This window comes from Phaethon aethereus (assembly GCF_964289735.1).
Source record: "Phaethon aethereus genome assembly, chromosome: 12".
NCBI classification, from domain to species: Eukaryota; Metazoa; Chordata; class Aves; order Phaethontiformes; family Phaethontidae; genus Phaethon; species Phaethon aethereus.
The window spans coordinates 24,136,428-24,198,338 of NC_138588.1; the positions used below are offsets into that span (position 1 = coordinate 24,136,428).

The following is a 61,911-nucleotide window of genomic DNA, read 5'->3' on the forward strand; positions in this document are numbered from 1 at the left end:
TAGGATGGGAAGGAACAGGAAGGAAAACATCTTTTTTTCCTGGAAAATTAGTGTGGCTAAGAGTACTTGGACAAGAAGACGAATCGGTTTGGGGGTGTGGAATACCACTCCTCCCTGGCTATTCCCCATGATGATGACCACCTTCCTCATCAGAGACAAGTCTGACTTCAGACTTTTCTCTCTTTGTTTCTCTCTTCCTCTTTGGTGGTAGTTACACGAGAGGGGAGAAAAGAAAAAGCAAATGGACAGGAAAGATACAAGCACACAACTTTCCCATTAAAGCTCTGTGGTTTCCAGTTGGGCAGTGGGGGAAAATAGGGCAGAAATACAAGGAAAACATCACAGGTTTGAAAATCATGCCCACCTGCCCTGCAGCTGGGCATCCCTGCTGCTCCCTGTCACCGTGTCCCCTGCCTGGTGGAGTACGGGGTGAGGTCACAGTGCTCGCCCAGGGCTGTGACACTATGTGTCACATTCCCCTATGTGATGACCACTCCAGCTACCTCTGCTCCACATCCACCCTGTCAGTGTCACTGCCATGACTTCACGCAGCACTGGCCCCCCGCAGACACACCAGGACCCATGTAGGACTGCTTGTGGCAACTCAGGTCCCTGACTTCCACTTCCATAAGCCCCATGGAAAGGTGAGGTCACAAGAAGAGCCAGTCTAAAAGGAGATGGAGGGAGGCGTCCCACTGAAAAAAGTGCCAGGATACATCTGAGAGAAAACGGGCTGTTGGCAGCAACTTCCCTTGGCTCTGCCAGCATGGGCCCTCCTCAGCTACTGCCGGCAGAAGCAGAGGCCTCCAAGTGCAAGGTGCCCATCAGGCAAGGGAGGCAGTGAATGAATAGGGAAGCGCTCCTCACTCAACCTGGGATGTCTTCCTTCCTTGTACGCTGTTCCCAAGGGGGCAGAGAACCTGCTGCAGAAACCCATCTGGAAGACGTGCCCTGTCTTGGGAAACGTCCGAGAGCTCAGCTGGCCGAGACCCTACTCTGCGTTCCCTGTGGCGGGCTGGCCAGGAGCTCCTCTGGGCTCAGCAGCTGCAGGATCTGCTGCATGCTGTGGCTCTGTGTCTCTAGCCTGCCAGTTTCGGGCACAGCTCTCCCAGCAAGCTGCAAGGCTTCTGCACTCCGCATCACCACCTTGCTCATACTGGAAATCTCTGACGCTTTGGCACTTGTGTCTCCAGGCTGAGCCACAGCACTGCAACGAAAGGCCTTGCTGCTGTTTTCTAGGTATGTGCTTTGGCAAGGTCCAAGCTGCTGTAAGCCACGTGGACTTGGCCTTGGGACAGGGCTCCAGCCAAGCTGGCCTCTCTTCTCTTGGCCACTGCCCAACCTCAGCCACACAGAGGAATCCAGAAAGGCCTCCACATCTTTGCCTGTGACCAGCTCCTACAGCAATGGGGCTCTGTGGGTGAGCTGCAGGGGGGTGCAGTCGTTGGGCACGGTGCAGAACCTGCAGGAAACTTCCCCGCCTCCACCTGCTGATGGGGGCCCCCAGGCAGCTGGCCACTCTTGAAGGCAGCTGATGGACATACACTAGGTAATGCATATAGATAGGGCTGGGAGCAGTGGGAGATTCAGCGCTACTGGACATGAGCTTCTGGGCAATACGTATTCCTGGCCTGAGGGTAATGACAATGCCTGAAGTCAGTATCCATGGAACGGGCAACAGGAGATAGAGATGTGCATTCTGCCACATTACACCAGTCACTTCCATGAAGGGAACATAGAATCATAGAAGCATTAAGGTTGGAAAAGACCTCTAAGATCGTCAAGGCCGCCTGTCAACCCAACACCATCATGCCCACTAAGCCATGTCCCGAAGTGCCATGTCTACATGTTTTTTGAACACCTGCAGTGCTGGTCACTCCACCACTTCACTGGGCAGCTTGTTCCAATGCTTGACCACTCTTTCAGTAACGAAATTTTTCCTAATATCCAATCTATACCCCCACGGGTGCAAGTTTAGGCCATTTCCTCTCATCCTATTGCTAGTTACTTGGGAACAGAGACCAACACCCACCTCACTACAACCTCCTTACATGCCTCACCCAGACAGTCGAGTCCACCTGTTTCGCGTGTCAAGGGGAAACCTCCACGTGCAGTCTTAAAGCACTGTCTTCCGTAGATGGTTAGGAAGAGGAAGGAAGCAAGGAAAGAAAGCGACTTTTACTTCGTTGCCTCTTCCACCAGACAAACGTTTCTAAGCAGTGCTGATTTCACCGACAGCACCTGTGCTGTGAAGTAGCAGCTCAAGCAGAAGAGCTTGGATAGTGGCTTAGCAACTGCAGATGCGTCTCACCAGGTCCCACGGACTTGTGCACATTCCGGTTCCTTAGATGGTCTCGAACAGGATCTTCTCCTGCGGTGCGTGGTACTTTATTCCCCCCGTCCCTGCCTCTGGATTCTGTGAATCTGCTGGCGTGGCTAGAGCACTTGCCAGTGTTTTTTGCCGCGGCAAAAAAGTTGTTGAGTACCTCTGCCTCCTGCATGTCAGTTGTAGCCAGGTCTCCCAAGCTCCCTGGTTTCACTCATCGGGGAGGGCGGGGGGTGTGCAGTTTCTTTCATCTTCCTTTGTAGTCCTATGTACCAGAGGAAACCCTTCTTGTTATTTCACACGTCCCTACCCGAGTTCAGCTCCAGCTGTGCCTTGGCTTTCCTGATCCCCTCCTCGCGCTCCCAGGCCATTTCCCTATATAATCTTCCCAGGATGTGTATCCCTGCCTCCACTGCCTATGCATTTTGCTTCTGTGGTTTAGTTTGGCTAAGAGGTCTTGACTTGGCCAAGCTGGCCCCCTGCCTCCCCTGCCTGACTTCTTGCACGTCGGGATTGAGAGCTGTCGCGCCCCAAGAAAAATGTCTTTCAATATCCCCCAGCTCTCGTTCGCTCCTTTATCTCGGAAGGATATTTATTTCCCAAGGGATCCCACGCACCAGCGCCCTAAAGTGCCCAAAGTTTTCCCTTCTGAGGTTTAGGGTCCTGACTCTGCTCTTTACTCTTCCTGTACCACTCAAGATTGAGAACTCCACCAGGGCATGATCGCTGCAGCCCAGGGGAAGGCAGAGGCTCACCCAGCACTCAAAGCCTGGCAAAAAGCAGAATCCCACCTGCCAGAGAAGAGTTACAAAGGGGAGATGCCGTTTGTCTTCAGTAGCTTGATTTGATTTGATTTGATTTGATTTAGTTTGGAATGGTGGTGGTTGAGTTTGTGTTTGGTTTGTTTGGGAGGGTAGGGTTGGGCTGCAGTGTGCTGGGTTGGATGCGGCTGGGCTGGGTTTGGTTGGGTTAGGTTTGGCTGGGTTTCCCAACAAGGACAAAGGGCATTGTGTGTGTCCCCGTGTGTGCAGCAGGTGTGCATGAGCATGCACCTGTTGACATATGCCTTGCGCGAGGCCTGTGATGGTCGCACAGTTCAGCAGTCCTTGTGGCTCACCCTCTGCCCAAGTCATACAGACGTCAGCACTACATCAAAGGGCGGGCCAAAGAGCTGAGCTGGTCACTCTCATCAGGAAGGTCCAGCAGCTTCACTCCTGGATGTGAATGGTGGTGTTCCTAGAGGACGTCACCTTTGCTTTTCTTCTTCCCACCGGGCACATGAGTTCAGCTCAGAGCGTTTACTGTTCACTGAAAACAAGTCTACCAAAGGAACGGGCAGATGTTCAAAGAGCCTTATGACTCCTTGCCTGAGGGTGATCCAAGCCAAAATGGGTTTGTTTTTCTCCTCATGCTCACCCCGGAGGCCAACAGCCTCTGTGGGATGTGGTAAAGGCCGGGAAGCAGAGCTCCCGGGTGCTTTTGTGGGGCCAGGGTCAGGGTGAAATTGTTGCCTTACCGGGTCCAGGAAAGCTGAAGACTGCAAGACCTGGGCCAAAAAGATGAGCCAGAAAGACGCTGGCCGGCCATTGCCCAAGTGTCTACACATACCTACTAAGCGTATGAGTCTCTGCTGCTCAGGCCAAGGCCCTGAGCTGCAAACAGTGGCAAGGTGACTTCGGGTGCTGAATTCCTCAATGCCTGAAGGGCAGAGCGCGGTGTGGAGGGGCGGTGGTGGCGGCCGTGCTCCAGGAACGTGCATGGCCAGCATGCCACTTGGCGTCTCTGCGAGCCGCCGAGGCGAGATGGGCCACAACGTCCCGTGGCCTTGGGGAGCAACGTAATGACTGCTGCACCTCAAAGGGCACATTTCAGTCTTGCCCACGTGCTAGATGGGAGCAAAACCTCCCAGATGAAAGGGGAAAAGATGTAATCATCCAGGAGAGCTTTGCAAGCAAATCCTGCTGGTTAGCAAAGCGCTTCATGCATAATAAAGAACGCCTCAGGTCCCCCGAGGCTTGGGGACAGGGTATTAAAGGCCATGCGTCTCCAGGCCTGCCATCCACTGCCCTCGCTGCCGCCTCCTCAGCCAGCTAGGTAAGTCTGAACCCACCCGGGCTCTTTCTGCAGGCACGCTTGTGGTTCTGACCCGTGCTCTTCCCTCGGCTTCCGCCTCGTGCTCATGCCCTGCTCTGTGTTTCAGCTCGGCCTCCCTCACCGAGAGATGTCTTGCTACAGACCCTGCCTCCCTTTCCCCTGCGGACCAGCCCCGCTTGCCAACAGCTGCAACGAGCCTTGTGTTCTGCGCTGCGCTGACTCCACCACCGTGATCGAACCCTCGCCGGTGGTGGTGACCCTGCCGGGCCCCATCCTCACCTCTTTCCCCCAGAGCACAGCCGTGGGATCCTCTCTGTCAGCTGCTGTTGGGAGCTCCCTCAGCGCCAGCGGGGTTCCCGTCTCTTCTGGGGGCTCCCTTGGATTTGGGAGGTTCACAGGCCTCGGGAGCGGTCTGTGTGGGCCCCTGCGTTCGTGCAATCTGTAGTGGCAGGGCCAGCGGATTGCTTATGTTGGAAAGAACAACCAGGAACGGATAAACGAGATCTGGATCCAGGACCGGGGGGGATGACTGTGGTTTCCCAGTGCGTGGGATGCCTGCCTCTCCCCTTGAATGGAAGGCAGCCGTGTGTCATCCCTTGGCATCGTGCCCGTCTTGCTCTTATTCTTCCTGTGCTTTCCTTGCTACCCCCAGGTAGCCCCCCCATCCTCCCTCCGGGGCTTCACAGCTTCTGCCGTTGACCCAGGCAACATACTTCACCCGCCCGTGCTGTAGATGCGAGAGGATTCTCACCGGCTGCAGCTGCAACGGGGAGAACGGAGCGCCTTGCAGGCGCTTGGCATCCCACTGCAAAGGGTGGTGTCCTCTTGCCCTGTGGAGCCCTCGACCTCGCAGGCTCAGCGCTCTTCCCCCTCCCCTCAAAATGCACACTTTCTGTTCTCATTAAAGAAATGCTGCATCCCAGTCCGAGTCTCCTCGTGTTCCTTTCTCCTGAAATCGCAACCGCCCCCGGGCAATGGGGCATGCTGTGGGGCTCGTGATTTTCCCTACAGGTCGATGCACAGACTCCTGCTCAGCCCTTGCACGCTGCCCTTGCCTCGTCCCTGGGCACGTGCGGGCCGGCCGCTGTGAAATGGCCTTCCGCTTGGTCTCCCACCAAGCGTCCGAGGTGAGCGGAAGAGGATGGAGGTGGCAAGGCCCACTGGGGAGAGGCAGAGAGGGGCATCTGGAGGCATGCTGATGGAGAGGCGGGTGCTCTTTCTCCTGCCACGTGCCCTGTGCCCAGCTCTGTGTTCCCCGGCCGCGGAACCAGTGCACTTAGTTTTGGTCGGGCCAGCGAAGGGACAGCCGGGCCCGGGAAATAGCCCGTCCAAGTGGTGCCGCTGTGACCGCTTGAGGAAGCTGATGCTCACTCACAGGTATCGCTGCCAGGGAGCCGTCCAAAGAGGCTCAGGCAGGCTACAGGCACGAGATGGGCTGAATGGCAGCTCATTGAGCCCCTGGTAAGTTGCTTTCACTCCTCCTGCCAGCTCTGCTTCTGCTGAATTTCCTTCCTTTTACTCTTTCTGGCAGGTCAGCGGCTCAGAAGGATGGCAATACAGAACAAAGCTGTCTCTTACTGCGACGAGCGAGGGAAGGCATGCAGTCGACTCAATATGAGTGATAAAGCAAGCTTCAACTTTATTGCAAAACCTTACACATATTTATACACTATGTTCTACCTTATGCATACTTGTCTTACAATCATTGGCTTAGCTCTAAAGATTGCATTATCATACTCCTCCTACTTGCCGTTACTGCTACGTGGTCCGGGTTCCATCCTGTTTTTCTTATATAGTGCTGCTTCTTAGGTGTTTACCACAGCTCCTTCTCCTCAAGGCCGAGCCCTGCAGATGTCCAGCTGTTTACCAGCTTCCCAGTGCCACAGCTCCCTCTTCTCAAGGCCGAGCCGTGCAGATATCTAGCTGTTTACCAGCTTCTCAATGCTGCAGCTCCTTCTCCTTAAGGTCGAGCCGTGCAGAGTGATCCCAACATCTCCCCCTTTTTGTTTTTGTATAAACAAAACTTGATGGATCATTTGCAACCCAAGGACTGTGAGGAAGATGGACCCTCTGTACATTCTTGTATCGTCCTGTGCCACGAACTCAGCCCAGCAGTCGGTAGGTGCCAGCTTTACGTGGGCGTCCCCACGGAGGCAACGGTGGCCTTGCCGTACACTGGCCCACTGCCCTTCAGGAAATCCTGGTATTACACATTTGTAGAGGAACGAGTTTCGACACACGTGGCCAGCGAGTGTCGGAACTCACCTCAGTTGTCACCTTTTAACACAGGGAGCCTATGGCGTATGCGCCCGCTGGCCAGACGTGCTGCACACGCCACAGCCATCCCGTCTATTGGTTCGTAGGCTTTGTTCACACGGCATTTTTTCATAACTCAGCAGTCACATATCAACTTATGCTTAAGTCAATAGCAGAACATTACAAAGCAAAACAATTCTAGCTGTACTACTTCTAGTGATATAAACTACTCCTAGTGATAGAAAAAAGGTACTTGTATAAGGCTATGAAGACCAATATTATATCTTACCAAAGCATTTGTAGTTATAGAACACTTTGCCTCAAAAGCTTTCCACGTTCATCTCATGATACCGCAAATTTCAGTGTGATTTACCCCTACATTTTCTTTTGACTGAGGTGGCATCCAGATTGCGATGACACCTGATAGTGTCATGATGTGTCCAACGATGACGATGGCGACTGCCCCACCCATGGCCTCACCCACTTCGAGGCACCTGCAAAGTGGGTTACCCATGGTTTTACCCATGGTTTTAAACAGCCACCACCGTCAACCTCGTCCCCTGGTTAGCAGTTGAAAAGGTCCTTTCTCCTTCCGCAAATAATTTAACACATATAAGGCTTTATTCAAACGTTCTTAGGGTAATGTGGTAGCCTCTCCCCCTTTTTGTTTTGAGCGTGATTATCTAACAAAGCTCATTCATTGGGTGTGTAAGATACTTGTTTGAGTTATTAGCTAGCCAAGCATTCTTTACTACCTTTTGAACCATTCCTTGTAGACAATGCAATAAACATGGTACAATAAGCATTAGTATTAAGATAACAAGTACTATAACAACTGCCCCTTTTATTAAGTCTTGTAACCATCCACTTAGGCCCAAACTTGACAGCTATGATTCGAGGTTTAGTGAACTTGTCTGTAACCTGTCTGTTAAGTCCTTCAGTTTTTGTAATTGTTGAGTTACCGACTGTGATGTATCTGTTAAATTCATACAACACATGCCATCAAACTCCTCACACCCGTGCCCTTGGGCCAAAAGTAGGAAGTCGATAGCTGCCCTATTTTGCAATGTCGCATGCCTTATTGAGTCAGTTTCCATTAACAAAGCACTGAGTGTTGCAGAAGTAGCATTGGTTTGTTTCGCTAGCCAACATCCCAATTTATTTAAAGTGGTTAAGCCTTGGGCAGCAGCGACCCCAGGGGCAAGGAAAGAGGTTAGTATGGTTTTGTCCGCAGTCCAAAAATCCAGTTGGTCATTGCACTCTTCCTGATATTTTCAAATCTGTCATCTTATTCTATGCCGTCGGGTAAGGTTCAATATCATAGAAGTGTTGGGAGTTAACAATGTTAGGTGCCCCAATGTGTAAGGACCACCTCTCAAACGGGAGGGAACACCTTGCCATGCACGATCACCACAAATCAAGAATATTCCTTTAGGGAGTCTCATTGGGACAATAGTAGAGCGTGAGATGTTGCTCGTTGTATAATTACACCAATTGGTAGCATTCTGAAAAATGGCTAACGTGGGGTTTACATCCTGTGACCTGGCTATCTTCTCAGTAATTTTCTGCAAAGCTTGGTGTTGATCCTCATTCAGTTGACGTCGCTCTGGAGCCTCCACCGAAGACTCCAGGAGCGGCATCAATGGCCTTAGATCATCATTAGTAATTCCGCAAATATTGCGAACCCACTGTATATCCCCCATTAATTTTTGGACATCAGAAAGATTTTCTATTTTCGCCTTAATCTTTATTTTTTGTGGGTGGACCGCTTGCCCTGGTAATAATCCAGCTCAAATATTGCTATGGTCCCTTCTTTTTTTTTTTTTTTTTTTTTTTTTTTGGTGCTATTTTTAAACCCCGTTTTCCTAAATAGTGCTCTAAGTGCTGTAAAATGTGGTCTGCATTCAATTGTGTCCCTGCTATTAATATATCAACTATATAATGATACATTATTAAATCTGGATACTTTTTCCACACCGGTTCTAGAGCCCATGCCACAAATGTCTGACACATCGTAGGTGAATTTTGCATTCCTTGTGGTAACACTACCCAATGATACTTTTTGCTAGCTCTCCTTTATTTACCGATGGTACCGTAAAGGCAAACTTCTCCGCATCCTCAGCTGCTAAGGGAATGGTAAAAAAGCAATTGAAATATACTCTTCGATTCCCTGCAAAAGAAACGATACATTTGTGACAATAATTACAACGACATAGAACAAACCCACAACACCGTTTTACAAATATGGCATATTGAAGTTCCTGCTCTTGACCGTCCGGGGAGAGCCGCTGAGACAGTCAACGAGCCATCATTCTGCATACAAAAGAGTGAAAGCATCAGCTGGTGGTACAACGGAGTTGACTGCGTCCGTGGGACGTGTGACAAGATCTTCAGGTCTTACTGCCGGCCGTACCGACCTGGCCGGTACCTGCTTCACTCCGTCCCCTCCCTCTCTGCCAAAGTCTCTTGTCTCATGCCTCGCCAATGTTGGGCAGGGTCGTATCTTGACTTGGGGGAAGGATCATCCCAGGCAGCCCCCTCCTGTTGCGGCACGGGTCAGGAGGCGGGGGCCAAGGAGGACTCGCCACCTCCGTTGGTTGCGTTAGCGGGGGGGGGGGCGGGGGGGTGGGGGGGGGCGGCCGGGGGTTGCTCGTTCTCACCATCCCCAGCTCGGCCTCCCTTCTCTCCCAAGGCTGTGGCAGCGGCAGCTGCTGCCGCCGTCCGCTCTGATTTTATCGCCTTTATAGAGTCTCTGACTAATCGCCAGGTTGTTAACACTTTCGCAGCAGTATGATCCTCTTTAGAGGCTGCCTCAAACACCAATTTCCCTGCTTTCTCCCAGGTAGGTAACTCAAAAGCTGTTGCAGAGTCTGCTGCTAGCCCCTGGCTCTTCAAAACAGTCTCGAATAGCAATCGCCACGTTGTTGCTAGCTCCGCTGCTTGCCCATCTCCTTTCGAGACTCGCCCCATTGATCTTTCACATGGGCACACAGGGGAACATTGAGTACATTGTTCTGGGCAACGTTGTCCCGTCTTGCCCTCACATACATCATCGTAGATCTGTTTCTCTGGCTTATCTATGCAGCCGGTTTACTCGGTGCATCTGGCACCTCAGGAGGTGCAGTCGGAGTCGCTGAAGGTCCTGGACCCTCTGACTCAGTTAAAAAGGGATTGGTTGAAGACGGTTTAACAGCCTCCTCCATATCAGCTGCAGCTTTTCTCTCTGCCTTTAAGGCTTTTAATGTGTTTAACATCAACTTCCATGTCGTCACTAACTCTGCGGTGGTTTTATCTCCATTCCCAATATATTCCTATAACATTTTTCCTATCTCCTCCCACGTCTCTGCCTTAAACGCCACAGACGCATCGGGGGGGTACCCTTTTTGGCACCAAATTAGAAGCCTTCTAAGAGTATATTCATCATATTTCAGTCCTCTCTTAGAGAGCATATGCAGCAGGAGTCTGACCATCGCCCCTTCTTCATGCGATGCGTTCTGCCTTTAGTTCTTTTAATGTCTCTAGGATCAACCTCTAGAGCGTCGTAGATTTTATACTGTCTTTGTTGCCTGTGCTATTCGCTTTTCAGTTTTATATCTTTTCATGCAATGAATAACATCTCTCCAAGATTTCATTAATTTTTTGCTGACTTTTCATCATCGATTACTAGATCCCACAAACAATCTCCATAAGAACGCCACTTGTCTACTTCAAACATACTTTCAGGGTCTTTAAAAAACCCTTTCGCTTTCCCTAACGCAATTAACCCAGCCAGATCTTTTAATTGGCTTACTCCCCGCTTTTCTAAAAAGCATTTTAAGATTTCGAATGCTACCTCTATTTCCATTGCGCGCTACGTTGACCTTCTTAATTATCCGGTCAATTATTTTTGCAGCCTTTTCCCTTGGGTAGCCTTCTTTCGGACGGCGAACCCCTTCTTAATTATCCTGGGTTCAAGCACGGATCAGGCGCGCCGCGGCAGCGTCCACCGATCTTCTGCTCCCTGGTCGCTGCTACCAGTGCTTCTCCGATCTCGCTGTCCGGTGAAAAACAAGGATGGGGGTCCCTCTTCGGGCGCCACTTGCGACGAGCGAGGGAAGGCATGCAGTCGACTCAATATGAGTGATAAAGCAAGCTTCAACTTTATTGCAAAACCTTACACATATTTATACACTATGTTCTACCTTATGCATACTTGTCTTACAATCATTGGCTTAGCTCTAAAGATTGCATTATCATACTCCTCCTACTTGCCGTTACTGCTACGTGGTCCGGGTTCCATCCTGTTTTTCTTATATAGTGCTGCTTCTTAGCTGTTTACCACAGCTCCTTCTCCTCAAGGCCGAGCCCTGCAGATGTCCAGCTGTTTACCAGCTTCCCAGTGCCACAGCTCCCTCTTCTCAAGGCCGAGCCGTGCAGATATCTAGCTGTTTACCAGCTTCTCAATGCTGCAGCTCCTTCTCCTTAAGGTCGAGCCGTGCAGAGTGATCCCAACATCTTACCATCTTCAGACCCTCTTCTGCCAACAGCTCACTCCAGTGAAGGAGCTGAGGCTGCAGTATGAGGGAGCGAACCTCTCCTGAAGTGTTTCCCAGAGCCAGGTATACTTCTGACTGTGCCACAGCGAGTCTCTGTCAGACCTTTCAACCCACCAGATAGATGACTAAAACACTCTCGTGTCTCCTCACCAATTCTATTATACTGATCCACTTCTCCTCTTTCACTGCTCTCATGAGACTATGCTGTCCTCTCTGCTGGACACAGTGCAGTTCACACAGACAGAAGCACTTATGACACACACAGAGTCATCATTCTTCTCATTTTCTTATCGCTTGCAGCACAAGTGCCATCACAGCTGAAGTACTATACAGAGCAACCGACTCCTGCGTATTGCTCTGCAGCTTTTTTTGCCATCGAGTAAGATTTTTCCAGCCACCAGCACATTTGCCATCTCACAAGCAGCTACTAGTGGTCATGTGGTACAGGAAGTTTGCATTTGCCCTTGTGGTCCAGGCCATGAGAACTGAGATGTTCCAAGCTAAGGAGAAGATCTGAGCCACATCTCAGGAACTGAAGTGTTGCAGGGTATTAACATGTCAGCACCTATTACTGGGAGAGAATCATGGCACAGGAAAGGAGTAGCTCCATCTCCCCTTGTCTGTCTGTCTTCACAGCCAAGAACAGACAACCTGCTTCCTGCAGCTGCTCTCTGCCTTGTGGATCACATTTCCAACCACACCCAGAGGAAAGCAGGGTTCACAGTTGGGAGGCTAAGAACAGCAAACAACATTGGCACAACATCACCTACGGAAGTAGAGCCTAGAGAAGTAGTGCCAAACTTCTGTCCCTGGCAAATCCACACAGCACTGTTCTGGGCAACCAGGTCTGCAGGTTGTAGTCCCTCCTCTGCTCCCAGCAAAGCTCCTTCTTGGGGGAGGAGGGTTCCTATGCAGCAGGACAGGCATTCCTGGGGAGACCTCCTGCCCAGAGGCATGAAACCACCAGCACATCTACCTCCATGATCTGATTCTCCTTCTGTGGGAGCACTGTCACTGCTTTCTGGTATCCTTCTCTAAACCCACAGCGCCAGGAGAAGGGAAAGGAAGATGACAGCAAGTCCAGGGCTTGGGACACAAGAAAGAGGCTTGCAAAAAAGCTCAACACTTCTTCCCTGACAGCTAATCAAACCTTTCTGCCCTACCTGTCACTTGAAGAGACTCATCACCTATGGTCAAATGACCTTGGACAAAAGTTTTCTTCTGGGCTGTGGAGAATGGTCTTTTGTGCTCTGACACTGTCTGATGCTGGCATGGGCTGGCACCAAGCCCAGAGGTCTCACTATTCGTGTGCTATAAGGAGAGAGCCCAGGGTGCTCAAGGGCCTGCAAAACTTACCTGGCCAGGTTGCAGGAGTTGTCAGTGGTCTTCTCTCTCCCATAAGGGATCGTTGAAAAGCACAGGTGCTATTTCTTAACCTTGACATAAACAGGGGTGGGACAAACTTCTTGACCTGAGTGAAGTCATGTATTCAGCTTTGCCCTGCTGTATACACAACACTTTTCCCTGATCGCTACAGCTTCAGAGCTACTGGGGAAGGGAAATTGCCTCTGTGAGGGACACTTTTGGAATTCCATAAATGAAAGGGAAAACAAGACATAATGAAGTAGAGAAACCCACCTCACCTGATGTACACTCCTGTTCCCCCTGTGTTACACTGCCTGCTGTTGATCCAGAGCAAGAGGCATCAGGGTGCAGAGAAGATGACCTTTCCCTGGAGTCTGGGATGTAGGCTGGGATCAGGGATGCTGCCATTTGATCTACCCTTGGGACTGTCCCAATATGGAAGAGTGCATCCCCAGTAGCTGCTCACGGGTGTCTCTGCAATGCAGTAGATGAGCATGTTTGGCTGCTGTGCAGAAGGCTGCTGGGTCAAACACCCCAGGGATTGTGTCCTCTTGGCAGTGAAACTGGGAGGAGGTGAAGAGCTCTGTATCTATGTCTCATACTGTCCAATAGACAAGTCATTCATGAAAGACCAGTCCTCATCTCCTTCCTGAGTCTGGTCCTGCTTCTTCCTCCCTGCTTTTAGTGTCAGAAACACTTTCAGCCCTGACAAAATGGGTCCACATTTCTGTCACTGAAAAGGTGCTCATACAAGCTGTCCCACTGCTGAGGATACACAAGAATGTGAGAAAATGCATGGCTACCTATGCTATCCCATTTCTGTTTCTTGTGCTATCCTCAATAAGTGGTACTTTAACGAAGACCTTGCAGAGCCTGAGAGCCTCTCTTAATAAGATCCATAATGATCCCATGCACTGATGTGTTACAAGACTCTCACCACCCCTACTCTGGGGCCACACACCCTCACACCCCCTAAACTTCCCTGGGTCCTCAGAGGAAGTAGTGGTCTCAGTGCCCACCACACAGGAGACTCCAACAGCACTGGCTTTGGAAAGACAGTCCCCAGCATTTCTTGGTGGAATTGCAGTGTTGGGGGCTCTCACATCCCTGAGAGGAAAACTGAGTTCCCATCCAGAGGAGGGGCTTCCTTTGCCTGTAGCAGTGATGCTGCCCTGGCAAGAGGTACTGCCCTACTTGGACCTAGGCATCACAGCCCTGCCCCGGACATGAGGGCCTTCAAGGTGCACTTGGTAGTGTTTCAGTCTGTTATGCTGAAGATCCTGCTTTGAAGGGTGAGAGGAAGCAGCACCTCAAACCCATGTCCTCATTGTGGGCATAGCCAAAGCAACCCTCAGTATGTTCTGTGCAGGGAAAAAGCACTCGGGATTCGGCCCTCTCAGATCTCTACTTGACTTCATTTTCCAGCAAGGGAAATGTCAGTTTCTGAACAGGCAGGCAGGCAGCCGGGCCAGCCCTTTGGTGCACAAGGCAGGTGTGATCTGGATCCTGAGGCAACCTCGGCTTTCAAATCACTTATGTATGTCAGCATTTAATCCCAGTGCACAGTTTGCAAGAAAAGCCCTGGGACTCATGCATCTGCTGCACCAGCCTAGTCAGGTCCTGAGAGCTGATGTACTTCTTTTTGGAGGTTCTTATTCACAAGAGGGAAAAATAATGCTCTGAAAGCTTTGTGCTGCTGCATCAATCCCACTTCACTACTTGCCCTGGAGAAGAAATGTTGGAATCACCCTGCAAGGGCTTGACCTTAAGGAGAAGGAGCTGTGGCATTGAGAAGCTGGTAAACAGCTGGACACCTGCAGGACTCAGCCTTGAGGAGAAGAAGCTGTGGTAAACAACTAAGAGGAAGCAAAGGAGCACGTGGACACCTGCAGGCAGTGAATCCTGACTGTGGAGAAGTGCGTGGACTGCGTGCGGTAACCAACCAGGACGTATTTTGTGGCGTGTGAAAGAGCTGTAATTGCATAAAAAGTGGACACTTGTAGCAATAAAGGTCTTTGGCTTGAATCCCCGCCGGAGTCCGTGCCCTATTAGTCCACAAAGAAAGGGCCAGCACACATGCTTTTGCTCCTGGCTTCCTCTCAAAGGTGGTGCAGACAGCAAGATGTGCCCTGATTTTCCAGAGTACACGCTGTGTTTTTCATTTGGAACTCAGCTGCTTTTTGTGTTGACAACTGCCAATGTCTTGGCTGGGTCACTATGGAGTAGGGAATGCCTATTTTCTCCTGTATTTCAACATGTGTGCAAAAAGTGTGTGTGTGTTCAGGAAATAGTACCTGACTTGTTACCATGTGTGTGTTTTGCTTCCATGTGGGTTTTGAAAAGTCCCTTCTGGGTAGATTGCCCTTCTGGGCAATAAATGGAATATCTGTCTCCCATTGAGTTTCCTTTAAGTACTGAAGGCCAATTTTATTCCTTACCATGGTATATAACCTCCTGTCTTCCCCTAAAGGCCTGCAGTGCTGCAGTCTTTACTGCTGTTTTGTACACGTGTTTCGGATGTGCATTGCAGTGCCTGGGCCGCTCAGCTGGGAAAGTATCAGCCTCTAAATGCAAACATTCAGGGTTCAAGTCCTTGTCCAGGAGACAGCTAGGCCATTTGCGGACTGGAGGAAAGCATGACAACACCAAGCACCATGAGGTGAGGGTAGGATAACTTGGAAAACTGTGTCTCCACAGACAGGACTAAGCTCCAAGGAGTAAGGACTAGCATTCCCTGGGTTTGTTGCACTGGGAATTACCTGGAAAAGGTAACAGGAGGCAATCCCAGAGGATGTGCCCTGGAAAGCAATTTGCTCCTGCCTTTCCTGGACTACTTGCACAGTCTGTTCCTGTGATCTCTCTTCAGGCACACAACAGTCTATCACAACACATGGCAGCTGGAAGGCGCCTTGCTTATGTCTCTGCCCTTTTCGGAAGGTGTTTGCATACTTGGTTTTCGTGGCTGCCAGGTACGACACAGACTCTGGAAACAAGACTCTGCATCTAAAGATGGGTCCAGCAGATGTGGACAGCACAGCAGAGCTAGGCAGAGCTGTACTTGTGAGCTTGGCAGATGATGTCTGAAACAAAAAATATCTTCCTTCCTCTTCTCCCCCAACCCCACAAAACCAAACCAAACTAAACCAAACCAAAACAAAACCAAGTAAAACTGCTATGGAAGATTTCTAAAGAGTTTCTGTTCATTTCTAAATGAGTTTCACACATTGTGATGTTCTGCTCATTTTCCAAGTAAACCAGGCTGAACTCCTTAGCCCTGGGGAGTGTGCAAAGTTGGCATGCCTACCAGAAACAGTACCTGACTTGCACCTACCTGTATGTTTGATTTTCCAGGTGAATGCTCAAAAACTCACCCTGTGCTGAAACAGTCTAAATACAAGTGAGAGTGCAATGCTTTTGGCCATCCAGGGAGGGCTTTTCATGCCCTCTGAGAGCACCCTGTCAGCCTGTGGTTTTTTCTCTGGGAACTGCTGACCGTGGGCTGTGCCAGGGGCACCTGCCTGCAGGCAAGAGAGATATAGAGGCATATACATGTTCATGTGCATATACGCATAGAAGTGTGGCTGCATTACATGTGTGTCTCTACACAAATCCTTATGGAATTCATTGAACAAAACACGTGACAAGGTTTAGATTCTCTGAAAATAATATTCTACCTTCAGAAAAGACAACTGAAATTATTTAATGAAAATTTAGAAGTTCGCATATTGTTTTCATTTTTATACATTATGTATGAAACATACGTAAAGACTAAAATCTGTAGATTGAAGTAGTACAACGTTTTGAAGAAGTTTTATACTTTTAATAAGAGTGATAAAAGTTCTTCTATATAAGTATCTTTTGTCCTAAAAATCTGAAATGTTTCTCAAATAGTTACAGCAAAATCATAGAGAGGAAGAAATGTGGAAATATCAGACAATAGTCAAAGGAAGTCAGCAAGCACATTTTTCAAACAGGAAGTCAGCCAAAAAAGTTTTTGTTTCTCACACATTTTACTGGTAGTAATTTGAGAAAGTTGGGAAAAACAAAATTCAGACAATTAAAACTACTTCAAATAATCAAGTTCTTATTATTATAAAATGTAAGAGCACACTGAAAATGTAAATAAGCCATAGTTCAGATGTGTGACTTTAGAATTTTTTATGAACTCTGAAACAATTCTGTTTATGTCTGTAATAAAAATTGTTAACTGTATAAACCAGGAAGAAAATATTTTCTTTCCTCTGTCCATTTCTTTGTCCCTTGAAGTAGTCTTTAAAATGTTATGCAAACATAAGACAGAGTAGCTATCTCAGTACAAGTTTTGGTGGAGATCAGTGCCCTCTATTGTTATGTCACACCACTTAACGTAACATTTTTGAAAAAGAACCGTTTTGATAGAGGAAATCTCACCAGAAAGTGAGATTTGTGTGATGGAGTCTGATGGTATGAAATGTAGTCTTGCAAAATTAGAGGATGGCCTGAAGGTGGATTTAGTCTCCCTATCATGTGGGTGGAGTTTATTTCATCTGCATGTAAGTCCCTACAATGAAAGGTGGGATCTGATGCTTTTCCCAATCACATTTATATAGGTGTCTCCAAGTAAGTTAGGTGTCTAAGCTCCCATTAGAGTCAAAGGAGATTTGGAGCTTGATTCATTTACTTGAACATGCATGGTTAGTGCTATTTGAGATGCCCAGAGATGTCCAGAACTTCCTCATGGGCCTGCCAGAGATGACACAGACATCTATGATAGCCCATAGATGATACTGTGGCATATCCATGACCTCCTAAATTATAATCAGGAGTTCAGTTTCAAAACCGTATGGCATTTCAAATGACACTAGGTATCTGTCTAAGAGTAGACAGACTCACTAGTCACTGGAGTCCAGAGACTCATTCCTTTGCTTATAAAGGAGAGACATGCATTGTGTCACATGTAACACTCCATATGCTCCACTGACGATGGCTCAACCTAGTAGCAGGTGTCTATGCTACTGGAGATGTCTCATGGCATCCTGCCTGCTCCCCAGCCACTACTGCAGAAGGCAACATGTCTTCTGTATGTATGTCCAGTGTTATATCTCCAAGTCCATGTGGACAGTCAAAATGTCCCAGGAGATTCCAGGTGGCAGTAGATACCTCTGAATACACACAACTGAACAGAGACAGATTAACTTGTCTCATAGAATCAAAGAATCATAGAACAGTTTGGGTTGGAAGGGACTTTTAAACATCATCTAGTTCCACCCCCTGCCATAGGCAGGGACATCTTTCACTAGCTCAGTTTGCTTAAAGCCCTGTCAAACCTGACTTTGAACACTTCCAATGATGGGGCATCCACAACTTCTCTGGGCAACCTCTTCCAGTATCTCATCACCCTCATCATAAAACACTTCTTCCTTATGTGTAATCTAAACCTACCCTCTTTCACTTTAAAACCATTTCTCCTTGTCCTGTCATTACACGCGCTGATAAAAAGTCTGTCCCCATCTTTCTTATGAGCCCCCTTTAAGTACTGAAAGGCCACAATAAGGTCTCACCAGAGCCTTCTCTTCTCCAGGCTGAACAACCCCAACTGTCTCAGCCTGTCCTCACAGCAGAGGTGTTCCATCCCTCTGATCATTTTGGTGGCCTCCTCTGGCCCTGCTCCAACAGGTCCATGCCTTTCCTGTGTTGAGGGCTCTGGAGCTGGACACACTGTTCCAGGTGGGGTCTCACCAGAGTAGAGTAGAGGGGCAGAATCCCCTTCCTTGACCTGCTGGTCACATTTCTTTTGATGCAGCCCAGCATACAACTAGCTTTGGGGACTGCAAGTGCATATCACTGGCTCATATCCAATTTTTCACCTTCCAGTATCTCCAAGTCCTTCTCTGCAGGACTGCTCTCAATCAATTCATTCCCTAGTCTTTATTGATATTGGGGGTTGCCCTGATCCATGTGCAAGACCTTGCACTTGGCCTTGTTGAACTTCATGAGGTTCACACAGGCCCACTTCTCAAGGTTTTGAAGGTCCCTCTGGACAGCATCCCTTCCCTCTAGCATGTCATAGACACTTGGGGAGTAATCCTTATGCCTAAAGGTATTGCCTGGGATTACATGAGACATCCTACTGTATCCAAGGTCTTTAAGTGGTACTGGCACTGTAACTTAATGGAGATGCACATGTTCTATAATAGCAGCTGGAGGCTATGCACTTCAAATGCCACCAGATACTCCTGTGTAGACACCTAATTACTTTCTTTGAACTCAGGTGAGTTGAATGCCTTCCTATCCTAAAGTCCTGTCACTGATCTTTCTTATATCCCTTTGGCAATGTGCCCATGCTTCTTCTGAGGGGAGATATTTGTGGATGGTTGTTCAGCTGAGGGGAGCTGACCTAGGAGCTGGGGTGAAATATCTTCATTCTCATTTTAAAGAGAGCACCTTTCACCTCCCTATTCCTAAGGCTGTAGATAACAGGGTTCAATATAGGGGTCACTACAGAATAGAACAGAGAAAGCACCTTGTCCACATCCAGGGAATAGCTGGATTTGGGACGTATATAGATGAATATAGCTGTTCCATAGAATAATGTCACTACCGTGAGATGTGAGAAGCAAGTGGAGAATGCTTTATACCTTCCTTTGGCAGACCTGATTTTGAGGACGGAGGAAATGATGAGGCCGTAGGACACCAAAATGAGCAGAAAAGGCATCAGGATGACAAAGGCAGCAGCCAGAATAATCTGTAGCTCATTCCAGTAAGTGTCCCCACACACCAACATCAGCACTGGCTGGATCTCACAGAAGAAATGGTTGATCACGTTGGAGCCACAGAAGGGCAAAGAGAAGATAAATGTAGTGTGCCCAAGAGCCACAAGGTTGCCACATATCCATGAGGAAGCAGCCAGCTGCATGCAGACCTTCTTATTCATGATATCCATGTAATGCAGAGGGTTGCATATGGCTCGGTAGCGGTCATATGCCATAGCAGCTAAGAGGCAGCACTCAGTTGCCCCAAAGAACAGAAAGAAATACATCTGTGCAGCACAACCTGCAAAAGAGATGGACGTATCACTTGAGAGAAGATTGACCAGCACTCTGGGCAGGGTGACAGAGGTGTAGCAGATCTCCAGAAATGACAAGTTCCTGAGGAAGAAGTACATGGGAGTATGGAGGACAGGGTCCATGTTAATTACAAGAAGAATAATTAGGTTTCCCAGCACCGTGGTGATGTAAACACATAGAAATAGGATGAAGAAGATGACTTTCATGCCTGGCCGATGAGAAAAACCCAGGATAACAAACATGATCGCAGAAGTTTTATTTCCAGTGGTCCCTTCTTCAGAGGATTTCATCTTGGAACAATAAAGACACAGTGACAAGAACGGTGCATTTCTTAAGTCAAGCCAAATAGCTCTGCTGTTGGCAGCAGCTTACATGAAATTCAGAGAGTCAATTCCAGTCCTAAAGCAAAGCTTTGAGAAGACTGATGTTGTGTACCCTGGCCACCATCTGCCATGCAGGGAAGCCAGGGTGCACTCCTGTGGATCTTGTGTCACATTTGTGAGCCTTGTGTGGATATGCTGGATAGCCCATGATATCTAAATCTATAGACATGTGCTTAGGCTTCTCAATCACTTGTGAGATGTCTGTGTTTCAGATGCTGAAATCTCAGATGTCTTGATAAACAATGAAGACAAATCCCACCCAACCTGTCCAGCAGCCCATAAGTCTATTTTTCCATCCTCCCACCTATTTGATTCACCTGGTATGATGTCTGTGTTATGTGCATGTTCTGTTAGAACAACAGTTGAGATCCAGAGGATTTTAGGTTTTATTAGTGGTTTCATTCTACCTTGAGCCACCTTGCATCACAACTTGGACACTTATAATAGTTACAAAGCTTAAAATGAGACATGACCTGTCATGGTGCACTGGCTCTTTTGAAAGTTTAAGAAGCATTGCATGACAAGTTCAGATCTCTGTGTATGTACGGGCATTTTGGTGCTTATACATAGGTGCCCTATGCTGTTTCATACATCTCAGTTATCCAAGTAAATTGCACAGCATTTGCAGATCTTCATTAGGATTGAGAGAAGTCTCACTCTATTCACCTGGAAGTCTGCCAAGAACCTCATGGATCTGTACAACGAAACTGAATAACTGTGTTTAGATGCGTCCTAACTACTAGGCACAGAATTCAGGGTAAACCAATACCTGTCATGACCAGATAAAATGGCTCAAGAAAGATGCTGTAACCTCTCAGGGTGCTTCATCATGATCATGCCTTCAAGCCTTCAGACTAGTCTGTCCTCAGTAGAGAAAAGAGAGGCTTCACACCAGCCTCCTGAGTTGAAAATGACCCAACAAATATGTAGTTTTTTAAAAGCTTGTCCAGGATTAGAGTTTGCCTCGATTTACACAGAGGTAAATTAAGGAGAAAATCAGTCTTCAGTGGTGGAAATAGGCACTTCCAGAGGACAAATTTGCCTTGTTCTGAGGTAAAAGCTTAAAATGGACCTGAGAAGTTGCCCATTAGAAGAATGTATTTCACTCCACCAACTGTCACAGATGTCTCAATAGTCAGTTCAGGTACAGATGTGTACCAGTGTCTAAAATGAGGTGAAATCAGTTGTATCAGATGTCTCCTGGAATATGTATGTTGAAAAGAAAGCACAAATCCAGTGATTGTGCAATTCTGCATATGTGCATTATAAGAAGCAGAATTATTAAAGACAGTTATCAATAGCACTGGGTCATATACTTTGCAGTACAGCACAGTATGGTAGAACCTGTACTTTAAGGTGGGACCTGGTTTACTTAGGGAAGTAAGACTTCTAGAAGAAGTGAATAAAGTCTTTGGGAAGGCAGGAAAGACTAAGGCCTTTAGAAAGGAAAAGCTAACCCTTTATCTTTGGTACCAAACTTAGGTAGACGAAGTCTCCTTCAGGAGGCTTTCAAAGGCACCTCCCTCTTTCCACTGACCATAAAGTAAACCTCAATGACTTTCTGAGACAGAATGCTTCGCTTTCATGTGATCCCATTCGGTAAGATTGATCCCACTTTTAGGTGAGTCCCTAGAGGTAAGGTACATCCAAAGCATGATTCAGACTACTGTACCAGCATGCTTCTGGTTTAGCACTTCTGAATTGGCCTCTTTGGTGACTGCCTACTCTGTTTTTCTTCACTGTTTATAGGTGGAGGCCACAGAGCTCAGGAATCCTAGTATAAGTTCTCAAATTGGGTGTTGTGGGAATCATCCCTTCCTCATTCTCATCGCCTCTATTTGACCCCTGCCTTTACTTTTCCAAACTCTTTTCCAGATCTGTTCTACCCTTTGGTATACCTCTGTCTGCCTCTCCTCCCCCAGTAATTTCAAGTGAGCACTCCTTCACTTGTAGGTTATATTTCTAATAAAAATATGGGTTGCTGTTAGCATGCATTTTCAAAAGAATCTCTGCATCCTGATTTCATGTGTTTCATGCTTTTACAACTGACATTCATTAGAGACAGGTAAGAACTCTCTAACTCGTGTCAGTTGTAAATCTTCTTTTTAACTTCCCTCAAAATTCTGTGTTGAGAATGCAGATGGCCAACTCTAAAACATCCTATCAAATTTCAAGGATGTTTTCTTTTGCTCTTAAACTGAAGCAAATATTAAAACAGTTTCCCTACTTAAGAAAAAGAATCGACAGAAATTACAACACAGCACCCCCCAGACAATCAGAAAAAGCACTTTAACATAATATACCATATCACAAGTTCTCAGGCATGGCTGTAATTTCTTATAATGAATTAGGTTAAACTGACCTTAATAATATTTTCTGAAGGGAACATGCTGTATCTGAGAAAAATAAAAGCATCTTTGACATGAGCTTTGGTTCATAGTCACTGATGCTGAATTGTAAACTAGTATACTAAGTCCTGAATATAAATTTGGTGATATCTGTATTCAAGAAACAACAGAAACTGTTCAGACTCAGTTGAATTCAGCTTGTTTGGGATAACTCAATGACTATGGTGAAATTCCAGTCAAGCCAAGATATTTTTTACTTACCTCTGCAGTCCTTCTCTTGTTTCTGTGTTCCACCTACTAAATTGGGGGGAACTAAAGTACTTGATCTTTCTTCAGCAGCCCTAGAGACATGGTCCTTGTTGTATTGCAGGTGCTCTCTAAGATGAAATCATAGAAAAGGCACATGGTCAACACCTGAGCTCTGCAGCAACCTCTCCTGAGACCTGTGTGATCAAGACACAAATGGGAGATAAACTGAGATTTACAGCCAGTCTCAAAACACAGCTTGTGTCTCCATCCTTTGGTTGTTGAAAGTATGGATCTCCAGGTACTCCAAACCTCTGAACCCCAGAACACTGGGGCAGTGAAGTCCATTAATGTAAAGCATTTCTGTGTCAAACTACCAAATCCCATAGCACTTTTAGGTTGGAACGCTCTGTGGGGGATAAGAGGAAAGAAGGACATTTAAGGAGCAAAGCCCCCAGTGTGTCCTTTTGATTTATAGACTGCCAAGGAAGTGAAAATCTTTCAGTGTGGCCTGGAACAATCCGCAGCTCCATCCTCTGAATGAAGGAAAGACAGCCTTAGAAATTATGTGATTGGTTCCTCTGTGGCCAGGGAAGTAATGGCTTGATTTTTTTTCAGTTCAGGTGTGTAGGCTCAAGGCCCTCTGTTCTTTCTGGGCCATCACTCATTTGCACCAAAATGTTGCTCCCTACTGAGGAAAAAAGTGCTTATGCCATGCAGATAGCCGTGCCAGCTGTGTGTGGAAGAAGGCTTCTTGAGAGTTTGTGCTGAAAAGATTCCCTCTGGTCACTCCATCCTGAATTACAGCTCTTCATTCCCCAACCAGCATGGGGAAATGGGCCCTTCTGAGTTTGCTCTATGCCACTTGCCCTCCTGGACACAACAGACATGAGGGATCCTGGTTCCTAGCTCCTCATTATCACCTTCTGAGGCTGAGAAGGCAACAGGTGCTTTGAGAGGAGAAAAGCAGTGAAGACCCAAGGCCAGCATGTCCTTCTGCATCCTACCCATCCCTGGGCAGGAATCTGTCCATCAGAAGACCATGGGGAGACAGGAAGACCCATGGACTCCAAGTCAGCCTGTCTGAATGCAAGTGTCAACAGTCTTTCAGGCACAGAAGCCATTTCAAGTCTTTTGTTTGGTTTGGTTTTTGGGGGTTTTTTTTGGTCTTAGGCACATTTCTTTGCTTGCAGCTTAGAAGCCATTAGATTGACTTATATTCATACAAACACACTTGTCTTCCCTGATCTTATCTCATTCTGTTCATTATCAGAGGAGGAAGTGCAACTAAGGCATGCCAGCACATCTCCTGCTTCTCTCTTTACAGTAGCAAGCCCTTCTTGAGCAACAACACAAACAAGCAAGACACTGGGTAGGAGCTACAATGAGGACAGAGTCAGGCAGGAGACAGGAGTATTTCCTCTTTCCTCTATTGCCTGATTATGAGCTGGTACTTCTCTGATCATCTTTTTTCAGTGTTGGCACCTGAGTTGTTTGCCTCTGTCCCCAAACTATGGATCATCAGTGTAATTTCCACACAGTCCTCCTACAAAGGAGACTGGCTTCCCCTGTGCTTTTATTTGACTCCTGGAAGAAGCCAGTAGCATCAGGCTCTGTTCCTGGCCTGAAATTGTTCATGTAGAAATGAACTAAGCCTGGATTCAAGGTTGAGTTTACACTGCCAACGTGGCCAGGGATGTGAGAAATGTATATTTCCTGTGACCTTATCTTCTGGTGAAGCATTTAGTTACCACAGCACCTTGGACACCCATGCTGTGCGGTTCACACAGCCAGGAAACAGGGGGAAGACCATCCCTTCTTCTTTTTGAATCCAGGTCATCTTGAAACTGAACACAGAGTCCTTCCTCCAGATCAACAAGCCAAGTGGCGACCTCTGCTCTTGGGGGAATTCTTGACAAGGCTGGCTGTCAAAAGCTGCAATTTCTGCCCTAAGAATGAGAACCCTAGAGGGAAAGGTCAAGCCAAGGAGCTCTCCATTGCTTGACTTAACAGGGGAGCCCCACAAAGATGGGTACAAATCTCCTTCCTTGGTGCACTGGAGTGGGGATTAGAGGCTTTCTTGTAGGACACAAGAAAGACAAGACCTGAACCTTGGCTGGCCTCCAAAGTGGCCTGGGGGGGACCTGGGAGTGTGGGGTGACCTTGGGATGAGCATGTGAGTGCTGTGTGCTTGCAGTGCATATCAAGCTGGACCAGCTGGAGTATAGGGCACCCATGGGGTGGGTAAGAGAGCTGGGGCCCAGGCAGGTGTACCAGGCAGCAGAGGGGCTGTGCTGGTGCTCAGGAGACTTGTGAATGTGTGTAAGCTTGTGAACCAAGAGAGTGTCATGTGTGTGTTTGCACTAGTGACCTTCTGTCTCTGCCAGCCCCAGAGGAGGAGGGGACGTTGCTGTCTGTGCTCGGGTGTGATGTAGATTCTGTGTGTGGGTGCTGGTGACAGCAGTGACTTGTCTGTGGAAGTCTGTCTGACGGGTTGCCTTAGTGTCCTTTGTGTGTGTCTCTGAGACACATGCTCAGCTTTGTCACTGGCTGAACCTGCAGATGGAAAAGCAGCAGCTGTGTCCCTCAGCCTGGGCAGGGACCCTGGTACCCAGGCAACTGGGCTGGGCTCTAGTGGCTGGGGAGGAGGGTCCTGGGCTAGGGCTGCAGGAGGAGGCCACCTCTCCTGACATGCTTAATAAAGGACACCACAGACAGGTGAGGAAGACACATGTTGTAGCCCAGAAGATGGACTGTAGCAGTTAGAACTACTCTGTTTGTTTGTTCGTTTATTAGTTTCCATTTAGATGCTCCTATCATGCCTGGGGAATGTTCCCTGAAATCCACTAGATTTCTATTTCCTCTCTAAGCAATGGTTAGAGAAAGGCAGAGCCCAGCAGTGTGATTTTTCCTATCTGAGGGTGCATTTCTGAGGCAGATTGAGATTTTTTTCTATGGAAGACCCTGTTCCATTCCTAAATCTACATTCATTTTGCCCACATTCAGGGTACTGATTTGGCTGAGTCAATCTAGGCATCAGTCCTGGTTAGGAGCCATAAGAATGGGTTTGGATTCATTTCCCTTCAGTGTATTCCACAAAGACATGGGAAGTATGATTCCTCTTGCTGAAGTTTAGGTGTTCACAGAACAAAGTGCACAGCATATGAGCTCCTTTTCTAGGTTCCTAATAGAATCAATGGAGATGGAGGACAGGTTTAAGTTAACACACACAAATTCTTGGTGACATTTGAGATGCTCTGGCATCTCAAAGTGTCTACAATTTTTTACAAGTTATGGTGGTCGAATTATGAGATCCATATCCTTCTAGTAACCACCTAAGTGCTGGAGGGGATTGACCTTGACCATTTCAAATGATACTGCCTACTTTTAGGGCAACTGAACCTACCTTTGCCAGTAAAATCAATAGAACTTAAAGAGCCATTTAGCTAACCTGACAATGGAGGTTTTTGTCACAAAGAGAGAGCTGGGCAGCTAGGCCCTTCTTTGGGCTCCATTCACTAGAGCTCCACTGACCATGACAGAAGTTTGGACACATGTAAATCCCAACAATGAAAACAACAAACTTACCTTGGGACACTGAGTGTAATGGCCTAAAAGAGGCATCTAGCACCATGTAAGATGCCTGGGTGTCCAGGACAGCTACATGGAGCAAACACAATACAAGACCTAAAGGAAAGCCATGTCCTTCTGGAGCAGATGCTAGGCAGACATCCCTGGGAATCTGTAGTGGATTCAATGTCTGTGTGTCAGTTTATTCCACCTGCACCCAGGGGTGCAGTATGAACGGAAAGAACATAACACAAAATTCTCCACTTGTGTGTCTATAACCTCAAATCCTCTGGCTCTCATCTCCCTCACCCTTGCTCACCTGCATGATGAAGCGAACAGGGAAAATGCTAGGAATGTTCACATGCTGTCTAGATAATAGGCTGTCCACAACCGGGGGATTTCTCAGGAGCACATTCTCTGTTTTGGAGGTTGACTTCACCTCTTATCATAGGACTTGTTTTGTGCAGCAAACACATCTGCCTTGGCTCTCTGGCCCAGTCCTATGTATCTGACAATGCAAAACCTATTAAAGAATGCTATGGGAAATGATCAAAGAGAATTGGTCTTTGGTCTTCTTATTAAATACTTTCTTAACTATCCTGATAATTTAAATCTCTATGCCATGTATGAATACTGCGAACTCTAGGTGTCAGCAACTGGAGACACTGGAGTGAATAAATCAAGGGCCAGCAACAGGAGTCAGATAATGGGTCATGAAGTCCATGTGTCTATGGAGCCAGCAACTGGAGCTAGTGAGGGTCTAAGCACCAGCAATGAGAGACCATGGATCATGAGACCCATGTGGATGGCATGCCAAAAACCGAGGGATCATTGTGTTTATATTTTCAACTGACCTGATGTGTATAGGTGTGTATGTGTAATCCACACTCAGATTTCAGGCTGGACAAGCCAGTGGAGGAAACCCTGTATCAATCTTTCTCAGACTCAGTTTCTGAGCAAGATGTGGATATCCAGGGTCTGAGGACACCAAAAGCCCATGCTGAAATTCAAGGGGTCTCTCAATGGGGGCAGAGGTGCGTGTGAGAGAAGATGATGGTGTGAGTATATGCACCTGTTTGCTAGCAAACATAAAGCTGGGCTAGTGGGCAGTTAAGAGAAGATCCACATAGCAAGTAAGACAGCCCAGGATGTGGGCATGTATACCAGATGGACTGAGGGTCCACCCTTTGTGGGCATGTATACCAGATGGACTGAGGGTCCACCCTTATATACAAGGGGTATGTTGGTGAATCTAGAGAGTGAATGTTTGGGTGTGTTTGCTACTGAACTTCAATCCCAGTCAGCCGGAGAGGAGGAATGGGACTTGGTTATTGAAACTTATGTTTCTTGTGAGTTCTGGCAATGTTATACGTAGGTGCTAAAGTCAGTACCCTTCTCTGTGGCAGTTTGTTTAGCTGACATGTTAATGTCCTGTGTGTGTATGCAAGCGTGTGCCTCTCTAGGATATGTGCTCACTACTGGGTGAACACGTGAATGCAAAACCAGCAGCTGCATCTATCAGCCTGGGACAGAGAGACCTCTTGACCGCAGGGTGCACCAGACTGGCCTCCAGTGGCTGGGAAGGACAAATCTCTAGGTCCCAGAGTCTGCTGGTGTTGGCAGTTGGTTGTTATACAACCCTTAAAACTGTGACCTCTGCTCCAGAACTGGACTGTGAACGTGTTGATGGTCAATAGGGTCGTATCCAATTCATCTGAAGTTACATCCTACTGCCTACAGAGGGAATTTACCTTGTGGCTAAGCTTGTCTCCATGATATCCACTATGAACTGGGTAGATTCCCCACACTGCTCTCAAGAAGGATGCATGAAACAGGGGCAGTGTACACTGAAGTTATGGTGAACAGGAACAATATCTGTATTGGTTTCTATCAGTTAAGAATAACTTCTCCTCAGCAACATTTCTAGTACTTTTGTTCTAGTAACAAAAGCATGGGTGGGTTGGGGATATTCTTAGAGCTGCAAAAAAATATTCTGTTGCATGCAAAGGGACAGCAAAGGTTCTGTTTCATCATGGCTCCACTGATGTTTTGGTGGGTAAGAAATCTGTATTAGTAAGACACAGGCCATAATACGTTGTTCTTCATGTTCGTCTGCTCCCTTATGGTCTCATTTCAGTGTGAGACTTTAATACCAACTTAGTTGAGTTTAGAGTGTGTATGAGAAAGTCATACACATCCTGTCTCCATGCACAGTTGATATCAGGATCCAACTTCATCCTCAGGGATACCTCATTACTTCTGCTACACTAGAGTGGGTTATCTACTTTCTCTAAGTAAACTCTTTGAATTTAAAATTTTGCTTGATGGTGATTTCGAAAATGTGTTAATAATGTCAAGGGGGAATCACTAAAATTGCTGTTATTATTGATTAACAATGTTTTGTTCTCAAGGCATGAAGCAATACAATGATATGTTGTTAACATTAATAACAACAAGACTCCCTTTGGCCACCAAATCAAAGTGAGTATCATATAAGTCGCTACTACTGCCACGGGCCTCTCAGATATTTCAGAAAGCAACAGAAACAGCCCTGAGTCTTAAGAGACTGATCCTAGTTAGAAAGATGCCTAGAAAACGTCATTATGTATGAGGCAATGAGGCAATGTGGCTAAGGAAAAGGGCAGCCATGGCAGATATGGTCACGTTACGAGAGCCACAGGGCACAGCCAGAGCCCTAGGAAATGTGAATTGCTTAGTATTACACTGACTCCCAGACTAAAGGGAGTAACAGGAAGGCAATTTACACTGAAGCTCAAAACATCCTTAAGAAAGATAAGTAACACAGTTCCTGCACATTTAATAGGTATAAAACCCCACACTCCCCATATCTCTGCCGATTCAAAGTCTGCAGGAATACCTCTAGCAGGCCTTGGTCCAAGATCAGATTCCTGAGCTGTATGTAGTGTATACCTGGGAACCAGGTATCTCAGCTTCTAGAATAGCCCCTGCAGATGGAGTTAGTGCCAAAAAAAGAAAAAAAAAAAAAAAGCTGGAGAGTGATTTAGGTGGCCAAATTGAGTACTTGCTCTTGTATGCTTTATGTCCCTAAAGTGGGACCCAGTTCCCTAAGCCTAGGCAGCTAGCATTTAGCAACCTTGCCTGGGTCCTGGCAACAGTACACCATTGATGTCTGTTACTTCACTGGGCTCTGGAAGGGGAACTTGGACACTACTGTACTGACAGGCTCTATGTGTGAATACCTATGCGTTGGTGACTGAATTGTCAGGTTGAATCCTCTGTGTAATGCTGGGTTATATGAATTATCAGACCATGTTGTCAGCTTTCCAGTTTCAGAAAATTTGTTTCGTATTACTTATAAGACATTTCTATAGAAGTAACAGTCTTTCAAACACAGATTTTGCAGCAGTCTACAGAAAAATATATGGACACTGAATCAGTAAGTGCTGCCCATGGCTAGTGTCCAAGCAGTGTACCTTAAATTAAAAACCTGTCATCATCATCCAAAGTGTACCAGCTATTAATTTACCATAGTGCACATGAAGAAAATAGTTTGGAATAGAGATAGTAAGAAGATAGAGGAGACTGCAGTAACCAGCCATGGGGTTATTGATCAAATAAGTGTACTTACTAGTAGTCTGCTTATGCACAACTAGCTCCTTTTCTCCCTTCTTCTCTGCTTTCCCATCCCCACTCCATCTTCACCCTCTGCTTCTCTGCACTTCTCCCCTCCCCTCAAAAAAACTGCCTAGGTGCTATAACAAGGGGGATGTACATGTGAAGGTGTACCAACTGATGGCCAAACCTGATTTTGATACATTTATGTACTTTCTGGAAGGCTATTGATTACATGATTAGTTTAACTTTTGTACAGATTTCTTTAGCCTAATAACTGTGTGATAATGTTTAACAGCCTACTCTCATAGTTCTTAGGCTATACTGGCCTCAATGCTAACCAAGAGGCCTCATGAAATCAAAACAAAGAAGAGTTAAGAGCAAGGACTGAGAAACTGATGAGTACAGAGGAGATATCTTAACCTTGAGCACAGAAACATCCTCGCAGGAGTGCTCAAACAAGGATGATAAGAAGGAATCGCTGAGCTGGACAACAGAAGGGGCAAACATCCAAGGAGAAGAAACTATCCCCAGGAGACCTGTGACCATAACAAGGAAAAAGGAGTAGGAGGCTAACTCCCCAAATGACCACCAATGACCACCCAAGACCCCCGCATATGCATAGTGTAGTTTTGCAACGCCAGTGTTATGTAATTGTAGTAGATCAGCAGGGAGGTAGGGATTTCTTGGAAAATGTGTGAATATTCATGTCTTTAAGATATATAAAGGATGAACTTTTGTTTCAGGGTATGCACTTTAGGTGGAGCGATCCCCCGTGCATCCAGCACTGCAATAAAGAACAACTGCCTTCTAAAACTTCAAACTAAGTGTTAAGAGGGTTTTCTTACCGACTTTTTCTGTAAGAATTTATGGACCCCTCAACAGGCCAACAACATGAGGAATTGCAGGATGTTACAGATAACGAAAGTACAGTACTATATATGCAGATGGCCAACCCCAACTTATGGCATCACTAACAAGACAGAAATATGAGAAATGGAAGCATATGTAATGTATCAAAGGGGTTAGTAGCTTTAGAGAGCTGATGTCCAGCATAGAAATTAACAGGATATTCACATAAATTTCAACTAAGAGTGTAAAGTTATCAGGTCTTTAAGAACAACATTCTTCAAGTACAAGAACTGTATATATCATAGTTTTCCTGCTGCACAATGGTATCCACCTTCTCTTGTTTGTTGCCCATGTTGCGGGCATTGGTATGGATGCACTTCAGCTGGGCTATAGATCCCACCACCTTTTTTAATAGAGAAGCCCTAATTCCTATGCAAACATTCTCAGGCACTTCTGTGGTTTCTAACCACGTGCTTGAGAGAATGCAACTCATCTAAGTCCATGGGATCCAGCAGGCTCCACCTGATGACAATTAGAAAACTGGCCAATGTCATTGCAAGGCTGCTCTTTATTAGCCTGGAAAAATCATGGAGATCAGAGGAGGTTCCCAAGAACCAGAGGAAGGCAGATGTCACACCCATCTTAAAAAATGGCCTAAACAACAACTGTGGGAGCTGAAGACCAGTTAGCCTCATGTTGGTCCTGGGGAAAATCATGGCTTGAGTTCTCTTGGATCCCACCTTAGCAAAAATGAAGAAGGAAGAGACTGGGAACTGTCAACATAGTTACAACTGATGATAAATCATGCCTAATCAACCTGATAGCCTTAGAGAATAGCCTTCTAGGATTCTCAGACAACAGGAGAGCAGTAGGTATCATTTACCTCAACTTTAGAAAGGCTTTCAATCCTGTTTCCCATAATACATTGTATACAATTTGGGACATTACAGTCTAGGTAGGTGGACAATCAGGCCAGTAAAAAAATGGTTCAGTATTTGATCTCAGAGGGTGATGGGTAGTGGGTAGTACTGTGTCTGAAAGCCAATAATAAAGGAAGTACTATAGGGTTATAATCTGTCATCCATCTTGTTTAATGTGTTTATGAACTACCTAGAGGAGGCAGCAGAGTTTACTCTTTTCAAGGTGGCAGGTGATACCATATCAGGGTGACCCGTCGGTAAGTTCAAATACAGAACTGCGATCTAAAGAGACACAGACAGACTGGAGGAATGGGCCAAAAGAAACCTTACTAAATTCAACAAGAACAAATGCAAAGTTCTGCTCCTGAGAAGGTAGGCCACCCTTGCAATAGCATGGACTGTGGACTGAGTGACTGAGGATCAGCTTTGATGAAAAGACTTGCAGGGGTCTTTTCAAACAGCAAGCTGAACATGAGCCAGAAGTGTGCCCCAACAACAAAGATGACCAAAAGGATCTGGACTCCATTAAAAGGAGCATAGCCAATAGATCAAGGGAAGAGATTATCCTCCTTTATTTACTCAGAACTTGTTACACCACATCTAGACACTGCTCCAAGTTTTAGTCCTCCCAGTAAAGACCAGTAAAACATCAACAAGCTGGAGTGAGTTCAGTGGGGGGCTACAGGATGGCCAAGGAGCTAGGGTACTTTCCCAGAGAGGACAGGCTGAGGGAGTTGAGCTTTATCAGCCTGAAGAAGAGATGGCTTTGGGTGGACCTCATGGCAGCCTGTCCTTTGTACTGTTAAATCTGCTTGGAAGTAGAAAAATCATGAGAAAATTTTCTTTAAAGTTTTCCTTACCAATAAGCTTTCTGTTTAAAAAAAAAAAAGGAAGATATTTTTACGTTTTACTCTTTCTTGATCACTGACTGAAAACAAAAATCATAAATGGAAATAAGTGGCAAATTTTTTTTTCACTTTTTTTTTTTATTCCTATTTTATTGCTGTAACACTTTTTAAGGTAATTAGGAATTGTGAAAAATACTTTTGAAAGCCCATCCATGGTCAACAAGCAGCAACGTGCTTTGGCTAGACAACTTTCACAGAATCACAGAATCATTAAGGTTGGAAAAGAACTTTAAGATCAGCAAGTCCAACCATTAACCCACCACCACCAAGCCCCCTAAACCATGTCCTGAAGTGCCACGTTTTTTGGAATACTTCCAGTGATGATGACTCCACCACCTCCCTGGGCAGCCTATTTCAATGTTTGACCACTCTCTCAGTAAAGAAATTTTTCCTAATATCTAGTCTAAACCTCCCCTGGTGCAACTTTAGGCCATTTCCTCTCATTAGAGAGGACAGTGACACTTTCCCAAAGTGTCACTCAGAAGATGTAGTGGAAAGATACAGCCTGAGTGAAATATACTGTGAAAATGTCCCAGACTGAAATCTTCCATGTATTTTTGTGTGCTTTAAAAAACTTTTCTTTTTCAAAATAGGATTTGACTTTAAAATTATTTGAAATGCTACATATGAACTTTTTGCAGAAAGCAGTTTGGTTAGCTGAAAGATCTGGTTGATCTTTCAACTAGCTGAAAGTTTCTGGTGAATTTTGAATGCAGCTTTTCCAGAGGGTTTCTTCTTTTACTAACAAACTCTTCCTTGCAGATGAGTCATCAGTCCCTTGTTGCTAGGGTGCCCCATGGAGTGACTCCACCCATGGGATTACTCCCCAGAGATCCTCAACAACGACTGAAATCAATGCTTGGTACAATTCATCCTTTATCCGTGTCTGTCTATGCAAGTCAAGACTAACCAGGAGGTAGTTCAGTCTAAAAGGGTTTCTATCCAATATGATGTTGTAGTCAATGTAAAGGGTTTAGTAATAAGACTCAAACTACAGAGTAAAGGATGATTAAATTCACCAGGTAACTATTTTTCTGATATTGTCATTAATTGTGCCTCAACTTGAAAAACGTAAGTTACTGATAAGTTACAGTCTGAGACAAGGACCCGAATGCAGACTGAAACTTAGCACTACCTAAATGTCTTCACAGCTTAGAAAACAGCTCTGTAAAAACTGGGCATATACTCAATATTGTTCATATAGATTCATATGTAAGTAACTAGATATGACTGCCCATGTGCCTTATCATAGATATGGGAAATGAATTTTATTCCTATGAACTACTTTGCTTTTAATCAATTTCTAGTAACTGATTATTCTCCATGGTTTCCATTCTTGAGGTGGAAATTACATCTTTACTTACAGTATTTAACAAGAAATTATAAGATTGCTGGTGAATCTGTGTGCAAGTTTGTACTCCTCCATGGCAGAGCATTTGAGAGAGTTCTTATGTGTGCCTGTATGTTCAGGACCATGCAAATGAGTATTTACATTTTTATAAAAAAATCATGTGTTCATTAATGAGTGGAATTTTCAGTGCTGTGATTATGGATATGAGTTTTTATATTTCTTTCATTGACAAGCAGATCTTTGCAGGGGGCATGTCTGAGTTCATGTGCTATATATGTGTAAGTTTACATATACTTTTTTACTATGGATTAGTGTAAGTGATATCTTTATGTACTTTATGTACATAAATATGACATCTTTATGTACTTTCTTATATATCTCCTTGTGTGCAAGTGTGGAGAGTGGCTGTGTACTGGCCTATTTGCAAAAGAATATAATTGTCTATGTGAAGTTCATTAAATACGTGCTAAAACTTGTATTTCAGGAGGGAGAGAGAGCAGGATGGGAGTGAGGGAGGGAGAAAAGAAGGACAGACTGGTAGCAACTTTGATACTGTTTCCAAAGGTTTATTTGAGATTCATAATTTTTATAGATAGTGCTTTCACCACTGAAATTTAACATATTCTGATACTGATTATTTCCTTAGCAGAAAAATCCTAGCTCTTTCCAAGAGATGACAAATGTTACAACAGTACTGGAATTCAGGTTACTGGGCTTCAGTAGCAACCCACACTGCCAGATCCTGCTATTCACAGTGGTTTTGGTTATTTATATTCTCACTATCCTAGGAAACATCATTATTATTTCAGTGGTGACACTGGAGCCACAACTTCATTCACCCATGTACAAATTTCTCCAGAACCTCTCTTTCCTAGAGGTCTGTTACATCACCACAATTGTACCCAAGATGCTGGCCAATCTACTGGCAAAGAGGAAGAGTATATCTTTCTCAGGATGCATGGCACAACTTTACTACTTCATTTCCCTGGGAGCCACTGAGTGCTACCTCTTGGCAGCGATGGCATATGACCGATACCTTGCCATCTGTGAACCCCTGCACTATGGTGTGGCCATGACTGCTGAGTTTTATACCCATCTGGCTGTGGGCTCCTGGGTCACTGGTGTTTTCACTGGTTTTCTTCCCTGTCTGATGGTCTCCAGATTGCATTTCTGCAGTTACAGCCTCATTGATCACTTCTTCTGCGACATCTCTCCACTGTTGAAGCTCTCATGCTCAGACACCACTGTCACAGAAACTGTCATCTTCATCCTCTCCCTCCTGGTCCTTTCCAGCTCCTTTCTGTTGACTCTTGTGTCATACCTACTTATAATCCTCAGTATCCTGAAGATACCCTCTGCTTCTGGAAAAAGAATTACCTTCTCCACCTGCAGCTCACACCTCATGGTAGTGACTATATACTACGGTACAATGATTTCCATGTATGTCCGTCCCACCTATAATCTGTCCTCAGAGCTCAATAAGGCTGTATCTGTGCTCTACACAGTGGTCACACCCCTCTGAACCCAGTAATCTACAGCTTGAGAAACAAGGCATTCTCAAAGGCCATGGAAAACATAGTCATCAGACACCATCGTCTTCATTCTTTGTAAGTCGGGAACACTTCAAGACTGACTCTTGTTGATATTCAGGCTCTTTGTTGTATTCTGGCTACAGAACAGGTTATTATCATGGGCATGAGTAACAGCAACAGTTGTTGCTGCTTTATTATAAAAACTAATTCAAGGCAGTTATTACTGTAAAACGAAATGACTCCTGGACCATACAATGCTTCATTTTCCTCTTTTTCTTCTTTTCCCTCTTCCCCTCTCTCTTTGCCCACCATTTAATTTACTTTTTATTACTATTATAATTACTATCTGAATTACACTGTTTTTGTTGTTAGTGCACAGACACAAATACACATGAACTTTCAAAGGCTAATATATGATTTTAAATTTACAAATTATTTATGTGTTTCTTTGCTTGTAGATTTTCCTCTTGGTTCGCCTCGTCAGGTTTTTTTTAATCCACTGGTTCAGAATAAATGTCATTCTGTTTTTCTTATACTTCATTTGGGGCATGTGAAACCAATCTCTTGACATAAAATAGAAAAAGTGTATTTGCCTTTTATGAAGAAAATGTGTCTCAGAAACACATTTTTATTGTTACTTTACAATAAATTAACACTATGAGAAGTTAATGTGATAGAGCTGAATTTATTTAGTGTGCTGTTCCTTTCTCTTCACCCTTAGGCAATATTTCAGGTGCTGAGACATCAGTGCATACTCTTACATTACTAGACTCCTCTGCTGGAGATTGTGAGATATGACAGAGAAGCCTCAGGAGACTTGTATCGTTCTGCAGCAGCTGCTTTATTCCACTGAATGACCCATGGACCCAAAAATGACATTGGTGATAGGGACTGCAAAGAGCTAGAATAGTCTGAAAGACACACAACTGCCATGGTGCTGCTAAAGATAGACACCAGAGCAAGCACTCCACTGAGTTCTTACCATTGTCTGCAATTAAATTGTCTGTACCCATGTCTTCTCACTGGTTTTGGCCGGAGCCCAAGGTATTTAGGAGCCAGGGAAAGAACTGTGCTAGAGTCTGAAGACTACCATCATTAAGATATTCAATACAAACATCAATGAGAGTACTTACTATAACTTCCATAACTATAGGCAAACCTCTTCACTATACAGAGCTCATGAATGGCAATGTTTGTCTCCAGTAGGCAGAGAGCTCTTGGCTATTTCCTTTCCTTTTAAATACAGTGATAATAATACTTCTCAGGACTTTTCAGTAAAAGAAAAATATGACATATTTCCACTACATAGTGGCAAGTGCTATTTTGCTACCCCAATATAAAAGCTGGTAGAGAAGTCATCTCATCTACATATTTACAACATAGAAACCCACCTCCAAGACAGCTTCTGCCTTCCTCTTTAACTGGAGCCAACTAACTCCAAAAATGAAATTATTCCATCTGACAAGAAGTGCCTAATAAAGGATTAATCACTTTCAGGATGCAATTTTATAAAAGGAATCTAGATGGCAGGCTTAGCCTTTGGGTGTGTCTACTTTGCTAAATAACCCTGGGGTTTCTCTGAGGTTATTGTATTCTAGTCATTCAAATCACACAAATGCTAGTTCATTCTTGGTTGCCCTATTAGATAGAAAGAATGAAGTATTATCTTCTGAAATGAAATATGGCTGTGATTCTACAAAAGAGTAACTATTGAGTTAGCAGTGGATAAGATCAGGCCAGATTTTACTCTTCACTAAAAACAGTCTTCCACGACTACTTCATCAGTCATTTGACCTCTAATACCTGCACACAACCCCCTCTCATAGCCTTGGGAATGATGCACATATCCTCAGCATCAGATTATGTATAAAGACATTACTTTGAAGGGCTGCAGTCTACCATTCATTCTATTTTAGGATTTTGAAATAAAAATGAGTACATGGCAGAAGTATTATTTCTGAGAAATGGAAATATAACACAGGGCCTAAATGACACTTAGGCAAGAGCTATGCAGCATGGACACAACAGTAGGAGGTTAGCCACCAGTATGAGCGTATATGAGTGACTCTGTACACCAGGACTGGAAGTAAGGGATCATGCCCTGAAGTAGATGCTTTTAGTTGTGTAGGATCTGTTAATTTCTGCATCAGGGCTAATCACCAAGGTACACCATGGAGAGAGAAAGGCAGTTCTAATTCATGACTAATTTCATTCTGATGCAGAGAACCAAAACAGGTAAATTGAATCGCCTCACAGAAGTTACTGTTTCTTCCTATCGATTATACAGAAGTCCTGGTCACTGACTTGGTTGTAAATATCTAATTTTCTTTCATGCTGTATATGATATACCATGATCTGAGGTTTTATTGGTTCTTTGAGTTGTCATTGAGGGAGATACATCTTTCTGAGCTTGACTCATCTGTGAGAGTGAGGTGAAATGCCTGACAGGTATTCTTAGCCTTCTCCACTGAGTCTAAGAGGGATCTGAAGTATTCAGCTGAGACTACACTCATAAGTAACTGACGTTAGGCAAAAGGTATCTTCTCCTAGGTGATATATAAAGGTAATTTATGTATTATACATTTGTTTATAGGATAGTTCAGGTTGAAAGGCACCTCAGAAGGTCTCTAGTCCAATATTGCACTAGAACTACCTGATGTCCACCTAGGAGATGAGACCAGATTGTTCACACCTTTATCCAGTCTAGTCTTGAGAATCAACCAGGGTAGATACAACCACTCTGAGCAACCGCTGCTTGACTGTCCTCATCATGAAAATGTTTTTCCTTATAGCCAGACTGATCCACTTCAACTTATGCCTGTTGTGCCTTGTCCGCTGTGAAAAACCTGTCCCCATGATCTTAACCTCTTTTTAGATGTTAGAGATTGCTGCTAGGTCCCCCCAAATCCATTTCTTCTCCAGGCTGTACAAGGCCAGCTCCCTCAGCCTTTCCACTAAGGTCAAGAGTTCCAGCCCTAGGACCATCTTGGTGGCCTTCTGCTGAGCTCACTCTGCTTCACTGATGTCTTGTTACTGGGGAGTCCAAAATGGGACACAGCATTCTAGTTATGGTCTAATGAATGGTGAGTAGAAGGGGAAATTTTTTTTCCCTTAACCTACTGGTTACACTCTGTTAACACAGCTCAGGATGCTGTTGACCTTATTCATTGCCAGGGTAAAATGCTGGCTCATTTTCAGCTTGATGACTACAAGGAACTTCAAGGCCTTTCATCTGAGATGTTCTGCAAGCCATTCTGCTCCCTACCTATATCACTGCAAGGGTGTTCTTCCTTCTGAAGTGCACGACTTCCCATTTGTCTTTATTGAATTTACAATGACCCATTGTTCCAGCTTTGCTAGATCTTAGTGACTGACAGTCCTGTTGTTTTGGTTTAACCCAGGTAGGCAGCCCAGCCCCACAGAGCTGTTTGCTTCCTGCCCCCCCGTGGAATGGGGGAGAGAACTAAAAGGGTAAAAATGGGAAAACTCATGAGCTGAGATAAAGACAGTTTAGTAGATAAAGCAAAAGCTGTGCACGCAAGCAAAGTAAAATAAGGAATTTATTCACCACTATCCGTTGGCAGGCAGATATTTAGCCATCTCCAGGAAAGCAGTGCTTCATCACATGTAATGGTTACTTGGGAAGACAAATGCCACAACTCTGAATGTGTGTCCCCCCCACCTCCTTCTGTAAGCTTTTATTACTGAGCATGTCATAAGGTATGGGCTATCTGTTTGATCAGTTGGGGTCAGATGTCCTGGCTGTGTCACCTCCCAACTCCCTGTGCACCCCCACCTACTCACTGCGGGGCAAGAGAGTAAGAAACAGAAAAAGGCTTTGATGCTGTGTAAGCACTGTTCAGCAATAGCTAAAACATTCCTGTGTTATCACACAGTTTTGTTCACAAGTCCAAACCATAGCCCCACAATAGCTACTATGAAGAAAATGAACTCTATCCCAGCCAAAACCAGAAAACCTGTTCTCAAATATATTGACTGGTCCCTTCAGCATGGTGCTGTACTGGTTTCAGCTGGGATAGAGTTATTTTCTTCCTGATAGCTGGTATAGTGCTGTGTTTTGGATTTGGCATGAAAATAACGTTGACAACAGACTGATGGGTTCAGTTGTTGCTAAGCAGTCAAGGACTGTCCAGCTTTTCATGCTGGCCAGCCAGCGAGAAGGCTGGAGGTGCATGGGAAGCCGAGAGAGGACCCAGCCAGGACAGCTGACCCAAACTGGCCAAAGGGATATTCCATACCATACAACATCATGCTCAGTATATAAACTGGGGGAGTTGGCCAGCGGGGCACTGCGGCTCAGGAGCTAACTGGGCATCGGTCTGCGGGTGGCGAGCAAATTGCATCACTTGTTTTGTATATTCTGTTATCATTCTTATCTTTTTTTTTTCCTGTCCTATGAAACTGTCTTTATCTCAACCCACAAGTTCTACCTTTATTTTCCGATTCTCGTCCCCATCCCACTGGGGGAGGGGGACAGTGAACAAACAGCGGTGTTTTAGCTACCTGCTGGGTTAAACCACAACAGGTGTCATATGCAACCATGAGAAAAGTGAACTCTGCCACCACATATTATTCACTGATGAAGATGTGAAACATAACAGGTCTCAAGATGCATCCCTGAGCTGTTCCACTTGTCACCAGCCTTCAGGCACAACATCACACGTTAAAAATTACCCTCTGACCCCAAATCTTCCAAGCAGCTTTTTTGACATATCTTATTATCCACCCAGCCAGATCATAATGTCTTACTGTAGGTAAATAGCCATGATCTTGTTTCCCACAGCCAGACTAGTCTAACGCAGGAAAATCCAGGAATGTGTCTGTCAGATTCTCATGATTTCAGTACACCAGCAATGACTATCAATGTCATTTTCTCACAAATGTTATCAGAAAATTTATGTTCAGTTGATTCCATGATACCATGGTACCCTGTCTGTGAAAGACTAATTTACTATGAAATAATTAATGTTTGGTGACATAAGTAGTAAGGTACTTAGCAAAGCCTACTTAAAAAAGGGCTAATCTAAAATAAGCTTTGTAAAAAAGTCAATTTTTCTTTAAATTTTAATTATTTTTTTTTTTCATAAAGTGATTCTTCAAAATCCATCTGCATCCTGGAAATAGTTCTCATGCTTCTGTAGCTATTTTCATTTGTTGGAAGAAAATGTTTTTTGTGTACATGTTGGACAGCTGTATTCCTATTTTAGCTAGCTAAATAACGAGTACACATCTGCCAAATTTTTGGTTTATGAATTAATGCATCAATACGTTTGCTTGTCTACCTGTCAAATATTTTTTTCCAACCATATTTGTCCTACCTAATATTTGTCTTCTTAATTCTTGGACAAATGCAAACAAAGACTGTTGTAATTAATTCCCATCGCAATCATCTTTCTCCTCATCTTATTGTATCCACATCTATCTGTGTACCTTATGATCATCTACCCATCTCTAGCAACGTAACTAGTGTCAATTGTGTTGGTACATTTTACAACCATGTGAAAATGTTCGAAAAATGTTCTCCGAAACATTATGAAATCCTATCCCTTTTCTAAATTATTTTATACATGCTATAAGTAACTTCAAAGATCAATCATCCTGATAGCATGTGCAGTTAATTTCACAACAAAAGCACCAGAGAGCATTTAAGCTGACACAGGATTTGCAATATATTTCTGCTGTGGGAAGGTTTGGTGAGAAAGAAGAATTTACAAGAGACGCCTTAATCCTTGGTGACTAAGGAAAAAAATAGCCAGAAACTGTCCAAAAGATGTTCAACAATAAGGACTGAAAAATTACATTTATGAGTTATTTGAACCACATTAACTTAACTTAATCAGTCTTAAAAATGAGAAACAAAAGAAGCCTTTTCTCACTGAAATTGCCAAGCCTAGCAAAACCTTTTCCAAAAGATAATTTCTCCTATTATGCACTTGATGACTGCATGGGGAATTACAGGTAACAGTAAACTTATTGCAGTTCCTCACTCTAACAAGCCCATGTGAGAAATTACACAGTGTGAAGGGCAGTCACAAGAGTAAAGCTTCCTGGAGTTTTAATGGGACCTGCTGAGGCTATTAGATATGGAGGTGCTGCAGAAATCATAGAATCATAGAAAAGTTTGGGTTGGAAGGGACCTTTAAACATCATCTCGTTCCATCCCCCTGCAATAAGCAGGGACATCTTCAAGGAGACCCGGTTGCCCAGAGCCCCATCTAACCTGACCTTGAATGTTTCCAGGGATGGGGCATCTACCACCTCCCTGGGCAACCTGGGCCAGGGTTTCACCACCCTCACTGTGATTTTTTTTTCCTTATATCTAGTCTAAATCTGCCCTCCTTTAGTTTAAAACCATTAACCCTTGCCCTATCGCTACAGGCCCTGCTAAAAAGTCTGTCCCCATCTTTCTTATAGGCCCCCTCTCAGCCCTGGCAGCTGCAGGAAGGTCTCCCCGGAGCCTTCTGTGCTCCAGGCTGAACCCCCCCAGCTCTCCCAGCCTGTCCTCCCAGCAGAGCTGTTCCAGCCCTGGAGCGTTGCTGGGGCCTCCTCTGGCCCCGCTCCAGCAGGTCCGTGTCTCTCCTGTGCCGAGGGCTCCGGAGCTGGACGCAGCCCTGCAGGGGGGTCTCCCCAGAGCGGGGCAGAGGGGCAGAACCCCCTCCCTCGCCCTGCTGGCCATGCGGCTTTGGGTGCAGCCCAGGACATGGTTGGCTTCTGGGCTGCGAGCGCACATTGCCGGCTCCTGTCCAGCTTTTCACCCACCAGGACCCTCAAGTCCTTCTCCATGGGGCTGCTCTCCATCCCTTCACCCCCAGCCTGTGCTGATACCGGGGGTTGCCCCGACCCAGGTGCAGGACCCTGCACTTGGCCTTGTTCAACCTCATGAGGTTCACACAGGCCCATTCCTTGAGTTTGTCCAGGTCACTCTGGATGGCATCCTGTCCCTCAGGCATGTCAACCGCACCACTCAGCTTGGTGTCAGCTGCAAACTTGCTGAGGGTGCACTCAATCCCACTGTTGATGTCATTGATGAAGATATTAAAGAGTAGGAAGTCTAAGTGGCCCTCCTGTGGTGCTGATCACAGCAGAAAATGAGATCATGGTTACAGGGGAATAAAGGAGGCAGTAAGTGCTTTCACCAAGCAGCCCCTTTGATATGTCCTGTCAAAGAAAGGGGTCGGGTGCTGATCCCCAGCAGGACCTTTTCAGGCCTCGCCTGCCTCAGGTTTCTTTCTGGTCAGTGTGGGGCATGCAGAGGAGACACCAGGCTCCTGGGAGGCTGCAGCGGCCGCACAGCAAAGGTGCCTGAGCAAAGGTCTGTCAGTCTGGCCCACACACCACTGCTGTCCCAGCCTTGGGGCTGCCCTCCTCGCCTCTACACCCCGGCTCAAGTCCTGCTGCTCAGTCCTGAAACACAGCCCTCACCGCCCCACTTGTCCTGACACCCCTCTGGCCAAGCCTGCAGGCCCCCGACAGTCTGGCCGCATAGAGATGGTGCCCAGCTTCTCCACACCAAGTCCCTCCAGCCCCAGTCCAGATCCCCACCCCACCAAACCCCACTGCCTTAGTGGTGCCTCACAGACTGTGCCTACAACCCCTGAACTTCCACTCCCTGCAGACCGTTCCTCTAGCTTCCCGGGTACGGATGGGTGCTCTTCAGCCTGGTGGTGACAGCTTGCAGGTCCCAGTTCACAGAACCACAGAATCACAGAATCACTAAGGTTGTCCCAGCCCTGCCCTCCAGCTCTGTCCAGTGGGTGCCCAAGTTCCCACTCTCAGTGTCATACCCTCTTCCCCATCCCAAAGCCTTGAGCAATTCCCTGAAATACTGCCTCCTCCAATCTCCCCCCTCTCTGCAATACTCATCCAGCTCACTCATTGCCTCTCACTGACCTGCTGTCACTCTTCACAAGTGTTCCCAATGGGATGTTCGATTTCTCTCTGAAAGTGACTGTCTAAGGAACCAAGACTTAAACCTGCAATGTCAGTAACTTCTTATAAGGTGATCCTATTTCACACAGGGTTTATCACAGGTTTTTGTAAGTCTGGAATCAGATCATGCGTCCCTCTTATTTACAGAGGGCTGTTTTGAGAGTTAAATATGCACGACTGCAATGTGGGTGCTCAAATATTGGTTCCACCAAAAATAAATCCAAAGACAGGTATGCTGACAGCATAACTCAGCCAAGGACTGAGTGCCCAAGTCTGAGCACCCAGGCCTAAGCTTAAATAGAGCTTAGGGGCAAAAGGGCAAGAGGGCACATGGATGGGAGTCCTAGGTGAGGCTGATCACTGACAGCCTCTTAGTGCATTCAGGTCCCTGACGCTGTATTTTGACATTCAATTGTATGTACTTTAAATCCTCAATATAATTTTGGAAATATGGGAATAATTATCTATGCCCAGGTGTTCAGGTTTTATCTGTTAAGGCTAACCGGTAGACTGTAGAACCCAAGGGGTTCCTCCCCTCCCAGCTATGAGGATGTTGCTCTTCCCCGTTCCGAAGTCCAGTGGCAAGACTAAGTGCCAACTCCAATCAGCACACACGTGCCTGCGCACAAGCACGCACACAGAGGAAGTACACAGTAGATCAACAGTGAGAGAACAGTATCTTTACAGACAACCATAAAGACAAACCACATTACATATAACGAGCACAATGGCCTGATCCTGGTGATCTTCATTCTGGCTGTAGCTGGAAATCTCATCATTCCTGCATGGGTGATATTTCTAAGTATTTCCCACAGAACTTGTCTTCCTAATTTTGCACCATCCTGCCAAGAACACCAAACACCTTGATGACAGGGACGGAATTGTTGCACTGGGTGTCACTGGGTGTCTGTATCACACTCTATTACTTTTGGCAGCTATCTGCCCACTATGGGCATACTTCCATGTATGAGTCCATAACTGTTGTGCATATGTTCCCACACCTAAAAATCTGAAGTATTCACGTATTCTCTGTTTTCTGAGCTGCCTCTTCTCATCAGTCCCTTCCTTTACACTTTGACAACTAAAAAAGTAAAGGAGATCATGAAGAGAACTTTAGGAAATACACTCCTTAAGGCAAATGCTAAGGAAATTATCTATTTTAATTTCTTTTTTTGTTCGTTGCATTAAAGTGATAAAGTAAAAATCACATGATGTTTATCTTTCTCCACACAAATTTCCACATAAGAAGAAAATAAAGAGTCAAAAATATCTTAGATGCCTCTCTGAGGATTATATTATGCTGAAGATGACAGTACATTTTTTTATTTCTTCTGGAAGCACAAATTAGTAATTTAAACAATTCTTGACAGCTGATTCACAGCCCAAGTAAACATCAACACTCTTAAAACAAAATTTACTTTCACAGCCAGGATACTTCTTACACCAAAAGTTTCTTTCTATGAAATTTTATACCTGCTTTAAGATAAATCCTTGCAATGGCATTTTCATAGAAACAAAAAAGGAGTTTGTTTCCTTTGTGGTGTGTTATTGTATGTGCATTCAAAAAAAATCTGAAAGTCAGTTAACCATCAAAAGATGCTGCGTGAGTTCCAAGAAAGAAATTAATAAAAACTCTAAGCTGCTTTGCTAAGTAAATATTATAGTTTGCAATGTCAAATATGTTTTTAAATCTCTTTAAAAAGCCACACCTTTTGAAATCATGTCCATTTATATAGAAGACACAAAAATTGCTGGCTTTAAAATACAAAACCATAACTCCCATTTTAAATTACATGACTAATAGCAAGATGAAAGGAACTGTAAGTGCAACACTTGGGGAGGCATAGACATCTCCTTGGCATATGGAGATAATTTACTGTTTTGCAAGCAGGTGAAACAACAACAAAAGGAACAACATTTGTAATGTTTCAGTTTTCCAAGAATGAGAGGTTTACCAGGGAAAAGTACTTCAGTGTGTGAAGAGCAGCATAGAGCTTTATCAGACATATGCCAAAAGAGTTATCAAGCAGGGGACGGGAAAGTATGGGAAGGTAAGGACTGATGGCTTAGTAATATTTAAAAACCCAGCTAGGATGAATTCACTGAGAATGAGTTTAGGTACCACCAAAACCTCTCTTCACAGCTGTCATCTACAAAGACACAAAGTATATTGAGATTAAAATAGACTAAAAGCTATTGGCATTAGACTTGATCATACACAGCTGTCATGTGAACGGGGTGTATCTGGTTTAACGTACAGCAGTTAGTCATTTTTTGTTCATAAATCATGGAGATCTAGACAACAGCGGAAAATCCAAAACATGATGCATTTTATTTAGAAGAAGAATCGGTATTTGGCTAGAAGAACTAGATCCCTGAACTGGCCATTTTCTGCATTGACAGTAAAGTGAACCTAAATTGACTTGCTCAGATAATGATACATGATATGATGTTAGGTTGAAACTAATCTAATTCCTCTTTCTTCTCAATTACTTATCTTTGCACAGCAGCAATGTCTGTTCTTTGGCCAAGTAAGACAGAGTGTTTTGAGTCCATACAGAAGTCCACAGCTTGCCATATGTCACCACATCTGTACTGCTTATCACTTGGAGCAACCCCTGCCTCAGTACCATCCCAAATCTTTTCATGCCTGTGCACTCAGAGGACCTGTTATCAATTTGTGCATGCCACGAACAATACCTGTCTTTTCTCCATTTTCTAAATTACCATAATGTTTCTCATTTTGGGTCTTAACATAAGACAGTGCCCATATTTTCATTTTGGGTGATGCTTCTCAAACCCCTCAGCACAGAACTGCACTGCCATTTTCTTATAGGTGACTATGGACCCTCCGTCAGTGATGAATAGTCACCTGTCCAGGTCTGATATTGTGGATGTGTGCTCTGTGAAAAGAAGTGTGGCATGAAAGCACAAGGCTTTGAGGTGTAACACCGAAAGACTAAACCAAGATGGGAAAGACATGGTGTGCTGATGAAAAGAGATCACAAGAATTACGATACCACTAAAATATATTTAAATCTTATTTAGGAATGGGCCAGAAAGGATCCTTGAAAACATTTGTTATTTGTGTGCTTTTAAAACAAGGGGCGCATGCTGCAGTAAAAGAAGGAAGCCTGCACATATTGAATCTTGTACTCAATCTTAGCAATGAGACTGCGATCTAAAACTGATCTCTGAGAGAGCTGAAATGAGCTGTGCCTCAGAAGTGCCTCTTTTCTCCCCTTGCCGTAATGGGAGCATAGAAAGTTATCTCACGTGTAAGAAAATAAACTCCGGACTCGTTGAAGACCTGATCAGCAGAGAGACCAGAGGAGTCCCAACCAGCTGCCAGAGAGACTGTGGAGTCTTGGGGTCTCTAGGGGTGAGACCTCTCTGTGTGTGTATCTGTGTGAGTGATCTCAGGGGGAGATAGTGTTGGGTAACAGAGACTGTAAACACACTAAAGGAAAAAAAAAATCATGTCCCATTTCCCTATTCTGTCTACCCACCTACATATTTGGATATTTGTCTACCTAAAGTTTATTCAAAATCCAGTGAAGTAATATTTAAGAATTCTCCTAATCTAGGAATTCTAATACTTCTAATTTAGGAATGAAGATTTTTCTTCTGTTTACTTAAATGTTAACTAGATGAAGGAAAGCTTTTTGAAACAGGTTAAAGCCGACAATAAAGAAAAAAATATAAATATAGGATGATGGAGAATCTTGTTGATTTATTTGGTCACATAGTAGTAGTATCACAGGATCTACATGGAATGGAAAATTCACAGAAAACCATGGTCGAACAGGTGCTCATGCACCAACTTTCTTCTCCTAGCGAGGATTCCCATGATGCAAACTTTTTTTTCTGATACATAGGATATCTTTCCTTGCAGCATGCTTAATAGGAGACAAAGTGACAATATTGAACAGCATCAACCACTTGTCCTGAATGTCATTCCACCACAACATGTCATCTCAATTATTTTTTTGTAAAACTGTGGTAAACCCATGGATGATTGCCACACCACAGTTGCAAAGATGCTGAAAGGCGATAAATCACTAATATCTGTTTTCTTTGGCACGCTAGGCAAAATACACACAATTACAGAAAGTCAAGCTCGGGCAAAAAGCCTTTTAATAAAAAGCAGAGAGGATGTCACTTCTTTCTACTGCTGGGATATGGTAGTTCTTTCAGATGGGATGCATCTGTTCCTATTTAGAGATCCAGACTATGGACACCATATTTCTATATGAATTATGTAAGGACATTAAGATACAGGTACATTAAGCAGCTATCTATCTCAGCTGTTATTTGCATCATAGGCACCAAAGATTAGGAGAATAAAGTCCATAATTTAGGTAAGAGATAAGCAATAAAACAATCCACAATGTGGAGTTTATCTCAGATGATTTTGAGAGGGAGGGATGCTTGCAATAGTAATGATCACTGCTTTTAATTGCTCTCTTCATTTCAACCAAAATGTCCAAGATATGATGATTTATTTTACTTGGTCTCAGCATTACTTAGTAGAGAGTCTGTGTTTCCAGTATCACTAAAACCATTTCTCTAGCATCACGGAGTCCAGAAGTACAAAGCAGCCTTCAAAACAGAATGGCTAATGAAAGGAATTATAGGGTGAAACACTGGGAGTATAAGAAACTAGCTAATAGCCTATTATTATTATTATTATTATTATTATTTCTGTCTTGGAATAGGCTTATTAGCTCCTGGCTCAAAATATTCAGAGTTTCATACACAAGAGATAATTATCCCAGAGGCAGCCAGGAAATATTTAGGCTTCAAAAGTAAGGCTAAGAATTTAGAGTTAGGAATATGAAAAGAGATGAGCTGCAAAGGAAGAGGTGTATAATAGATTCTTGCCCAGTATATCACCAGGAGAAACACAGAGGAGCATCTATTTTCCTGGGGTAAACTGTATTGCACGTTTTGAAATACGTTTGACTTAAAGATGCAGAGATTGAGAGCGAGGATGAAAAAGACAAGAGATGTAGATCAGAGATGAGAGAGAGAACTTCAAGAAGTCTTTATGTTGTGTTTTTTGAAACATTGACTTATGTTTTCTAACAGTTCCATTAATACAAGGGGCAGTCAAGAGGAAGGACTGTATCGTTTTAACTTACATACCATGAATCATTCTCCCTAGTTATCTATGTATCTGTCAATGTATGTATCTATCTATCTACCTGCTCAGTTTTAACTTGTTCCTCATTTTCATGTTAGATATAGGTCAGTTCACTGTTATTTTACTCTTTTCTATGGGCATTAGTTTATTATTATTTCATTACAGTATTTTCTACTAACAAACCCATTCCATATATTTTAGGGAGAGGATACATTTCCCAGGGAGAGGATACAAGAATTGCAAACAGGTAATAACATCCCAAGAAAAGAAGCAATTTTTTTTTTCTTTGGTGAGTACATAAATCCCAAACCAAGTAATTCAGTGAGTGTGGGGTTATTTTTCAAGTATCATGAATTAGTGTTTGTGTTCATGTTCATCATCTAGGCTCTTTGTATAGCCAAAGGAAACAACCTGGCCATTCCAGGAGTGACTCAGAATATGTATCAGAGACAGGCAGAATGAATTTGCAATTAAAGGTGGAGGTCTCCATTAATTATCTTACCTGCTATCTACTACAACTAAGCTCTGTGTTCTTTTTAAAATTCACAGAGAAAACCAGAAACTTTCATAGTGCTATGTTTTTTGTTAAATTCCTATATAAATGTGAATATAATAGAAATGTAGGAATAAGACTATTAATTCACTGTAAGACTAGTGAATAACACTACAAAATTTCTCCCAATGGGTTTAAAATGGCAGTTTGCAATAACTAGTGTCATCAATGCTGTAGAAGACTAAAAGGGTAAAAGACATTCCACCTTTAATATCGAACTGCAAGATCAATTGCACTTTAATGACTCAACTATCTCAGTCTATCCTCTTACCTATTTTTCCATTTTAGTCTTCAAAACTAGAATAAGTGAGCAAAACATAGTTTTAATTCAACATTTACAAAAAAATAAATTGAGTTCTTGAATAACTGCTGGATTTTTTTTGCCTCCACAAAAACTCGTTTGTATTCATTTAAATGCATAGTACAGTTTTTAGAAGTGATCATAAAAACTTCTCCATTGTGGATTTTTTTTAATGTCACTTCTTTTAAAAATCAGGGAGTCGCTCTTCTGTAAATGGAGAGGGAAAAATGTTATAAAAAGTGTACTTATTTCTCATATATTAAGTATCATATTCTAGAGAGTCCTTTACTTTTTTTCCCCTGATGAAGTAACTGGAGGATCTAAGCAACTAGCTTTGATTTTTGTGAGCAGCTTTTAGGTACATCAGGGAGACAGTATCCCACTGGTTGTTACCTAAGAAATTGTTGATAACAAAAATTTTCTGAGAAGTAATGAGTGTCCCATTTCCAGACTCAATGTGCCTAAATGAAAGAAATCAAGATGCTGGTAATGATTTAAACCAAAATAGTTCATTTCTGTGTTGTAGAACATCATGTGACACTGTGAAGGTCTTTGAGCTTCTCATAGTGTCATGATAGCTCTGGGATAAAACCCACACTCGCATCTAATCTCCCTCAGAGCCAAAAACGTGGCTTGATTCTGCCTGAACTCATGATTGAACCAGCTGGCTCTTTATAGAGGCAAAACAAAGCAAAGAGTGGGTGTGAAAGATGTGGGAACTGGCTTATAGTGTACATCTGCTTCTTGAGATGCTGAAGATGCAAACTGGATGGAGGTACTTGGTTCTGAGAACTTGAGTCTGAACTCTACAAACTACCAAAGGGAAGGTGAATATGGTCCATCTCAATACTTGGCCAAGATAGCTTTCTAGACAGCCTTCTGAGTTGGAAACACCTATATTGTTGACATGTGTCGTCTGTTTGTGCACCTCTCCTATGAAGACAAGCTGAGAGAGTTGGGGTTGTTCAGCCTGGAAAAGAGAAGGCTCCGGGGAGACCTTACAGCAGCCTTCCAGTACCTAAAGCTGGAGAGGGACTTTTTACATGGGCATGTAGTAATAGGACAAGAGGCAATGGCTTTAAACTGAAAGAGGGTAGATTTAGATTAGATATAAAGAATAAATTATTCACTATGAGCGTGGTGAGGCACTGGAACAGGTTGCCCAGAGAAGTTGTGGATGCCCCATCTCTGTAAGTGTTCAAGTCCAGGTGGGATGGGGCTTTGAGCAACATGGTCTAGTGGAAAGTGTCCCTGCCTATGGCAGGTGGGTTGGAACTAGGTGATCTTTAAGGTCCCTTCCAACCCAAACCGTTCTATGATTCTATGATCTTGTGACAACTCTCCTCCATTATGTGACTAACAGCATAACAATGAGGAAAATATTGTATTTTGGACTACTACTTTTCCTGCTTAATCCCCACTGATGTACTGGAGAGTGTAATAGGAAAATTTGTTTAGCAAAGTGTATGTGTATAGGAAATATTCCTTGAAGTTCTCTGTTTTAAAATACAATTATCTGTTATGTGGTCAGCCTCCTAGCAGTAAACGTCAGAATGTGTAATTCTCCAAAATTCCACTTATCCCTGACTTGGAGTGGAGACCTTAAACATGTTCATGTCTATATGTCTGGAACACTGAGCCTGTGGGGCTATTCTGCAGCGACAGCCTTAGGATATATCAGATTTCGGCCCTGAGTCAAGCCAGAAACACATAGTCTATTGACTTCCTAAGAACTGAGGCAACATTGCACTGAGTGTCTAGTTCAGGGTTAAGGTCATGAGTGTGGAAGAACAGATGGTCCAGCTGGAATTGCTGTCATCCTCCCATGTTTGATGATGGGCACTTCTGGGATTTAAGCCTGTTTGTCAGGAAGAAAACATACCTTAGACAAGTCAGAGGTTTGTAAGAACATCTTCTTTCCCAGACCTCCCCCTTGCGTAGAGTTTGAAAGGCATTTGTAAGAGGAGGAGGAGGAGGAAATGCCTGTTGGGCTCAGTGGGGAGGACAGCTCACATCTAACCCTGTCTCCGTAGCTTTGTTGGAAACCCTGCTTCTCAGCTAGGACTGAAATTGAGTGCACCCCACCCCCTGTTCCTGACATTGAATACTGCACAAGGTTGGTTATTTGCCTATTTCTGTTACCTGGGAGTCAGCTAGTGCAACTTTAGTATGTCCTGATTCCACTTGCTGACATGATGCTTTTTCTTCCTCTTACAGGTAACATACTGTGAATGGAAAACTAAACAAGTGCAATTGAGTTTGTTCTCTTGGGACTTACAAGTGACCCACACCTTCAAAGCCCCCCTCTTCTTTGTGTTTTCAGTTATTTATTTCATCACTTTGTTTGGAAATATAATGATCATGATTGTGATAAGTACTGATCCTCACCTTCACTCCCCTATGTACTTCTTTCTTTTTCACCTAGCCATCACAGATATCTGTTATGCCACCACCATTGTTCCTTATATGCTGGTGAATTTCCTAGTGAAGCAGAAAACCATTTACTTCAGTGCCTGTATTATCCAGATGTCCTTAATCCTTCTCTCAGCTGGTTGTGAAATTTTCATGCTCTCAGCAATGGCATATGACCGATATGTTGCCATCTGTAAACCACTACACTACCAAGAGGTTGTGAACAAACTTGTCTGTAGCCAGCTGGTGGGAGGTGCAAGGGCGATGGGGATCTTACACTCCGTTATAAATACACTGCTGATGCTAAACGTGCAATTCTGCAAGTACACAGAAATTAAGCATTTCAGCTGTGAGTTGCCCCCTCTCTTAACGGCGGCTTGTGGTAGGACCTTCCTCAATAAATTCATTCTTCTGTCTTCTGCTGCGGACTTTGGGTCAAGCTCCTTTCTGCTCACTCTCATCTCCTATATTTATATCATCTCTACTGTCCTGAAGATACAGTCTGCAAAGGGGAGGCACAAAGCTTTCTCCACTTGCAGCTCCCATCTCATCGTAGTGCTTTTGCTATACACAACTGCTCTCTTCCAGTACACATAGCCCAGTTCTGTCTCATCATTCATTCTAGATCAACTGTTTTCCATCCAATACAGCATTTTAACCCCCATGCTAAATCCCATCATCTACAGCCTGAAAAATAATGATGTGAAAACAGCTTTGGGCAGAATGTTAGGGAAAATTCAAATTTTGCCATCAATGTATGTACCTCTAAGCTGTACTTTTCAAATAAATGCAATGTAAAATACGGAGCTATAAAAAATCAAACTGTCCTATATGTTAAGGGATGTTAAGAATGGTTGTCACCTGCCACAGTTTTGTACCCATAACTCCCTCCTGCCTGGCTGCTGGAGCCCAGTCTGGTGCCCTGGGGTCCTGGGGTCTCTGCCCAGGCTAAGGGGTCATGGCTGCCGGTTTCCCATCTGCAGGTTCAACCAGTAGCAAAGCTGAGCATGTGTCCCAAAGGACACTGACACAGCTGGTCACGCAGACTGCCACAGACACAGCGCTGCCTTCAGCAGCATCTACATACTGGACCCACATAACACACAAGCACGTCCCCTCCTCCTCTGGGGCTAGCAGAGACTAGTGCAGGCATACACACACACCAGTCTCCAAGTTCACAAGCACGTGCACGTTAACAGGTCCCCTGAGCATCAGAATGGCCTGTCTGCCGCCCAGTACCCCTGCCCTAGCCCTGTTACCTGCCCTGTGGGTCACCTACTCACTGACTGGTCCAGCCTGGCACTCACTGCAAGCATGCAACACACACACACTGATCCCAGAGGCACTCCACACTCACAGGTCCTCCTGGGTACCTGCATGGACCCTCTGTCCGCCTGACACCCCCGTAAGGACCCAGGTCCTTGTACTCACCAGCTGGTCTGGCTTGAAGTTTGCTGGTGAAAACACACGCACACCCCACGCACACTCAGTTTCAGGAAGATAGACAATTGCCCCCCCGCAGCCAGCGCCAGCCACAGGGGCTGTAAACGGCAGTCCCACTCCTGCCGCCGGTGTGGAGTCCCTCACTCGCCTCCCTCACCCCAATCACCCCCAGTAGCTGTTTTTTGGGACACACACTGTTCCCACCCAGTGGCTGGTAGCCGAGACCCCTACTCGCACCAGTGACTGACACCACAGGCCAAGGGTGCCCACAACGCTGGTCTGATGCCGGTAGCTGGCACCCAATCCACCCATGCTGGTTCCCCCCGTAGGTGGCACTTAGTCCTTGCAGCACCCCCACACACAGGACAGAGCATGAGATTACGCAGACAGACAGTTAAGAAGAGATCTAATAAGAAAACAGTACAGACTTGCAGTGATCAGGCAGAGGGTTTGGTCACACAAACATACTTATGCACCCAGGAGTACTGAGAGAGCTGGCAGAGGAGCTTGCCAAGCCACTCTCCATCATTTATGAGCAGTCCTGGTTAACAGGGAAGGTCCCAGAAGACTGGAGGCTTGCCAATGTGACACCCATCTACAAGAGAGGCCAGAAGGAGGATCCTGGGAACTACAGGCCTGTCAGCCTGACCTCTGTGCCAGGGAAGATCATGGAGCGGTTGGTCTTGAGAGTGCTCACAGGGCATATGAAGGACAACCACAGCCAGCATGGGTTCATGAAAGGCAGGTCCTGCTCGACCACCTGATCTCCTTCTATGACCAGGTGACCCGCCTAGTGGATGAGGGAAAGGCTGTGGATGTTGTCTACCTGGCCTTCATTAAACCCTTTGACAACATCTCCCACAGCATTCTCCTGGAGAAACTGGCAGTTCGTGGCTTAGACAGGTTTACTCTTTGCTGGGTGAAGAACTGGCTGGATGGCCGAGCCCAGACAGTTGTGGTCAATGGCATTAAATCCGGCTGGCAGCCGGTCACAAGCGGCGTTCCCCAGGGCTCGGTTCTGGGGCCGGTCTTATTCAAGATCTTTATTGATGATCTGGATGAGGGGATCGAGTGCACCCTCAGTAAGTTTGCAGATGACACCAAGTTGGGTGGGAGTGTTGATCTGCTGGAGGGTAGGAGGGCTCTGCAGAGGGATCTGGACAGGCTGGATCGATGGGCAGAGGTCAACTGTATGAGGTTTAACAAGGCCAAGTGCCGGGTCCTGCACTTCGGTCACAACAACCCCATGCAACGCTACAGGCTTGGGGAGGAGTGGCTGGAGAGCTGCCCGGCAGAAAAGGACCCGGGGGTGCTGGTTGACAGCCGGCTGAACATGAGCCGTCAGTGTGCCCAGTTGGCCAAGAAGGCCAACACCATCCTGGCTTGTATCAGAAATGGTGTGGCCAGCAGGAGTAGGGAAAATGATCGTGCCCCTGTACTCGGCACTGGTGAGGCCGCACCTTGAATACTGTGTTCAGTGTTGGGCCCCTCACTATAAGAAGGATGCTGAGATGCTTGAGCGTGTCCAAAGAAGGGCAACGAGGCTGGTGACGGGTCTGGAGCACAAGTCTTATGAGGAGCGGCTGAGGGAACTGAGGTTGTTTAGTCTGGAGAAGAGGAGGCTGAGGGAAGACCTTATTTCCGTCTATTCCTCCTTTGTTCCTCTTCAGTTCCCTTCCCCTGCACATTTCTTCACCAGTTTGCACAGTCCCATCAACCACCTCCAACATCCTGGACCCTCAGGTTTGAATTTTTATTGGTTGCTAACTCCATGTTTGCTTGCAGTTTCTTGATAGCGCAGCAATTAGTGTGACTGACAAGGTTTCTTTTCTGTCTTTGACCCCATTATATTTACCTTTCAGGTTTATTTCTCTGTATAACTTGTTTTCCTTAGTATCGTGTTTAGAAGGTCCTTGATAGATAATCCTGGTGAACATTGCCACATACCCTTATCAGTTAGTGTGACTGACTGTGTTTGTTCTTATTGCTGCGTCCCTTATCGTTTGTTGGTCTGGTTTGTGCCTCTTTATGTTCCTGTTTGTTGCTTCCTCCTTTTCTTTTCATCCATTTTTGCATCAAAAATGTCCCTGACCAGATACCCTTAAAGGAACAGATACCCCCCCTTCCACATACCCTTATACCATAGAAATCAGGCAGTATCACTTGGGTTTTTTCACTTCATGTTTTTATTCCCATGCTTTCCTTACTGCATTCCTACTCTTCTGCTACCGGGTTTTCCCTGGGGGCAACAACTAAGTTGGCAGATGAAATTGGGGGCCAGCTCAGTGCTTAGATCAGCTGCTCTATTAGGCTTGCTCTAGATCCAGCCACATCACGTAGGGTCAGGCCCTGCTCCAGGCACTGCATGCCCTCGCAGCCGCGGCAGGCATCTCCTTGCTGCAGTCAAGACTCCTGCTTTCCTGGAGCTGTGTCCGCTGAAACTGCCAGAACTTGGTCTCTTCAGAAATGATCTCTTTTCACTTCCTCGCTGTCCTATTGTGCCTCTCTTTTTGTATATGGTCTAACTGCTTTTGTAACCTGGTGCTGGCACTGCAGCGCCTGCACAGGCATTCCCATTGCTACACGCATGTCCTAGCAATGACTGCTTCCCTGCTAAAGCAACCCCGGCCTCTCCTGGCCTCTCTCTTACAGCATCTCTGCAGTACCAGGTTTTCAGCATAGTGTCTGAAGGCTCAGCTTTTCTTGTAACGCTGCTGCCAAGAACGCACGTCAAAACATTGGACCCTAAAGGACCTGCTTTCCTCAGGTTCTTCACCTTCAGGGTGACAAGCACAGAGTCCTAGCACTCCCTGGGAAAGGAGACCGATTCATACCATCTTCAACTAAACACCTTAGGCTGGATCTAGCAGCACACCCAAATGCATCTCAGAGTTGGACTGCAACACCATTTGCTCTGCTGAGCAGCATTGCCAACTTGGGGTCCTGCATGGAAGAGAGATCCAGGAACATGGCTTCATTTTCACTTGCGAAAAGGCTCTCTGGGGAACAGGGGTGTCACGAAAGAAGAGCAAGGGAGCACCAGAGTGTGAGAAGAACAAACTGGTTTTTAGTGTGCAGCTGTGTAGCCCACCCTGACAGGGTAGGAGCTTCATGTCACAACATACTTCCTGTTTGTGAACTGGAAGGGGCAGCTGGTCCTGCCAGATAACCACGGGACAGTCTGCAAACACATGGGGTATGACGTTTTACAAAATAGCAGCCTCCAGGGTCAAAAAGAGGTGGATCAACAGATCATGTGACTGGGAATGAGGGCAACACTTTGGGAAAAAGTGGAAAATGTGACTGCCAGGAGGGGTGGGAAATCTGCCAGAAGTTGGGGACGTGGCACCAGTCACTTCTTGTCTTGGATAAAAGTTGTCCCTATATTACCCGTGATGTGGTGGCAGCTCTGTGACACAGACTGCTTGATCAGGAAGAAGAAAGAGAGGAGGCTTTCTTCAGGACACTACAGGAGCAGTGGTGTCCTGGCCACCTCTGGTTGTGTGTGGGCTAGTGAATGTGATGTACAGCAGAAAATGAGACCTTTCATTGTGTGTCTTGTGAAAAGGAGGCCCTGGTTACTGTGTAGAAACTTACATGCCCCTACTAATCACCAGCCTCTGAAGGAGGAACTGAAAAGAGGGACTTCAAGGATTGATAAAGGAAACATCTTGCTACAAGAATATCACTGATACGAAATCAGCAAAATCCACGGTTACTGCGGGAAAGGTAGAGGCAGTCGGGGGAGATCGTGACCACCAACTCAACGGAGGGACTATGCAGATTGCCTGCGCACACCTGCATACCTGCTGATTTACATAGCAAGAGAGACTAATTTAAATATAACTAACCAATAACAAGTGTTATGGTTATCACTAATCAGTGAGTGTAGATTTAGGTGGGTTTTTACTAATTAAGTAACAAGAGAATTACGTAGTAGTTCTTTTGTGTGGTGTGCTAGCTTTGTGGAATACCACCTAGAACCCATATCTGTGCAAATATGCAATAATAAAATACTTCTATTCTGTGTGTATATTGGCATGTTGCACACTGGGTATACAACCCCACTTTTGGGACAACTGTGTGTCTAACAGTGACAGCACAGTGGGACTTCTACTGGGAGGACGAGGGGATCCCTGCCAGCTCACAGCCTGTGGGTGCTTTTGTGTCTCCAAGAACAAGATCACCATGGGGTAACCTATGGTGGAGGAGGGGAGTCTCTGCCAGCTCTGGGTGTGTGGGTGCCTGTGTGTCTCTAAGGGTGAAAGCAACTGGAGTACATTGCTGGGGGACCAGGTGGGTGCCAGGGAACCCTTGCTGTTTCTGTGTGGAAGTCCCTCTGTTTCTCTAAGAGTGAGACTACAAGGAATTTGATTATTTGGGACAAGGGGACTCTCCATCAGCTTTGGGTGTGTGAGTTTCCCTGTGAGCCTTTCTGTGGGTCTCAGAGGCCACCAACTTCCCATCCCAGAGGCCTTCCCAGAGGCCTCCAACAGCCCTTCTGTTTGCCCCAGGAGACTCTGATGCCCTTCCATGAAGCCCTAAGCCTCTGAAAACTTGTCTGTGTGCCCCACAGTCTTCCAAGTGCCTTTCTGCTCAACCAAGGGGCCCCTGAAAGCCATGCGTAAGCACCCCATGGGTTTTGGGCCCCTAGGGTTATGGGCCCCTAGGGTTATGGGCCCCTAGGTTTTTTACTTCCTAGGTCTAGGAACTTCTAGGGTTTGGGGACCCAAGGGCTAGCACCCCCAAGGGTTATGGGCACCTAGAACTACAGGTCCTTAAGGTTAGCATCTCTTAGGTTTATAGGCCTGTAGGATTATGGGCCCTTAGGTTCCCATAATGTCCCATAGGAACATAAAGTTACTGGCTCCTGGGGTTTTAGGCCAGCTCTTAAAGTTATGGGCCCCTGGGTTATCCCCCACTACTTTTACTGCCCCAAAGGCTTATGGGCCTCTAGGGTAATGGGTCCCTAGGATCATGGGCCCCATAGTTTTATGACCCCTACTGTTAGTGCCCAATGGTGCCCAATGGGCCTGTCAGTTTATGGGTTGCAAGGTTTAGCATCCCATTTGTTTAGCAGCCCCTAGGGTTGTGGACTCCTAGGTTTAGCAGCCCTATGATTAGTGACCATAGGTCCCTATGATTAGTGATCCCTAGGGTTTTGGGTCCTTTGGGTTACCAAACCCTAGGGTTATGGGCCCCAACAGTTAGCACACCTCCAAGCTTAGCACCTCCTGAAGTTCTGGCTCCCAACAGTTATGGGCATGAATGGTTAGCTATTACTGTAGTTATGGGCCCCAAGAAGTATGGGCCCCTAGAGTTATGGCCCCAAAAATTTTTGGATCCCTGTGGTTGTTGACCCCCATGGTTATGTCTCCTATATTTATGGCCACTTAGTGTTTTGGTCTCCTAGGGTTAAGTCTAATGGCAAATATGCCCTTGGGGTTATTGGCTCCTATAATTACAGATCTGTAAGGTAAACCACTCCTAATGTCTGTAGACCTTAGGTTATTGCCCCGCAGGGTTTGCTCCCCATAGGGTTATGGTCACTTAGGCAGAGTGGTTATGGGTTCCCTGCAGCTAGCGAACCCTGGAGTCACAGTCCCCTTGGCTTATGGGCCCCTAAGGTTAGGAACCCCTTGGATTACGTTTCCTTAGGGTTATATTCCCCTAAGTGTTATGGGTCCCCAGGCTTAGTGCCTCAAAGGTTATGGGTGCCAAGGGTGGTGTGCAATTTGGCTTAGCAATGCCTCAGGTTATGAGCCCGTAGGGTTATGGGTCCCAGTGTTATCAGCCGCTAGGTTTAGCACACCCCAGGGTTAGTGCTAGGGGTTATTGGTCCCTAGGATTAAGGGCAACTAGGCTTAATGGTGTTTTAGGTTATGAGCCCCTTTGGATATAGGTGCCTAGGATTAAGAACCACTAGAGATTTGGGCTCCTATGGTTAAGAATCGCAGTTGCTATGGGTCTCTACATTTAGGGGCTTCTAGTGTTAGGGTAGTTAACCAGTAGGGTTATGTGACCCAAGGGATAACACCCCTTAGGATTATTGTCCCCTAGGGTTATGGGCACCTAGGGAAGGCAGCCAATAGCCTACGGGACACAAGGCTTGGTGATATCTATGGTTAGTGCGCCCCAGAGTTATGGGCCAAAATGTTAACAAGCCCCAGGACTAGTGCCCCCTAGGGTTATGAGCACCTAGGCTTAACTGTCCCTTGGGTTATGGGCATTTATGGGTACAGGCCTCTATGATAATGGACCCCTAGGTTTAAAGGACCCTAGGGTTTTTTGGCATCTAGGTTTAGCACCTCTTAGGTCTAGCAATCCCTGGGGTTTTGGGCCCTTAGAGTTTGCAACCCTTGGAGTGAGCAGCCTCTAGAGTTAGGTTTCCCAAGGGTTAATGGCCCCTAGGATTATGGGCCCCTAGGCTTAGCCTTCCCTAATGTGATTGGCCCCTACAGTTATTGACCCCCTAGGGTGTGAGGCCTCTAGATTTAGGAGCTGCTAGGTTTATGGGTCCCTCAGGTTAGTGGCTTGTAGTATTAGTGCCCTCAAGGGTTATGGGTCCCTAGGGTTATTGATCATATGGTTATGGACACTTAGGGCTAGTACCCCCTTGGGTCATGATCCTTTGGGTTATGGGTACCTAGTGTTAGCAACCTGCAGGCTTATGGGCCCCTGGGATTAGTGACCTCTAGGGTTATGGGCCCCTAGTTAAAGTGACTCCCAGCAAAAGTGCCTCCCTGGGTTATGGGTCCCTAGTATTATGCGCTCCTAAATTAATGCCCCCAAGGGTTATGGGCACCTAGGTCTATGGACCCCTTTGGTAAGCACCCCTTAGGATTTACACTTTCTAGGCTTATGGGCTAATGACCCCTAGGCTTAGGGTTTAATGACTCCTATGGTTATTGGTCTGTATGGTTAGAGGCCGCTATGGTTATGGTCACCTTGGGTTAGCCTCCACCCTGGGGTAAGTGCCCCTCGTGTTATGGGCACCTAGGGTTATAATCCCTGTAAAGTTACTGATCCCAAGGGGTAGCAAGCCCTAGAGCTTATGGCACCCTGTCATTATGTGTCCCTAGGCTTCTTGACCTTGAAATTTAGTGGCCCTAGTGTTATATAGGTATATAAACCCTGCAGGGCTAGGGGCCCTTAGGGTTATGGCTCCCTCTGGCTAGCAGCCCCTGTGTTATAGAGCTCCAAGATTTATGCGTCCCTATGGTCATGGGCTGCTAGGGTAACAACCCCTAGGATTAGTGCCCCCTGGAGTTATTAGCCATTAGATTTGAGCACCCCTGAGGGTTAGCCCCCACTAAGGCTGTCAGTCCCTTGGGCTTGTGACAGCTATGTGTAATGCTCCTAGGGTTCATGGCCACCAGGTTTATGGGCTCCTATTGTTTTTGGCCCCTCAGGTCAGCATCCCATAGGGTTAGCACGCCCTAGTTATAAAAGGAGGTCATAAAAGGGGTCATAAGGGCCCATAAGATTTTGTACAGTAAGGGATATCAACCAATAGTTTATTGATCTATATGATTACAGGCAGCATCACATATGAGACTCTAGGGTTAGCAGCCCCTAGGATTATGGCTCCTCAGAGTTATGGGCATTTAGGGTTAGCAATCCATAGGGTTTATGGGCCTCGTGGGTTATGGATCCCAATGGTTACTGAATCCTAAGGTCAGGAGCCCCTAGACTCCCTACTGCTACATACTCCTATAGTTTTTACCCCCTTAGGGTTTGGACTCCAAGTGTTACAGCCCCCTATGATAACAGGCCCCTAGGCTTAACAACCTTTAGGGTTATGGACCTCTACAACTATCAGCCCCTAGGTTTATGGGCCTTGGAGGTAATCACTCCCTAGGGTCAGTTTGCACTAAGGTTAAGTGCCCCTAGTTAGAGTACCATAGGTTTACGGGGCCAATAGCTTAGGCACTTGCTAAAACTACTTCCCCCAAGGGTCATGGATGCCTAGGCTTAGTGATCCCTAGGGTTAGCCACGTAGGGGTATGCGTCCCCTAGGGCTGTTGGCCCCTAGGGTTTGCAACCCCTAGATTTATGGGCCACTTCAGCTATGGACCCCCAAGGTTAGTGCCCTCTTGGATTAGTGACCCTTAGTGTTATGTGCCCTGGTGGATAGGATCCCCTTGGGTTATGGGTCCCGATGCTTATAGGCCCTTAGGGAAATCTACCCTTGACAGCCTTGAGGTTCAGAGACACCTATGGTTAATGCCCCCTTTGGTTTATGGGTCTATAGTGTTATAGTCCACTAGAGTTTTCATTCCCTAATGTTAGCACAGCCTAGACTTATGAGCCCCTAGAGTTACAGGCCTTTAGGGTTAGAGACCCCTGGGGCTATGGATTCATAGTGTTACTGGCCCCTAGGACTGGTACCTCTTGGAGTTATGGGTCACTTGGGTAATGGACCATCAGGGTTAGTGTCCCTCTGTTTAACAGTCTTATGGGGCAAAATGTTAGCAAACCCTAGCATTAACTTCTCAAGGGTTATGGGCTTCTAGGGTTATAAGTGTCGAGTGTTAGCTACTTAGCAGCCCCCTAGGGTTATTGGCCTCTAAGGTACTAGGGCCCTTGGGTTATGGGTAACTAGGAGCATCGGCCTGCAGGGCAGCACTTCCTAGGCCTAGCATCCCCCTAGGAATACGGATCTCTAGTATTAGTGAGCACTATGACAATGGGCCCCAAGGGTTACAGATCCCTAGTGTTGGCAACCCATAAGTTTATGGGAACCTAGGTTACAGGTGTGCAAGTCCTGGGGTTATGGG

The 61,911-nt window shown here is 45.4% G+C and overlaps 2 protein-coding genes across 2 annotated transcripts; one reads left to right on the forward strand and one right to left on the reverse strand.

Annotated features, from left to right (window-relative positions):
- Nucleotides 1-18,952: 18,952 nt before the first annotated feature.
- Nucleotides 18,953-19,864, reverse strand: LOC309409215 (olfactory receptor 10C1-like; the record flags this gene model as incomplete). The annotated part of the gene is made up of 1 exon (XM_082005330.1): nt 18,953-19,864. One exon carries the CDS (start codon nt 19,862-19,864, stop codon nt 18,953-18,955), a length of 912 nt encoding a protein of 303 aa, XP_081861456.1.
- Nucleotides 19,865-34,467: 14,603 nt separating this feature from the next.
- On the forward strand, nt 34,468-35,316 carry LOC309409289 (olfactory receptor 11L1-like; the record flags this gene model as incomplete). Its single annotated transcript, XM_082005421.1, has 1 exon — nt 34,468-35,316. One exon carries the CDS (start codon nt 34,468-34,470, stop codon nt 35,314-35,316), a length of 849 nt encoding a protein of 282 aa, XP_081861547.1.
- Between the last annotated feature and the right edge of the window lie 26,595 nt (nt 35,317-61,911).